General features: G+C 45.6%; 2 protein-coding genes across 2 annotated transcripts; both read right to left on the bottom strand.

The window, feature by feature from the left end:
• Positions 1-210: 210 nt before the first annotated feature.
• On the bottom strand, positions 211-18,236 carry LOC144179263 (L-asparaginase-like). The gene is made up of 10 exons (XM_077707552.1): positions 17,981-18,236; positions 15,156-15,273; positions 11,446-11,557; positions 10,022-10,147; positions 7,603-7,686; positions 6,557-6,683; positions 4,514-4,626; positions 3,902-4,087; positions 2,081-2,194; positions 211-477 (listed from the first exon to the last, which is right to left on the bottom strand). Exons 1-10 carry the CDS (start codon positions 18,135-18,137, stop codon positions 364-366), a joined length of 1,251 nt encoding a protein of 416 aa, XP_077563678.1. The 5' UTR covers positions 18,138-18,236; the 3' UTR covers positions 211-363.
• A 5,761-nt stretch (positions 18,237-23,997) lies between these two features.
• Positions 23,998-63,709, bottom strand: LOC144180488 (L-asparaginase 1-like). The gene is made up of 11 exons (XM_077708827.1): positions 63,583-63,709; positions 49,730-49,901; positions 46,181-46,298; positions 40,248-40,359; positions 36,247-36,372; positions 34,557-34,640; positions 32,900-33,026; positions 31,061-31,173; positions 26,647-26,832; positions 25,048-25,161; positions 23,998-24,290 (listed from the first exon to the last, which is right to left on the bottom strand). Exons 1-11 carry the CDS (start codon positions 63,619-63,621, stop codon positions 24,168-24,170), a joined length of 1,314 nt encoding a protein of 437 aa, XP_077564953.1. The 5' UTR covers positions 63,622-63,709; the 3' UTR covers positions 23,998-24,167.
• Between the last annotated feature and the right edge of the window lie 8,380 nt (positions 63,710-72,089).

Genomic DNA, 72,089 nt, shown 5'->3' with positions numbered 1-72,089 from the left:
ATCACTTTCAGGAAGACCTCTCCGGCATTACCCGTGGTCCAAGCAGTTTCTAGTATAAATATTTCAAAATTCAAACACGTAAACACAACTTCAGCCTTAAGGCTGCTTTTCTAAGGTGCCACTCACGACACGAAATTTGGTTTCATAATAATAGTGCCAAATTTAATTTAATTGGATATCAAAAAGTCAACTTCAAAAATATTTTCTGACGAAGGTGCAGTAAAGATGCTTTATTTTGTAAATGTGCAAAGATTCTATGCAATATAGTATTCACGGCCTAAGATACAAACGTATAAGTGGGGTACAGACTTCCAGGCTTCAGTGTCTTATTTCTCGCTACTTTAAGATGTGCACTGAACATTGTCAGCGAATGAACAGCGATTTCCATGGTCCATAGAGGTTGAATACGTTGTACTGGTCGCTCCATCCTTCGCCTGGTCCCACTGTCAGCTCTCCACGCAGGTCCTCTTGCAGTTTCTGTAAAATAGATGCATGGAGATGCATTCTTTACCTGCCACCGCTGATTGCGAACGTGATGAAGTGGTAAGTCGGAGTTTGGGGTTACTTATCTAAGTATCAGTACACGTATCCCATGGTTACGCAGGCACGTGTTACAGCATCAATATAAATAGGTTGTCATTGTACTAAATACACAACTGAACTTCGTCGGTGTTAAGAGAATTGCAAGCTCACACCTTTTAAAGCGAACGGGTAGTTGCACAACTAATATTTTCGACTGCACTGTTGTATTTGAAGTGGAAATATCTGTACTTTTATTTAACAAATGTATGTAGCTTTGAATAATATCTAATCTCGAGGAAAAAATAGCACAGGGCACCATTTCTGGAATGTATTTTTACTGGATCGCCCAACCAGCTGACGTGAACAAGTCGAGGCAATTTGTTACAGGAGCAGATATCCCAGTTCGGTTAACGGCTGCTGTCCTGTTGCCAAGCACACAACCTCGAAAGCTCCGGTGAGAGTGAAGATTTCACAAACGATATAAGCAAGCGATCCAAACTAGTTACGGACGCCTACATCTTGGTTCGGACTGAGCTAAGGCGCAGATATGCAAATGTGGATGTGTAGATATCAAAGATATGCGTGTCTTTGTTAAAGGGTGCACCCGATTGCTAACGGCGCCCAACTTTCCATTTGTAATTACGCGATGCGAAAGATTAGATTGATGGAGCTGCCTCTGACTCAAGTTAAGCATCTTGTCTGAGGAATGTTCTCTGAGTGTGTTACAGCTAAACTGTGTTGGGCTCGGTACTGACTCAAGTTGCGTGATTCTGCGGGTTGCGTCGACCCTAGAGACTACGAAGAATGCCCCGCGCTCGCACCAGAACTGTGTAACGTGTTCTGCAGCCGTGAACCCAACGTGGGCGTATTAGAAAAAAAAATTAACTGAAACGGGCCGGGAAGGTGACTATTGCGTTAGCAGAGTTATTATATGTCGTTGTAGATTAGCTCAGAGTAACCTTGTAAACAATACAAAATTCTGGTCTTCTGCCTATAGATGCCGTTCTACGGAGCGACTACGGTTACAGAAAACAGCTGAAACTCTTGTTTTATAAGCGCTACCTCGAAAACGATCATATGAGAAATAATTAAAAGTCCTAGTTATTCATGAATTTTTATTCGGTTAATTGTATGGGCAGTCAGCTATCCGCCAATACAGCTTCGCCGGTTATTCATTACAGGAGTGGATGGGTTATAATTTTTTTTATCCTCTGGCCGCCTCAACTGAAAATTGTGTAGATGCTGCTCCAAGAATGTCACAACTCCAACATTTTTGACGCACAGCGAATTTACAAATCTGCAGTGTCTCCGGTCTCCTTTTTTTATTAGTATACAAAGTCTTGAGGATATTCAAGATTTCGCAGTGGGGTAATTCCCGATAATTAGGTGCAGTTTTACTCTTACTTTCATACATGCTTGCAGGGGTAAAAGCTATTCAGAAGGAGGCCAAAAATAAAACTGTAAAGGGACAAAAAAAATATATAAACTGAACATTGCTAAAGAGGCAGGTAAAATGCGGAAAAGTTTAATGAAATACTAGGTAATTAAGAAACTGTACCTGTTTCTTTTCTTCAAGTGACCACTCGCTCTTGGTAAGAACGTAGCTTAGCTTGGTCAAAGCGGCTTCCGGGGTCATATCAGCACCAGGGATGACGCCGGCTTGAAGGAGTTCCTGTGTAGTTTTCAAAAAACAGATACATAAAAAGAAACCGCTTTGTAAAACAGGCTGCAGTCGCCAGAAATCCCGTCTATGTAGCCCGCAATCTGTAGCATGAAGGCGTATATTTTTGTTAGCAATACGAGTCTCCGGATGCGTGACACATTTTTAAACTCTTCACTGGCAGGAAAGCACCGCAAGCAAAATTATCGTTATTTCGTAGCTTTTAAAGTGGGCAAGAGCAAAAGTGTACAATGTGCAGACAATGCTCGGAGCATGGCGTTTTTTTGCCGATGTAAGAGCATGTGCGGCAATTCAGCCTTACCACCATATGAACAGTTAAGGGCGTGGCGAAATATTGTTATGTTAGCATGCTTAATTGTTTTCTTGTGCTTTACTCAACACTCACTTCTAACTTTAGCTTCGTGTCCACGTACAAGCCCTTCCAGAAGCTGTAATTACAATCTGTTCTCAGCGATTCCTTCGGCCTAATACTTAACGCGGGATTTTCTTAGGGCACACGGTGGTAGCATCAACTCTTAATACCGACGATTTGTTTGCGAATCTCTTCCTACCAGAAATTACGCACATAAAAGCCATTCAATTATGTACCAAAATTTTGTTTCCGAGGGGGTCGGAGCACAAAAAATACAGAGGAGAAAGGGAAAGGCAAAAGAAAAGCAAATAATAGGCAGCAGAAACTATTGTTAAACAAAAAGCAAACTTTTGAACATTCTGGCTTAATATTTCGATTGTATTGGGGTTTTTCTGTGGGGACACTAAAAAATGGCTGATGGTTGTGTCGAAAGCTAGCAGAGCTCCATTTCGCGTTAGTTTAATGCACACCTCTCCGGCAAAATTGCCACGTGTCATTATTGGATGTGCTCCTGTTATCGCCGCTTACCTTCCCTCCCGCAAATCCGGATATCGCGTGGGAATGGGAGAGGGGGGGGGGAAGCTTGTACCCTCTCCTTGCTTTGCCTACGCCACTGCTACCATTGACAGGCAGATTTTCAACGGATCTGCGCTTCGTTAATAATCGAAACGCATCTCCCACATGGGCTTACGTGTGCAGTAAGGGGATGCAATCAGTATTGCAGCCCTGAAAGTTAGGTCAGAATGCTTGGAAATGCGCTTTTATACTATTATCTGGAGTATGTTGTCACTCATCACCAAACCAATTGTTTTGTTTGTGCGTACTTGTAGCAGTCACCCACATGTCCTACGCGTGTGATGCCAATCTTTGAGGTGCTGTTTTTTTGGTCATCTGCGACACCATGAAAGAAAATTTCGTTTGAGCTTTCAGGTATTTTTTGGTTACCATTCTTCATTATCTCGCATTCTTGTTATATGACAAACATACATACTAAGGCAGAACTTATATTTCCAAGACAATTTTTTTTTCCTTTCGGTGTATCCGTACCATTTCCCTCCATACACCTATATGTCTGACGACGAGCGAAATTAGCCACCAACGTACTACCAGGAGTGTTACCTGAAAGCTCTAACTTACTCCTGAAGTACTCGCGACCAAGAAAATTAAGTTCGACTGAAGTTCTCAACGCATGAAATTCTCATACAGGAGTGCCAATACAGTGTCTGCACTATTTTCGGCACAGTTTTTGACAGCGCTGCCTTTATACATAAACCATAACCTTATAATAATCGCGTCTGCTTCGAAAACAGTTCATAGGGAACACTAAAAATCATTCAGTGACTTACGTTTCCAGTCTCGTAACTGGGGTCAACTCCTCCATGAAGACACTGGGAACAGTTAAGAATGAGAACTCCGCGGCCGGTGGCCTTGCGAATAGCGTTCATGATGTCCTTCCGCGCGGTGGGTCCATTTCCAGCGCCGTACGTCTGCAGCACGACGCCTTCAACAGGAGGATCCAGAAAGGCCTCCACCTGCATTTCACGATTTAATGAAGGCTAAGGATTAAATAAAACTTAACAGATAGTGGACAATCGCAACGCTTTATTCCACCAAATCCAGTTCACCCCATTTAATGAAAACAGGGACAGTGAGGAAAAAATATATCAAAATAACAAAACTAAGTTTTGCGTAAATCTTGCAATATGTGAACCCTCACAAAGTAAGGCTCCAGCAATACAGGCAGACAATTTTCTCGGCGGTTTGGATATGGATTGCATTAGGATAGCGAAGCAATGCTTTCACGTAACTATACACTTAAGTAGCCGATCTTCCCGCATGTTCCCTACGACTTGTTAGCGAGCCTTCAGCATTTGCAGTGACCAGTCGGAGAATTCTGCGCCGTGCCCACTCTGATATGATGAACGGATTAAACCAAAGGCTAAAAGCCAGCTGCTCACCACGGCAAGTGTAATGCTGGGGAAAAGGCGCAGGAGTCCCACATCCCTGTTCAGAGTTGTTCGAGCCTGCAGTTCCTTTCCTTTGGGATCAGGACGGATGAGCCGCCAGTTGACTGAAAAAAAAAACAAAAAAAAAACAGTATCTTGGGCGCATTTCAGTGAGAAGTAGTTCGAACAGGTTTACGGATTATTCTCGATTGATTGTGGGGGTTTAACGTGCCGACGCAACGCAGGCGATGAGGCGCGCCGTAGTGGAGGGCTCCGGATTAATTTTTGACCACCTGGAGATCGGATTATTCTTCTCATTCAGTTAGATTCTGTTAACGTGATTTGAACAATCCTAGCGCATGACTATTCTTCGACCGTTGATCAGCCACAGACGGGGCTGTATCGAAAGAATTCAGAGATGCCATCAGACCGCACTTAAATAGGCACTCATAAAACGGCCTGGTGCACTCCCGCCCAGTTGTGATCATAAGCGGCTACTACCGAAGCTTGCGGCTTTATCAATTTAAGCAATATATATGAATGTAGTTATAACAGTATATTGTAGACCTACAAACGATGCGTAAGATCGTCAACACTTGTTTTATTGCGAAGAAAGTGCATCACTAAAGCCTTTTTTAAGTTTCCCGTGGTCAATTTATTCATATTTCTGTAGAGTCCTATCCAGCCCACCCAGTCCTGTCTAGACCCGGGACTATTAAATGGGCAAAAAAAATGGTCTGCAACATCGCAGGGTGCGTACACACATTTTATTGTGGGGGTTTAACGCGCCGACGCAACGCAGGCGATGAGGCGCGCCGTAGTGGAGGGCTCCGGATTAATTTTGACCACCTGGGGATCTTTAACGTGCGCCGAAATCTCGTACACACGGGCTTTTTTGCTTTTCGCCTCCATCAGAAAAGCGGCCGCCGCGGTGCGTACACACATCTGCCGGATTAGCAGAGACCTTAGAAAGGCTCCACGCACCATATATGTACTCCGCTTCTTTCTTTGATTGCTCAAACAAGTACGTTAAATTTAATTTTATTCAATAAAGATTGCTGAGAAATTTGACCTCTGAAATTTTACTATAATATTTTGCAATTTGTGCACAGCTTGTTCACCCTTCATCAAAATATTTCATTTCGAAGTGAGAAAGCGGAACGTTGCTGCCAAAAAAGCAAGTTCCTCGTTCGTCGCAAAAATATTGGCTTCCCCGGGAAGCTTCTGTCAAAGTTAAACTCCAGGTCACAGAACCTATATTATAGGGTAATGATATTCTGAAATATGAATTTAACTAATTCCTACAATTTATGCAGAGTTATTTTTCATTCTCAGTGACGTCCTTTTCTCCTCTGAAATGCTCGTTTTGCGTCAATATATACATATGAAAAATTACCTTTAAGCTGATACTTATGTCTGATCAGTTTTTAGTACACGGGCGTATTTCGTGTGGTATTATCACCCTCATCTCAATTGCATTTACATCAAGAATTCACTCTCACGAATGCCGGAAATCGTGAAATTGTTTTATTACACCTCAGGAATCCAAAATAAATCGTGAGTCATTACAAACTTGCATGAACTAGCGAAGTTAGGGTGGAAGAAGTTTGAGCAAACTTTCTTCACGCAAATCAGGCTGGGACTATTCGATCTTGTTTAATTGCCGGGAATCAGGGAGTGGGATTTATAAGCATTTGTTCGTCGTGCACCTTTATGCGAAGAGTCCTTACGGGTGCCACACGTTTGAAAATTTTCGACGACCTCGGCCAGAAGTTCGGACGATACGCAGCCTTCGCATTGCGAGGAGTGTAGAGAGGTGCAATTTAAAATCAACGAGAATGGCAACTCGAGTTAAAACATACGCAGAGCGAAAGTAATGTAACTAAGTAGGCAAACGTAACCCACAACCGTACGCACACACGCCCACGCACCTGTTCATTGAATTCCTAGGCAGAGTAACTGACCACCTATGTTTTTTTAACGGACACGAGAAATCTACGAAACCAGCTGCGCCATGAAATTGTCTGAGCACGCTTCCAGCAAATCATAACTTACTCTCGACGTTGATGCCAAATGTCACGAGAGGAGCCATGTTGATCGACGCAAAGGCATCGAGATGAGCGGCGCTGAACTTCGTCACGCGATTTCCTCGAAACAGCTGGTGGTGAAACATAAGCGTCACCTGCGGAGAGAAAAGGCGCAGCAAGGGGCGTTGTCCGTTGAAATTCCCGGTATCTCACGAAGTGCTTCGCAAAAGAAGATTTGTGCGAAGGTCATGGGCAAAGGAAGCAGTTAGGCGGTGACGTTAAAATGAGTACCTCCTGAAGTATCGATGCGCACACATTTATTGAATAGTGTCCTTCCCTTGGCATCCATTTAACATCGCTCTCAAATCAGAACTTTGAAAGTGATACTGAAAGAGTGATGGTACTTTCACCTGAGTTAAGAACGACATACTTAAGCTTTACAAATGCCTTCTTCAAACAGATCAAAAGTACTTGCAGGTCAAGTGATTGGTGAAAAAACTATCATTCGCAATGCGCTGCTGTTATGTGGTACACCGAAAATATGTACTTTCGAGTACTCGACAGTTTAATATTGTACATTGTGGTTCAGAACACCCCGAACACAGTAGAGCTCAAATATCTAGGTGTTACGCACTTATGGACAGTATTTCTGGTTGTGAGCGAAAGCCCATTCAGAGAAAGAACACTTTCGGGTAATGACAAATAAAGCAGCTGCTGAAGCTAAAGTAAGCAAATAAAGTCGTTTTTCACGAGCCAATAGCTCGCAGTTCAAACTATTATACTGGCGGAACGTTCAAGTCGACTGTTGAATTTTTCAACTTTTAGGTACCATTCCCTTATCTGCGTACCGCAACCGCTTTTTAGAGGAAACGGCTGATAAACAGACCTTTTTCCGGTCTATGCAGTTCCCATTTATTTAGTATAGTGAATACACATGCCTGCATATATTTTTCATACCCGCGAAAATGTGCATTTAAGTTAACGTTCATTACAAACGCGTGTGTTATTTTTGGTCGAACTCGTTTTGTAACATTTTGCTTACGGCGAAGCCTGACGAAATTACACAGTACTCACCTCTGGTACGACGTAGTTTCCTGCTATAATGAGCGCATTTAGGAAGTTCTCACGCCCATCGCTTCTGGGCTCAAAAACTGGAATCTGCACAAAACAAAATAGTATAGTTAGTAAACAGTCTTCGCAGAGCGCTTGTTTGAGCTTCTGCAGGCAGGGGTCGACCCTGTGAGACTTTGAGGGCAACGAGAACTGTGAGAGGGAAATGCGAGACTAGTGTTGCCAACCTATGGCATCGATTTATCCGTAAAGGTAGGCAATGAGTTCCCCGATCCCTAGAAAAATCCCCAACTATAGTTATGCGGCTATGGCCGCCGCTGCAAACTATCGAAAACAGCGCCTACACATTGTTACGAGTTTCTGTGTTATGTACAACTTTCTTACAATTTCTCTGCCTGCTTCAAAAATGACTATTCACTTCTTTCATTAGGAGGTGCCTTGAACATGCACGCTAGAAGGTTCGGGTAAAGAATTCCTAATGTGTACTGGCTTTTTTACTATTCAGGTATGGTGTTTGAACACAAACCCGAGGAGAATTTCATGCGTCGAGCAGGGTTTTTTTTTTAGTCCTTACACATCGGCGTACATTCTCGTCTTCAAATGTCTGGGCCCGCGCCGCCAGCCGCAGCCGGGGGATCCCGGACAAAGGATCCAATCCACCGGGCGGGTGCCCTAACAGCAGCACCTGTTGATCTCATTAAATATTTTATTCGTGCATTCAGTGTGAAGCGCCATGAAATTTTTTTTTCCTCCATGTCTTCAAGCCACAACTTTCCAACGCATAAGTGGTTTCAAAATTTCTAGGGGGAGCAAAAGTCTTAACGCCTAAGCGAGAACAAAAATACCTAGATGGGGCAGTAAGTTCCTATGGTTGCCATTTTTGCTTGCGACCAACGAAAGAGGAAAATATGTAGTGCCAGTTTTTAAGACGATACCGTTGTCCCTTCTCTTCCTTTTCCGCCTCCTGCCCGCGCCGACCAGACGCTCTAGGCAGCAAGTGGCCGAAACTTTACACCTCTGAAAAGAAGTCTTAGGATAGGAAAGGTGACCGCTCGTTTCATTATCCGCTGTTTCGTACCAACTAATGCTTTATTATATTGGAGGCCTGGTGTCTTTCGAATATAGTGTTCTTCACCGTGGAGCATTACTGAAGTTCTAAAGGGACAGACCTCCGATTTATTTGCAGTTTATGTCCTCTAGATAATACATTGCCAGCGTTTTTTGTGCTGGGATAACCAAATCTCTAAACAAATTGAAGGGAATAATTTTAGTTTGGCACTAAACTTCCTGAAGTCTTAAGGGTGGTGTCATGTGTCTAAACGCGACACTACCGTGCGTATGCAATTAGCTCCGTCAGTTTCAATGAGTGGTTCAAAAACAGCATAAATGAAGTGGAACGACAGCATTTTCTTTGTTTTAGCTGGGCACAAGTTTTTAAGTATATGCTGTTATTTGATACACACTTAAAACTATGCTGCTGCGCGGCTCACTGTGATGGTTCGCCACATTCCTTTTCTGAGCATACGTAACGCTGGTAGATTGGAAATTCAGCTTTCAAACGCTCCAGAGCCCATGAAGGAAACCGTTTCGTTTCAAGGTGTTTTAAGTGATGCCCTTTTATTTGCGATAGAGAGCATATAGTCCGCAAGAAAAACGGTCGTCTGTCCCATTTTTATAAAGGTTTGTCGTCGGTCTTCGATATTCTTGAACACGTGTCTCGTCACTAACAAGGGTCAACGCAGACTTCCACTGCTCGTGCGACATAGTGGGAAACGGTTAAAGGTTTGTGAGCAGGAGGAGTCGTATGTCGTTAGCGGGCTGCCGCGATGTATGCGTATAGATGTCGAGAAGGGCTGAGGAAGGTGTGTGTGAGGGTGTTGTGATTGCAGAATCTTTCAGTTTGAAGGTGTCTCCAGGTGTCCCCATGACTGCATAAAGACGGTGACGAGGCGGGAAATATTTGGGAGTGTGCAAAGCAGAAGTTGAGTGTACGCGTGCCCTTATCACAGCAAACTAAGGCCCTTGGCGTAATATTTGTTTCCTTTTGAATAAGCCACTGCTGCACTGTATGTAGGCTCAATTGGGATTGCGGATGTGTGTAAAGAGGTGCAGATGGACATGGCCAGGAAGCATAGAGAAGCTATCGTGCTAGATAGCGTGGGCGACTTCGTTCCTTCCTTGTCGTGATTGACCAGATACCCAGAAAACTGAGAAGTGACGGTGGTAGGCCTCGCAACGTTGATATGGCCAGTAGGGGAGCTAGACCAGGTTGGTGTGGACGGGAATTTGTTTCTGCCTCCAACAAGAAAACTGTTAGCGAGGCCGGTATCGAACCCACAGCCTTCGAATCAGTAGCGGAACGCGTAGGCGTTTAACAACGGAGGGTCTTTAAGTAGGAATTTACTACCCAGTTTCTCCTTACCTGCGAGCCGGTGACAACAACGGATTTCCCCAAGTCCTCAAGGAGAAAGGAGAGCGCAGAGGAAGTGTAGGCCATGGTGTCAGTGCCGTGGAGGATGACGAATCCATGATACTTATCATAGCGCTCCTGCGGAGAGTAAAGTTAGATGCAATGTTAAAAATTCAGCAGGAGCGTTTGGGCCTTGTTTTTATGCTATGAATTGAAATTAGCGTCTGACACTGCGTATAGGAGCTGCAGAACGGTGGCAATAGGTGCTAGCGTAGCGTTGGCGTTGTAAATGAGCGTGGCAGCACGCTTTTGATTTGGGATGTTGCAATTACCTCAAGTCGGTGACATGCCGTTTCCGCAACTGGCATTGAAAGTGGTCAGGGATATACATGCGTCCTTTGGCCTTACAGAATGATTGATACCGTAAAGCAGTAGTTTAATTACCTCGACATACTCAACGAGCGTCCATAGTGACAGGCAAGAACTCCAGCAGATACAGTAAGTGATTCGTAGCTGCTACGAAGCTTTATCGAACTGTAGTTATAATTTGTTGAAAGCTCAAATGTTCGCAGTGTTCCATTTGAAGACATTTCCTGTCAAAAGGTGCAACCCACGGCATGTGGCAATGAGACTCGCTTCTCTGGCACCACGCGATATACAGCAAGTTTAAGTTCATTCTACTGGGAGCGCTACCTAAGGTTTGGGCTTGGATTTAGACAAGGTGGGGATATTTTTGTGAGTTGAGGTTCCAGCGAGTTCATATACATGACCGACAACTTTGCAAAAGCGACAAAAAAGGCTAGAAGGAAGTGTAGCCCTTGTCCCATCTTTTTCATGACCCACATACATTTTCCGCGTTATGCAGCCTACTCCGTGGGTTATTTAGAGTGCCCATAAATATCAAGAAAGTAGCGAAAAAGTTTTTTTTCAGTAATGCCTACAACAACACGTGCAGTGACGGTGGGCTTCGAAAGTACTTGCTCTATAGTTTATTACTGGAACAAAGACAATTTCGCGCGGTGCGTCAATTCGCGCAACATCTCGTACTAAGGACGTGACTAAAGCCGAATAGCTACCTGCTTATGATTTGGCCACATTTTCAAGCCAAATAGCTACCTGCTTCTGATTTGGCCACATTTTCTGCGTGTAAGGAGTTAAAGACTTGATTTTTCTGGTGCCTCGCCGATGTACGTAGCGGTAGCTTAGCAAGTGGTTGACTATCGGCAGCGGCTGAACTACGGTAATCACGAAACTGATACTGAGAGCTCGGCTACTCCAATGCAAGCTATTATAATAGCTATGCCAGTGAGTATCGTAAGCCGCCGCTGAGCGCATCCCTTGGCACCTCTATCTGTTACCGATTTGGCCATGTGCAAAGTGAAGGTAGAGCTTAGTTTAAATACATTTGAAATTTTAGAAAGTATTAAAGTTCTCACCTTAATATCGCGCGCGATTTGAATCCAGTCGTCCATGGTAGCATTGGATGAGTCGAGCAGGGGGTCGTATTCAGAGATTGAGTACACAACTCGGCGTGGATCGCCTGTCAGCCTGTAAGAACAACCGTATCTAAGCATATATGTTCGTCACGGGGCTGTTCCTACTGCAGCCATTATTATGAGTGCATCTGGAGGGATTATTTCTCAACTGCATCTGGATTACCACATAACATGAAGACGACCTTCACAAGTCTACGACCTCTATTCTTTTCTACGCCCGTACTACAAAGCAACCGGGTGTTGTAATCAGCAAGTGCAAGCTACATTGGTGCCAGTAGAAAGTTTTAGCTGGCCGCGTCGGGCGGTGCACTCCGCTCCGATAGACAGGAATGGCGCCAATGCGCATGCACGACGCGCTTGGCAGAGATATCACCAGAGAGAGGCTCCGGTGGTGGTCTGCTTCATTCGCTGCGCTTGGTTAAAGGACCATTCCATCAGCTAACGCTCCCGAGCGCATTTTCGAGTTGGCAGCCCCCAGCAAAGAGTCTGTTACTGCGAACTCATTTTCTTCAGTTGAAACATCAGTGACGAAACCGCGAAAACGCTTCCGAATAGGCGAAGATGTCACATACATCAAGGAGGTTGAAAATGGAAGCCAGAAACGCCGACCGAAGTGCGAGTCTACCTGCATGCGGCTCCCAGAAAGCCAGCCTTGTCTTGGCTATTCGAAAGTTACTATGACCATTACATTTTGGCAGTGACTTTTTTCGAAAAAGGGTGATATAAGCCATCGAGCACGGTTTTTGCTTTATAGAGTGGCGAAAATATTAATTCCTATTTTTACTTTTGGGTGAGGTTTTGGTTTACACAAGGCACACGGCTCGACCAGTGACGCGGATGACTCCACGTCGAGGAAGATACGATTATCGCTTAGCTAGAGTTGCTTCTAAATAGCTGGCCGTGGATCGGGCAGTCAAAAACGGTCGGCTAGAACTCTAGAATTCGTCCACGTGAAAAATAATTAGCATAAGCCTTGCGGGTGCTCGTACGTAAACGCAGATTAATATTCGGTAATATATAGTAGCCAAGGAACGTATACAAGAGTTCGGAACATGTTGAAAAAGATCCCCCTCCCCCAAAAAACGTTCCGACCGAGATACAAAATATTTACTCACCCCAGTAAACGTACGCCTTGTGTATCATTTTTCTGTCGTCATAAAGATAGTGTATTGTGATTGGTCCAACTTGCCACAGCCTTCAGCTTACATTGTGGCATCCGTACATGAACCCAGTGAAGGCGCAGAGGAGAGTGTAATAAAGTCGCCGGGTGAACGCAACTGGAAGCTGCAGATTCAAACGACCGACCGTTGTGCTATAGTTACCGGCTCTGGTGGCCCTACTACGAGAATTGTTTCCGAACCAGGCTCCAGTTGCAGCTTGTTTTTATGACACTAAAATTGGTGGACTCAAGCGCAAATATAGAAACCCTTGAACGTAGTTTTTGACAGTTGGAGGCCGCGCTATTCTGTTTGCAGTTGTGATGTCCTTTCATTTATATTTTCCCTAATTCGATTACACTGACGTACGGCGATTTTATTTTTATTGTTTACGAATTTGTCGAGGTGTTTTATATGGGTGGTGCAATATGAATGACGCTACGAACACCCGGCGTGAAAATTAGCCGGAGCACGTGGTGCTAGAAAAACGCATCGCCACGTCATCTGATGCTTTTCTGGTTTCGACATTCGCAGTAGGCATGTGCGTCCTTTCTTTGCAACCGTGCCTATACACTAACTTGAAGCCCGAAAGACTGACTCCATTTAGGGGTTGACGCTATTGCTGAATGTTTTTGCCCCCATGCAACAAGTGCATCCGAAACCTGACGAAGGTAAAGCTTGCACTCCGTGCTTTTCAAATATTGGACGGAGTACAATGCCACTACACTTCTGCGCTTTTAACTTTCAACGGGCTTATCTGTGCTGCACCTATCAGTGTTATGCTATGAATACCCCAACGGAACGGCTGCGATTTTCATACCGACTAAACGCGACAAAGTCGCTCACGATGACCGCGGTCAAGCCTGAGCACGTAGTCCCGGAAACTCAACAATGCGTTTCTGTTCTCGAAACAGAGCAGGTAAGGCAGATCAAAGGCCAACTAAAATAAAAAAATATTGCGAATAAGGGCTACCGAAAGAAAAATCGCATGACAAAGTGAATAAGGAGAGTGAACCATACCACCAAACACTGCATGTAATCAGCCTGCCCCCTGAAATCGAGCTAATGCGGCCTGTATAAAGCTGCCTGTCGCGTGAGCCTAAAATGGAAAAATTGCCACTTTTATGTAGCTCTTCTACACTTTTCCGCACCCCATCTTTAATTAACCCAGTTGAGTTGTGGAAAGAGGTGCTGGGCAGCTCGGACTTGCCGACTCCGAAGAGCCTCGCGGAACGAGCTGCCGCAGGCTGCCGGTGACCATGGTAGGTCGAACGGTATAGCCAAAAATAGCCAGACAGCCAATCAGCAATTTTTCCCTCCACAAACAAGATCGATCAACCGAATTTCGCAGTTTATAGCCGAACCTGGCCACTCTGTATAATGCGGCTACTGGTGACCGAACGTACTATAGTGATATATTGTAATACGAACAACGGAACGCGTGGCTTTTAGTACACGCCGCGCTTCCCGGCCACGGGTCGCGTATGCGCAGTGCGAACAAGTTACGAGAGTTCGTGACCAACCTTGATGTGGAAAGACGTCGTATTTCCATCGTCCGTTGGCTGCTGAGCACGAAATAAATCAAGGAATACAGATGCGTGCGCCGTATTCACCCATCGCAGCAACAAAGATAACGCATGCATGAGCGGGCGTGGAACGCGGTGGGAAGACAGACCAAAACGCTCACAGCCGAACGACGGTGTTTCCGTATCAACGTTGAACACAAACTCGTAACTTTTTCACACTGCGCATACGCGGCCCGTCGCCAGGATGGTGGCATTCACTTAAAACCACCCGCTTCATTGTACGTATTTCAATTTATCACGATAGTAGCTAACCAGACTTAAAATATTGCTCTCTCTCTCTCTAGCGTGTGCTCCCGTCTTGGGCTGTGCCACACTTGACAGTGCCACCGTGCGAAAACGAACAATTTACAGGGTCTGTTCAGCATAGGCGGCACTCCTACTTGTTGCTGCTGTATTAGCGTCCGCCGGTCCAGCTGTGTTTCAAGCTCGGGCGGTGGCGTAAGGCGGGACACTCATTTCTGCTTCGCTACACCACAGATGAGTGGGCGAATTAGGCATCCCTGCTTTTCCAGTAGGAAAGTGAGGGTCGTAAAGGGCAATATTACACAGGAACAATGGCACGCAACAGCGGAACCAATTCATTTGAAACCAATGACTGCGCCCAGGCCCGCGGCAACAAGTTTTCCTTCACGCCTATCTCATCTCTCACGCCTATCTCACATTCACGCCTATCAGTTATTTCGGAGCGCCCAGTCCCGCGGCAACAAGTTTTCCTTCACGCCTATCTCATCTCTCACGCCTATCTCACATTCACGCCTATCAGTTATTTCGGAGATATTTCCCGGCTGTATGATAGTATGATATTCGAAGGAACGACAGGTCACAATCATGTTAAAGAACTACGCGCGCATTTAAGCGTACTCGTGATTGAACATATCTGTGGCAAGATTGCGAACAAGCTACTCACGGGAGGACAAGAGGAGGGTTCTTGCAGTCAGGGAAATGCTCTTTCACGTATTCGGCGTCGTGAAGCTGCGGAAACTCGCGCAGACGTTTGTCCAAGATCCCTGGTGCGGGCTTCAGAACTACAGCAGGTGAACAAAAAACATTTCTGCGCACTGTAGAAATACTATTGCAGTCCAAAAGAGTGGAGGAAAGAAAATCATGCGTTTGAAGAGATCGTTATGTTGATCGGACGGAAAGCAATGCAGATGTTTTTTGTCCACCACATTTACGTTGCAAAGGCAGTAGAAGTTCCTGTGCGCTTTGTTTTTCCAACGGGCTTGATGAATATTGCTCTCCAATGGTTTAGTGGCTTGTCGAGTCTAGGTAAGTGATGTGTGATGCGTTCCCATATGTTCAGCAGCTACAAAAAAGGAATCACTTCTTACAAATTTTCTCGGCAGCTGTGAGGCCGTTGTCTTACTTGCCAGGGGGAACTGAAGAAACACGCGAGTTTAATTGCAGACGGGAACAAAAATAAGGAAGCTTGCGCTAACGTGTAAGACTTGAAGTTATCCAAACTTGTTTATTTTATTTATTATTTACAAAAACCTTACAAGTCCCCATTGGAGCAAAGCGTAAGGGGAGGCAAAAGACAGTAAAAGCAATACAAGAGCAAGTAAGCATAATATGTACCAGGTGAGGCTAACACTGCATTTCGAACAACCGGCACAAAAACACAAGGACACAATTTACTGCCAAGGCGTAACTATAGATTATAAGGCGCAGTGCATACACAATACAACTTAAAAAATACTCCACAAAAACACGTCAGACAACAAGAAGTGGGTGAGCAATTTAAGAAAGCAAATCTAAGAAATGACTTGTTACACGCGGACGGAAGGAGGCATGGTTTGATATGGAAACGATGTTATCGGTCAAATCGTTCCACAGACAGATTGCACGTGGGAGGGCAGAACTATTAAAAGTTAATGTATGACCGAAAATGCGCAAGTAACTGAGATTGTTATGCAAACGTTTTGACATGCTCAATGGTCTTTCAAGAGGAAGGGGCGACAACCTATTACCATTACTTCTATTACTCTATTACTCTTCATTACTATTTCTATTACTCTATTACTTCAGTACTTCTATTCCTCCTATTACTTCTGAAACAAGCACAGAAGTGCAATGGAAAGTCGTGTATCAAGAAAGGGAATGTCATTATGTTTAATCTGGGTGACGCTATGAGAATTATTGTAATCGGAAGAAATAAAGCGTGCTGCTCTATTCTGCACGGCTTCAAGCATATTGTTAAGGTATTTTTGGTCAGGTGACCATACAGGGATAGAAAATTCCAGTTGAGGATGGACAAAAGTAACGTAGGCCAACCTTCGTACGCTGTTAGGGGCATTTTTAAGTTTCTCCGCAAATACCCCGACAATCGCGAGGCCTTGGCGCAAATGGTGGTGAGACGAGAGAGCTGTTTAAAGAGCATATGAACTTAGAATTTGCATGCCTGCGGCTGAAAGAGATAACTTTACATTTAGATTCGTTAAGATGCATTTGCCAGGTCTTCCCAACAGTCTCTTCACAACCTTCCCGACCGTCATGACGGCTTAGGTCCACGATTACAGCAGATTTGTTTCTTCGCTGCAGCCGTAATTACCCTTACTCCAACATTGTTGCTACAAGTGTAAGCTCTTTTTTTTTAAGTGATAATCATTGGACATCACCTTGGAGGGGCATGTGCCATTGCCTGTCTTTCTCCTTCTGACCAAGTGTTGCCAAGGTAATGGCGAACGCTGCACTTTTTTTTTTTTACCAATCTTGATCAACCTCGCAACTGCATGTGTATGCTTGGCTTGCAAAAGTGCGCCGATGACGCTGGGCGGTCGTCACGAGGCGCGCGCGCACACACACACACACACACACACACACACACACACACACACACACACACACACACACGAGTTCTAGGCATTTGGTTGATTTTGTCAACTTCCGGGCGGTCGCCGTGGGGCCCGTGCTCACGTACAGCGCTCAGCGATTGAAACGCGATACTCGGAGCGCGTGGCTGCCGTTGCCTGTTGCGCCACAGGTGAGCGCTTGTGAAAGCGAGCTGGCGCATTGTGGTATACGATGAGGGTGAGAGCGTTCGTAACGCATGCTTAGTGCATCCGGGAGACAGCCCTCAGTGTGTGGTTCTTGGCGGCGCCATACGCGTGCTACATGCCATGGCTTCAAAACGCTGCGCCTGCGTGCCGTGCGCGCCACGATAACACATCGCGATAAATGGGCATTCAAATTCTTCATAACGCGCGCGGTGCCAGTTCACCCAGCTTCGCGCGGCACGGCACGCAGACGCAGCGTTTTGAAGCCATGGCATGTAGCACCCCTATGACGCCGCGAAGAACCACACACTGAAGGGCTGTCTGCCGGATGCAGTCAGCATGCGTCACGAACGCTCTCACCTTCACCGTATACCACAATGCGTCAGCTCGCTTTCACAAGCGCTCACCTGTGGCGCAACAAGCATCGGCAGCCACGCGCTCCGAGTATCGCGTTTCAATCGCCGAGCACTGTACGCGCCCGGCAATTTAGTGCTATTTTTAAACGCGAACACAAAAAATTACAATCTGCTAACGAGCTTCGCTCTTAAAAAAAGTACTCCAGCGGTCCATTTGTAGATTTGAAAGCGGGCGCCGAAATTATTAGGTTCAGTTTGATTTAAGTTTTTCTTTGTCAGTTTGACGATGGGGGCGTGTTTTGTTCCGCCTGGAGCCATTCATTACAAGTAAGCTTATCTGCATTTGCCAGAGTACCATGTACTTGCAGGTTGACGCTTACCTCCATCGTCGTCCTTCACCATGCCGATAGTTCCTCCCGTGTAAATGACCAGGACGCAGGCCTCGTCGCTGCTTGCGTACGGCCGCCATGTCTCAGCTTCCTCGGTCAGCGAGCGTAGCACCTTCAGCACGTACGAGTCGTCGATAGGACCAGCCATCTCTGCAGCCCAGTGCGTCCAAACTGCTCGACAACTCTGCCAGTAACTGACGGGGACACCTCAAACCGTGGCGCTAGGCACCGAAAAGCGGCACCACCCCCTAGCGGAAGCTGATATCGAGCCCTCAAGTTTGACCTTCCGCCCGGGCAAGTATTCTGAAGATAACCAAGATACCAAAAACGAACAAATGGGGAAGCGTCTGGTCCTGTTTCTACGACTCCTCTCTCGCATCCGGTGCACATTCCTGTTGTCAGGAAACAAACGAACACAAACAAAGAAGGCCCTTAGCGTCTAACGTATGTCTTATCGTGACGCGCCAAACGCGTGGTTTGACAGGGCTAACAGGAAAGACAGTTAAGACACCGCGCGATGCGCTATTTGCTTGCGCACAACGGCGTTGGGGCGATGGTGTTTTCTTAGTGTGGTGGCCTTTGGCTTTCTCAGAAACGCCATCCAAATTTTCATTGTTTGAACTGGCTTGCTACCGAGTTAAGTGATTACGCCCTTTTCAGAACCATTGGTTTAGATTCTTCAAACTAAAAATGAACCGTTTCGTTACACCTTTGTGCAAGTGCACTGCAGTGAAAAAGCGATATTTTTTGTTTTTGTGGTTAAGTTACCACTACGCTATGTGCGTTTAAGGGAACGGTTCAAACTGAGAAAATGGTCAATAGAAATTGTTTCAGATTTGGTACTCGGCGAACTAAGTGTACATGGCCTAAAATACTAGGTACTTTATTGTAGGTTTCTGTAAATTATCCACTCCTATATCCACTCTTTTTTTAACTATTGTATAACGCCATGCAATTGCTGCCCGTATTCATGGTTTGCGTTTTGTTGCAGTTGTTACGTTGCATTGTATCTTGTTGTACTGCTTTTTTTCTGTTTTTTTGTTGTTGTTGTAGTTTACTCACCATGCGGTATTGCCCCCCCCCCCCCCCCTATGTAATACCATCTTCTAGAGGGCCTTTAGGGGTAACCTGAATAAATAAATAAATAAATAAATAAATAAATAAATAAATAAATAAATAAATAAATATATGTGATGGCTGTACTACACAGTCATTACAAAATCATGATGGCTAGATTTCACAAATTACACCCTGGTGTAAGTTGACGACGGACAGAGCAGTAGTGCACAGGACGGGTTCCGACTCCCAGCTGCTATTTTATTCGGAGCTGTGCACTGCTTCTCTGGCAATCGTCACCTTGCTGTGTTTTACAACAAAACTAGCACTGATCAACTCGCCCAAGTTTCGGCTTTGTTCGGAATGGCATTGTGAAGCACATCATTACACTAGCGCGATTATGTAAGGTATTTTTCGTACGAACGCAATTTTAAATGATGCACAGTGCATTTTCCACTGTTCGAAATGGATAGGTGTTAAAAGTGCGCAAACCATTTTCCAACATTTTTTCGCACTTTAGACTTTTGTAGTACTGGTTGAAAGAAACATTACAAGAGTTCCTTTCGATAGTAGCTCAAGGAAGCGACACTTACATATGGCCGAGTTCATGAGGGCACCTGTCGATCTTCGGTTAACAAAACACAGACGCATATCATTACTATGAGCTTATTTTAGTGAACTTTAACTTACTTTGAGCCCTCTTCAACTCAACTGACTGAGCACTGATGGGAAAAATAATAAAGACACATGGGCTGATGAATGCGGAGCGGCCGAATATTTTGAGGGCACTTCAGCACTTCTTATGATGTAGCAAATTCCGTATAATGCATCTCTTTGCGCGTTTTAGCGTTATGAAGCATGTGTGGCACAGTGCAAACGGTTCTACGTTCTCGGTTGACAAATCATTTTCGAGGAGTTGATAAATGCAGATTCTAGGGGAAGAGAGCGAGTTTCAGCATAAGCCGGGAAACTCTAGCTAGTTTCCCGAAAGGCATCCCGAGACAATTGTTTTTATTATTTTGATCTCAGGCAGGTAGGCATTGTATATCAGTGTATGCCATTTTCCACTGGTTGAAATATTTCTCGCGCCATTTAGGTCTTTCTTGGGGCCAGCGTCCTAAGCCTACCTATACCGTTGTAGGCTAAGGTGCGAGCCAGGGTTCAACGAAGGTGGCCACGCCGCGGCATCTCCGAACTGCAGCCGAGGCGCCGAGGAAGACAACGAGACAATACAAGCGACGTCTAAACCCACCACCTTATACAGTAGCACTGAGAAAACTAGCGAATGTGCGGTGACCTCAACTACAGCGCGCGCTTCAGCTAAACACCACCGCGGCAACACCCAGTTTTCAAGCCGCGCCAATCACTACCACTTCAAGCATTTATTTGAAGTTAAAGTTGAAGTTTATTTTAGTCAAGCACAATGTCTCAGGAGGCGGAAAAACAAGCCGCAGTACTCGCGGCTCGACGGAGCTCCCACCCCCAACGACACAATCAGCAAGGACGAGCCCAGAAAAAAAATGCACAATGCAAAAAGTAAGCCAACAAAAACAAAGTGAAAGAAAAAAGGCAACCACAACAAAATCATTTTTTAAACCAATTATATGAAATCGGCACTTTCATGCCGTATTGCAAGAACATATTACGGACGGTACTGTAAGACGTAGAGCAAATAGCTAAACCGTCAAAATCATATTTGTTTAGAGCGAAAGGCAAGTTGTAGGATAGAGTGTGGAGACCGTAATTTGTGCGAGCCGGTTTTATGTGCACTTCTTCATGTTGTCGTGTTTCGTGGGAAATTAATTTCTCGTGTAAGGTAGCGCTATCAGTTAAGAAACCAACATCGTTTTGTATTTGAATTTTGTAGAGTTGAGAACATACGTAATTTACTTTCATAACGTGGTAGTGAAAAACTAGGGACCGGAAGGTGATAAAGGTGAAACACGAGCAATTGCCCGTAAGGGCTGTTTGTGCAATACTAAAAGTTTATGCATATTTATGGCTGTTGTAGTTCCCGAAAGAAAAATAGTAGTTAAGATGTAACTGAAATAGTGCGTGGTAAATCAAAAGTTTAATTTTCTTTGGCAGAATTCATTGCACTTAAAGCAGCAACCACAGAAATTTCTTCGGCCCCATAACGTGCTTGACTTAGGGAGACCCGGCGTTCCAGTCTTTCAATCGATCAATTCCAAGCGACGAATACTAGAGGCCAGCCTTCATCTCCTTATGTGCGGAGTCCAAAACACCGCTATCTTTCTGTCCAGAAGAGTAGCGACAACCGTAACCAAACCGTCCTAATAGGTATAAATGACGCTAGCCGCGCCGTGCAACTATACGGACTTGGTCCCAACGATGCCGTCAAAGCAGACACCCACGGTGATCTCACAGACTCTACCGAAGCCAAGAAAATCGAACACATCGACCAAGGCAAATGGGTAGTGTATTCATGCAGACGAATTGCAAAAGGATCTAGTGCGGCCAACCTCACATTGGGAGAACCTAGTGTGCTCTTGACGTAAGACTACAGCGTGATTGATTGGTTGTGGGGTTTAACGCGCCCACGCAACGTAGGCGATGAGGCGCGCCGTAGTGGAGGACACCGGGTTAATTTTGACCACCTGGGGATTTTTACCGAGCGCCGAAATTTCGTACACACAGGTGTTTTTGCTTTTCGCCTCCATCAGAAAAGCGGCCGCCGTGGCAGGGTATCAAACCCGCGTCCTCGTGCTCAGCAGCACGACGCCTTAGCCACTGGGCCACCGCAGCGGGATAAGACTACAGCGTCGATTACATCTCCACGTTATGACAGGCACACAGATACTTTATAGCCTGTGTCATTCCCGTCCACAATTGCCCTTATATAACAATGCATGAGCGTCTTTGAAACTTTTTGCTAACTAAACTGCTTGCTCGTTTGTGGTCAAGCCTTACACGAAGGCGGTATTTTGTGGTCTGCGGTTGTCAGACGCGAATAACCACACTGATTAAGGGGCCCCTAATAGAAATGTACTGATGACGCCACACGTACCACCAGATTTTAAAAAGTCTCTCTGCGCTTTGCCAGTAACGGTCCCGCCTAATCTTGACTATTTGCATTTCGTTACTGTCGTAGTTGGTAAGTCCAGGGTTGTGTCAGCCGCAGTTGCTTGTTCAGTTTGCGGGCTTCGACGCACACCAGAGCAGACTGGGCAGTAATAAAATTACAGTAAATAAATTACTTTCTGCTGTAATGAGTAATGTAATGAATTACTTTTGAGTGTCGGTAATTCAGTAATGTAATAAATTACTTGAGGCCAGTAATTTCATAGAAATTAGTCATTGCCTTCCCAATTATTTTTTACTGCGATATAGCTAGCTGTCCGCTTCTTTTACGGCATAAAAAGTTGACCAAGAAAAGCTGAACAAGTATAGTTCCAATGGTCATAGAGAGTCTCTGGGCATTGGAACTCTATGGACGCGGAGGCAACAACGCTTCGATGGGAGCTCTGCCTGCTTCCTCGTGCCTCTTCGTTCCGTTTTCATGCGTTTCAGAGTAATTTCAAAGTAATTTCATTACTTTTGAAAAGTAATAGTAATGTAATGTCATTACTTTCTGCCACCTGTAATTTCTAATATAATTTAATTACATTTTAGAAAATTCTAGGCAAATAATTAGTAATGTAATTTAATTACTTTTTGGAATTAATTTTGCTGTCTCTGCACCAGAGTAGTGCAGTAAAGCAGACGTAGAGAAATTTTAGGGACTGTACGGATAGTCTACTGTACATGATCATCAACATCATCTACAGCTCATTCACGTTCATTGCGGAACATAGGCATCACCCAGGGACCCCAAACAACTGCCGTCAGGGGATTTTTAGATCCGAAGCATCTCATGCTCCGGGCTGTGTCCCTCCATTCCTTGTTGTCCGCCATCCGCACTCTACTGCGCATGCGCGTCTCTTCAGCCCCGTGAGCGTTTGGGCTGACGTCAGCGCAGTCCAGTATAAAAAGAAACAGTTAGGCGGCGCCTGGTTTCGATCCCACGATCACGGCCGCTGGATGAGAGCGCACGCAGTGCGCCTTTCATACAGCGGCCGTGCCACGACTCTCTGGCCGCAACGGGAGGTACGCGGCGCTCTTCCCACTGCGCTACAAACCGAGACGGGAGCATGTGCTATGAACGCGCCTTATGTCCTTCACTCATTCAAACTACCTCAAGAAGCTACTGATGCAACGAAGGCACGCGAAGGCGAACGTCACCGGAAACGACTAAATTAAAACTTTAGAGGAGGATGTTGAATTCGGTAGAGCTGGGGCGGGAAGCGCCACGCGCCTTGCAGCTGAACCAGTGAAGAGGACGAAGAGGGCGGGCAGCGGGGTGGGAGCGTGAGCACGCAATAAACAAAGACGAGAACCAGGAGGTGTTCGATCAGGTAAAGTGGGTGTCGGTGTCTACACTGTCGCTACATTTCTCTGTCTCTATATGGCGGTTCACACTACGTTCCCATTCGTGCTCCGATAAATAAAACAACATAACTGCAACACAACGGAACCTACACGGAACCACCATGATGCTTCGCATCCTCCTCATGGTTCTCCACGGGAAGATGGTGTAATTTTTCTGTTCCATCCCATGCCTTCAAATTTTTGTGTTTAGTCTGTCCATCCTGTCTTTGGAGTCACCCCACTTCTTTCGCCATCCTTTGGTTGCCAGTATTTGGAATTACACGGCGTGCCAAACCTAAAATCTTAACGTCCAGTGCTAATCTGAACTGAAATATCCTATATGCGAGATTTTTCCAGCTCCATAACCCGGTTTTGTTATGCATAAATATTATCTTGGCATTCTACATCCCATGTTAAGACAGAAGGACGGAGGGGGGAGGGGGGGGGGGGTAACTGTTTACAGGCCATAATGGCAGTTTCACAAGGAACGTGCTTTGAATATCACAAGCACAGTGACACAAGGCTGCTGTGAACACCTTTATTCTATCAAGTCACCGATTTTTAATAATCTTTATTACGGAAAGGCGCGAAATTTGTCAAATAAACCACTCATAATATGCTTTTCGACTTAACCGGGCTATTATTTCATGCCATTGACAAATTTGGCAAGTTTGCAAGCGCAGCGGCAAGGAAGTTAATGTTCCCCCTTCATGGACAGGACTTTGCACGGTCCGAAAATGTCGTAAGCACTGCGCTTGCCGCTCTTTTCCTTGTGGTCTCCGATGGTCAGCTCACCACGCAGATCCGCTTGCAGCATCTGAAAAATATATGAATTAGGGTCATTAGACTAATCAGGACTGGCCGAAGGAAGGGCTTGTTGTAGATAATCGATGCGGGCTATAAAATCCAAGATTACCAACATGGTTAATAGAGCAGGAATACAATCCTGTTGCATACACTGATAAAACTTTATTGGTGTAAAGTGAAACAACGATCAGTGCAAACATCTTTGGAGGCGTACCAATTTGGGGGGAATGGCCGGATGTAGTTGCTGTTCGCAATAAATTATCCATGTACAAGAAACGTATATGATTTCCGAAGACACCCTGAACAGCGTGGTTAAAATGCAACCTTTCAAGATCACTCTCACGCTACCAATGCCAAACCTCTTTGTTAGATCAATCGACAAAATGACTGACCTAGAACAGTCGTGGTGCTGGGTTTTAATTTGTAGCGTCAAGCCACAGTGCAAGCGGCAGAAGCGTGACGCAGGCCCACGAGCACGCTCACCCGCCGGATGGCTCGCGCGCCCCTGGCATCATGATATAGAGACCCCACGGGTTCCGAATAAACCGGCCTTGCTACGTGGTCTGGCCGTGTCTCTTTCAAAGCCTCCGTGGCAAATTAATAGGCAGGACATTTCTCTCTTCAAAAGCGAATTGTTTGAGTATGCTGTGTTGCTTTCATTTGTACCATATACGGGTATGAATCAGGCAGACGTCAATTTTTTTGCTTCGCAGAAACAATTAGTTCTCCTCGCTCATTTCGCTTAAAACCGGATGTATAAGCGTTACCTTTTTCTTCTCCTCGAGCGTCCACTCTTTCTTAGAGAGGACGTAGCTCAGCTTCGTCAGAGCGGCTTCCGGGGTCATGTCAGCACCAGGAATGACGCCGGCCTGGAGCAGTTCCTAAACATTTTGAAAAAAGGAAACGGGCACGTAAACGGTAACAACCACGCAAGAAAGGGAGCAGCGCCCGCTCCCCCTCCACTACCAAAAAAAAAACCGTAGCAGCGTGATCACCAAAATGCGAGTTTTAAATTTCGTTACGTGATTTCCAATTATTTCCTTGTTCACTACTTTATTCTGAAGTTATACATCGATCAGTCATTTCCATTTACACTTTCGTAACGATTAATCGTGTTAACTTCTCCAGTTACACACTATAGTGCGAATACAATGTGCTATGCCGTCAGTTTTCTAAAGAGCAGCACTGGGTAAATGGGGTTTACACATGAAACCATCACCTCAGTTGTAATCATAATATCCCTCTCTCGCAGTTTACTGCTTTTTAAAAGAATGCTCAGCATTACGTGCATGCTTTTGTCAACTGAAGTGCCGAGTACGTGGCATTTCTCACATGTCGATACTCATCAATGAGACCTTAATCTTTTGGAATAAACCCTTTAGAAACGATTCTCCGTCTCTTCTTTCTTCTATATCATATTAGAAACCGCAAGACGTAAGCAAAGTTAGCCCCGAGACGTAAACAAAGTTCAGCCTTTGTCGTTAAGAGGGTCCTGTCAAGTAAACATCTAACTCATTCTGGTTCTGTGTATTAGAATCTTTGAATACGCGCACATATTAACCGTCCCTAAGGATTGAAAATCAGAACACACTTGCGCTTCAATGAAAAGTAGCTTATGCCTAATATGCTCTTCAAAAAGTTCAGACGTAAGACGTGCAGGCGAAAAGGAGGGCCTGGTATGGTTGATGCCATCTGTGGTAACGATAATTGCGCTCATCAGCATCTTTCTATTATTGCAAAACTCCATCTATTATCGCAAACCGGGGATATTGCCGCTGTAGATAGCATTTATCACTATTCCGTTAATGCCGCACGGAGTATCGGAAATTGAATGACACTGCTTTAGATTGTTTTCTAATGTTACGCCTTTCAGGTTGCACCCGCGAAAGCGTAGTGGGTTGAACTTAACCTTATTGATTGTTTATGAAATAATTTGAAATATGCTTGATTATTTACGAAGTTCTGAAATATCTGCGTGTGAAAATATTTCCTTTTAGGCAATGTAAACAATTAAACTAAGCTTGTTCCTTTCTCGCGTAACGCCCATTCATTCTGTAAAATCCCACCTACATTTATTATCTCTTGGCATAAAGGAAATTCGAGAAAAGAAGGTACACTAAAGTCAACCGCATGCATTGGGCTCAGACGTCGAATAACAACAGGAATTATGGCCGCAAACTTCCCAATGAAATAAACTCATACACAATTTATGAGCGTTTAAACAATATGAACGCTCTATTTCCCCTCACGTAACCTCTCTACCTCATTGTTCTCTGCTTTCCTGCACTTAGAACATAGCTTTGTAATAATACAATCATGCAAAACAGATCTTGCCACGAAGCATTCAAATGTGCGTAGCCACTCACGTTCCCCGTTGCGTAGCTTGGCATCACACCTCCTTGAATGCACTGGGAACAGTTAAGGATCAAAGCTCCACGGGCAGTTGCATTGCGGATAGCATTCATGATGTCCGTACGTGCCGTAGGTCCATTTCCAGCTCCGTAAGTCTGCAGTACGACTCCTTCTACTGGAGGATCAAGGAAGGCCTTCACCTGCAGATGATAATTTAAATTGAAGGAAGGCAAAGGTAAATTTCCAGATTAATATGGACTTTATAAAGTTGCTTTCACTGTTAAAAACAAGATGCGTGGAGAGGACAGTATTGTCTACCAAGATCATGGACGACGATACGAGCTTCAAGACAAGTCAGAAAGCATGTGAAATGGCTTCTGGACAAGCTACGCCAACTCTAAAGGAGATTCTGCGCTACGCTGAACGAAAGGCAGCTTATGACACGCATATGGTGAATTGTGAGTGGAATGCGAGAATACAGCCCGCAGGTGCACCTATTCATTGCCATCTCCCTGCACGAGCGCGCACCTTTGAAAGAAGTTACCGAAGATCAGCAACACCTCCACAACGATTCGTACGTGCCTTCTCCTACACGACCTCCAACAGGTCAAAGCCAGCCCTTGTTGATCATCCCTTCAGTCTATAAAAGCTTTCTGGGCCTATCTTTGGTGTGCACCAGCGCTCCACACCACTCTATGACGGCGTCAGCTACTAAGCCATAGCTTAGTAGCTGACGTCTACTACGTCTACTACAATTCTACAATTCAACATCGTAAAAAGTTCCCACCGAGAGGCAGAAAAAATTTCATTGGCCGCAAGACTTCTGTCAGATCCTAACTGCTGTCTTCAATTCACCGGGTCGAAGAAGAGCTGAAGAATGTTCGTTCGGATCCCGTGCACATGTTCACAGAGAGCTCCCTGGACGCTCTGTATGTTCCTTGTCGGCGGGAGAAATAGCCAGAGTTCTCACGAAGCCATGGTGGCGAGGTATGTGGCAAGCGATTGTGTGATTCATTCCCAACAAGAATTGGGGATATACAGAAAAACAGAACAGGTGAAAGCTTGTAAAAATAGCTCCACTTTTAAAACCTGGGAAAGCGACGACCAGTTATGCATCCTTCCAGCCTGTCTGCTTGCTTAGCCGCATCGGAAAGCTAATGGAGAAGATGATACATACCAGGATGACATGGGTTCTCGGGAGCAGGAAGGCGTATCCCCAGTAAATATATTGTTTCCGTCAGGACAGATAAGCGATAGACTACGTCACTGCTCTAGTGTCCTTACTCGAAGGACAACTTTGATTCGGTCCTCCACACAGCTATTCTTGCCCCTATTGACGGCAGGTTTTGGGGGTAGGAAATATATACATATATATATTCATATATATTCATATATATATATATATATACATACATATACATACATACATACACACACACACACACACACATATATATATATATATATATATATATATATATATATATATATATATATATATATATATATATATATATATATATATATATATATATATATATATATATATATATATATATATATATAGCGCACTACCTCAACCGACGACACCTTTGACGGCCCAACTTCTCAATACACCGTACAAAAGGGTGTACCACACGGTGCAGTACTAAAACCGCTGTTGTTCAATCTGACCGTCCTTAAACTCAAGAGAATCCTGGCGCGTGAAGTGAAAATCACCCTGTACGCAGATGATGTTTGTCTAGTGTGCCTCTCGTTCACGACGAAGTACACAGCAGCATTTACAGAAAGCCCTATACAACATCAACCATGATGGCATACACATGGGAATGTAGGGATAGCTATGCATTGATACTAGGCGGGCCCATATTTTCCTATGCACAAGTTCACAAATTTCCAGGATTTTTATTTGACCGCATAATGACCTGGTCACCCGAGGTCAAACGGATACGGAGCCGCATTTTTTATGCCAATTAGGCTTCTAAATGTTTTGCAGGTTGTGGGGGGCGCCTTGGCGCGATGCCTTCTGGACTGGAAGGTGTTGCTCGGAACGCTTCGGCGCCCCTCGCCGCGAGCCGTCTCCTCGTACCCTCTCCGCCGCCGAACGCCCACCGGCCGCGCGACCTGGGGGCGCCGGCGCCCGAGAGATGGCGCTGGCGGACTCAGAGTTCTAGATATAGTTTATAGTCCTGTAGATAAGTGACGGCTAGGGTGCCAAAGGTGTGCCCACCCGATACAAAGGGGATAGCCACATCATCATCATCATCATCATCAGCGGAAAGTGATGTGAAGGAGTGGGCGGTGGTGTGGAAGAACCGCGCGCGGGACTGCGACTCGGGACGCTGGGAGTTTGTGTGCTGGTGTCTGTGTGTGTATGCCCGGACGGGCGACAGCGAGGTGGAGGATGTAAGTAAAGAGTTCTTTCACGCAACCACAGTCTGCCTCATTCCTTGGCATGCCGTTGAGAGCACGCCCACAAGGTCCACCCTTTGGCAGTGATTGCCACTTAATGGTTATGTTGCACAAGAGCTATGTGGATGGAGTGCTACGTTACAGCCTCCCTATCTTACATAAAGTATGTGAGACAAGCAAGAAAAGGCTTAAGACGGCAAGATATAATAACCTTCGCACGTTTCTTGGGCTTCGGAAAGGATCTTCGAGTGTTTGAATTGTTGCAAACGTACGTTGTGTGCCTTTTGAAGTACTTAGACCGCAGCAGACTCTTCGAGTGCACTTCAGGCATCGACTACACGCAAGAAATCACTTCCTAAGTCGTATCGCCTCCAAGAGCAGTAGCTCTATATTCGCCCAAATGATTTATAGATACCGCTGTCTTTTCAACACAGCCCTCGCAAATAATGCCACCGCGTTTCGCTCTTTGCAACCTTGAGAGGGGGAGTGAGCTTTTCATTAGAGGAAAGGGGAGAAGTCTGGGGGCTTCTGCCCTAGCCTAGCCTTTAATGAGCTTCGCTCCTAGCCCAGCTCTATCCCAGCTTTATCTTTGGCATTTTCTTTCTGCATTTCTAATCCTCGCCAGAGGAATATGTAGACGAATGTAAATGCCGCTAACCTCTCTGCTTCTTCAGTAATGAGACGTATCTCTCTCTCTCTCTCTCTCTCTCTCTCTCTATCTCTCTCTCTCTCTCTCTCTCATTGCTGAACAGTTCTAAAATATCGAACCATCTGCGGGGTCTAGAGTAATGACAAGAATGTACTCATAGAGGTTATTCTACTAAACAGGCTCACAAAATATAATTGCTTGTTACTGCGCGAAACTGTGTTAATTAAGCACTGTGGACACAGAAATTGCGCACACCTAGTGAACCATGGCTTCGTGTAGCGCGAAAAGACCCGACAAAGGGCACAGGGAGGCGACGGGCACGAGCTCTAACTTGCAACTAAGGTTTACTGAAAAAAAGCGTGAATTAAAACACTAGGGCTGGACATTAGCGTGAAGAAACAAAGATAGAAAAGAACAGAATAGAATGAAGGCATGATAAAATTTGCACACAAGATTATTCGCACAACGCTTGTGCCCGTCGCATTCCTGTATCCTCCATCGGGTTTTTTTTGCGCAGTACGAAGTGATGGATTACCAACTAGCCCAAAGCCAAACTCTGCTAGTTAACCAGCCGTATTTGTAGCGGCAGAGGTGTCGTTCAGGCGTAACAATGTCAGCCACATTGTCAAGGCTACAACTGCTTGATTCAATAACTACAACGACCATGACGACAGCTGCAAGAACAGAGACAGCACCAAAAACAAGGACAAAATACAAACTGTGCCGAGCTAGGTGCTCTCCAATAGCTCCCTACAACCATTTTTTGTACCCATCTTTAATAAAATCTTGCGTAGATGGGAAGAGGAAGAAGAAACCGTTTATTTATTGCTTGAATGGGAGTACGCACGACAGTGTATCATCCACAGCAGATTTTTTTAGTTTTGCTGATCACTGCGCGGCTGGCGTTGCCACTTTTTTGGAAACCGGGTGTTCTCCTTCCACATAGAAAAACTTTGAACGTAATAGTAGTTTTCTTTGCCACCTCATATACCGGTTAATATCCCGTTGGAATCACATTTTTCGATGCGGTGCTGTAATTGCCATGATGTTCCAGTTTGGGTTCAGCTAACTACCCCGCTTTCGGAAAGATTTATTTTATTTTCCCTTCGCCACTTCTTTTACTTCGTCTCTTCGCGGTTGTTGCTATTGCAGTGCTAAGTAACCTACCTACTCTATAGCGTCTGGTTTCCGTGGAGGGTAACTAAACAAATAATGTACAGCGCACTTTCCATTCGATTTGTTAACGTAGAACAGAGAATTGTAATCACCAAGCCGGCAGATGTACGGTGTAGTACAATTTAAAATGACCGGCCTCTGGCAGGGGCCAGTGCTGTTGAAAGTGTCCTAGTTTGAAAGGTGAAACTTACCACCTCAAGGCTGATGCTGGGGAAAAGACGCAGAAGGCCCACTTGTTTGTTCAGAGTTGTATGAACGGTCAATTCTTTTTCAGCATGACCAGGCCGTACCAGCGGCCAGTTTACTGCAAAAGACAGGGTTATTTGCACATTCCCGATTGCTGTAGGTTGGCGCATGTTTGTCAAAACACTCTCACATTGATTGTGGTTCTGATGCTCGAGAAATTTCTGTGCCTGAAACGTTCTCTCCTACATCTTTTATTCCGGGAAACACTGCAACAGAGGCGACACCTCTTCAGCAAATATTGTGACCCACATTGTTCTGGCGCAAGTGGAGCTCTTAAAAAACTTTGCGCACTACTTTGAACGCTTGGACTCTGCGCAGCACGAAATTGTTGAGAACATTGCACAGATGTTTGCCGCCCTAAATCTGGGTTTAGATGTTTTTAAATCGTCAGAATTTGGAAACAGGCAAAAATTGTTTAACATACAACTTCATTTAAGCTTCTGCATGCTTTAGTGTCGCGACACAACATCCACGAGGCATTTTCCCCCGGCTGACTGTGCTCAGAACTATTTTTTTTCATGAGGGAGCCCCTTTGCCTCAAGGTGCCTCGTCTGCTTACCTCCCGAGGTAACGTCTAAGAAGTCAATGGCGCCATCTATACACAGGTTCAGAAACTGCAACAGACTGTGGGTATTGATGTTCTGCATTTAAGGACAAAGTTGGCTTTTAAGGACAAAATTTCATCCCCGAAATCAGCAGCAGCCACAAGAAACTCTCCAGAGCACCGTGCGGACTTGCTGTGGGACGACCACTGACTGTGCTTGGCGTTCGCAGTCCTACAAAGCTTAAACAATAGCATTACGGTGTACATGTAAGGTGAAAAAGTGAAATGAAGCGATAACTTTAGGAACAGCATTATAGCCTCATTACCAAAATTGTATTGATTATCATGTTCCCAACGTATTCTCTTGTGCCAAAATTTTCTGCCGTTACCCATCCATCGAGATATCTGTCTTTTCCTGCTGATCGCAACGTCCCACGCCAGCGATTATGTATCTCAAATGCCCTACCAGTTTCAAGTCTTGGGATAGTTGGACTGGCCAGCTCAAAAATTGCCCGAAATATGTTTTATTCATCCACATCTATATTTAACAACCTAGACCGAAGAAGAACTTCCATGCGCACGTGTTTTCAAAAATTCTCCGTTCTTCCGCATTTATCTTTACCTATACAATTATGTCCTGAGCGGAGTTCTGAAAACATTGTTCGGAATACTCTGTATAACCTGGCCACAAAACGTGAGGTTGTGACATTTGTTGCAGTGCTTTCTTTTTCCGGACAGTTGAATCCTGTCATGAATATGTAGCCAAAAACGTTCGGTGAAGCGTAGGGGTCAAAAGTGAGCCGTACACATCCCGGCTGAAGCGGCAAAGGCGAATCTGAAGGCAGCTGTCTAATATGTCTCCTTTGGATTACTGCTGGAAGTTAGCAATGACTAATCTGGACATCTGCGTCAGTTATAGGCGCGAAACATGCGTGAGGCAAAAAACTTCTGTATTTTTGCAGCAAAACATTTGCTTTTATGTATCGGCTCAAAACCTCCGTTTTATGTGCAATAATGTACTGTTACACAATGTATTTAGACTCCTACTTAGGTAGAAATACTAGAAAATTGGGTACCAATTTTCTACCTAACTGGTGTTTCTGATTCTAATTCTAATTAGAATTCTAATTCTAATTCCAAGAAAAATGATAACAGTTTTCTTAAGAGTTTACGAGGCAAGCCAATAGAGTAACAAATATCAAAAGATGTTGAGGCCCAATGGTAAGCAAATTGAACGTACTTTCAACGTTGATGCCTACAGTCACAAGAGAAGGAATGTTGACTGAGCCGAAGGCATCCAGGTGTGCGGCGCTGAACTTGCTGACCCGGTTTCCACGAAACAGCTCGTTGTGAAACATCAGCGTCACCTGGGGAGGAAATACGCCGCCACGCTTCAAGTAATCATCGTGCCATGCAGTGCTGTGGGGAAGAAACCTTCCCAAGACGGGTAATTCATTGCAAAACGCGTGTTGAAGGGAGCTTATCCCACCAACACGGAATTGGACAGCTCATTCGTGGTTAGAATTGACGGCTTCATTTATCTGTGTCCTAGGCATGCTATATCTTGATGGCAAAGCAAAACGTCGGAGTGAGGATTTGGAATTAAAGATGATATGTCAATGGGGTATATTAAGCTTATTGTGGATACGTCCGAAGCACTTACAGGTCTCCAGTTAAATTGTCCTTGCTAAGTCCGCTGCTTAAGTCAGCTGAACTTGCTCTTATTACTCCGTTTAAAGTACTGTGCAATGTTTATTTTAAACATACCCCGGATGAGCAGCTTATCCACCAAACGGTACGCAACACACCATTTGTAGTTTTGTCGTGCTTGTTTTTATGCATATATTACCGTGATAAACGATAAGTATACCAATTAATTTACAGATTGAAGGACCGCCTACCTCATGAGCTCGATATTATCCAGCCCAGAGCACTGTGAAAATATCTCAACTTTAAAGAAAATATTTCATTTGCGACGCCGACCTTCACCTGGGCGGTAGATTTTGATGTTAATGGAAGTGGGTAAAACCTGAGTCATCGAAAAATTCTTGTAATTTCGCAGGTGTTGGACTAGTGTTCACCGGAAAACGTTAACGTTGCCAGCGGTTATAGATACTGTATAACAGCCGTACTTTTTTCCTTAGAATTAGCCAAACAAACACGTTAAAGATTTCCCGAGATTATTTCAGAGCTGTTTCCACATAAAATATTATAATTGGGTGTCACTGAACTGACACACTTTAAATTTAGCCTGTTCATCTCTTCCTGAAGAGACGCATAACACAGCCACCAAGGTATCGTATTGGAAGAGCATTCGACATGGAATAAGAAGCCGTGGTTCGGTCACAACAATCGACGCATGTTTTCCGCCATTGGCGTTCAGAACACAACACACAAGAAACACGTAAATTCAGCGACGAAATTATAATTTAAGAAACAGCACACCATATACATATATATATATATATATATATATATATATATATATATATATATATATATATATATATATATATATATATATATATATATATATATATATATATATATATATATATATATATATATATATAAATACACATATAATATACATATAGATATATATATACATATATATATATATATATATATATATAGCCTCAGCCAACATACTGAATTTTGTGTTTGGTAACTGCCCTGTACACGTCATCGTCGACGTCACGAAACAGACGACGCAGCGAGAGAATAGAAATTTTGGCTTCGTTGTTTTATTCCTTAGTGAATAAATCATCGTTTGCTGCGTGACGAGCGCTAAGGGTACTATAAATCACTAAAAGTAAAACAGACCCGTATTTTGTCTTCATGGCCCTTTTAACAAAATGGTCACATCGACGCATGAACCTCCCACCGGTTCTCACCTCTGGTATAACGTAATTTCCAGCTATAATCAAGGAGTTCAGGAAATTTCCCAAGCCGTCGCTCCTGGGCTCAAAAATTGGAATCTGCGCAGAAAAACATACAGGTAGATAACACCTCCTTTACCGAGCGTATACTTTAATTTTTCTATAGGCAAAGTGTATCAGAGGTCTCCAAATGCAACGTCTATGTGAAGTGTGGCAAGTAGCTTTTGTCAAGATAATTATAAAAATATTCTCCTGGTAGAGCCGTCGGGATGTTAAAATCTTTTGAATGATGACTGTTAAGTAATGTTTAGTTAATACTTACCCCTCCGTTCCCCAGAAAATCGCCCTTAATGTAAGGTTTCCCTTATGACAAATGAAGGTAAAAAACACATGCTGAAATCGTCTCACTTTTGAAGTGGCATGTTTCCTTTCTAGGCTGAGCGGAAAGCTCGGTCCGTTTACGTGGAACACAAGCCAGTGCCTCCGCCGAACTAACAAGAGAGGCGTACAGCATTGCCTTTTATGCGCCTCAAATATTGGCACGAACTGTTATCGTCCTCTTATCTTATGCTGAGCCTCAGGGTTTTCTCTTTAATCTTGTTTGATAGGAAAAGGGTCTCACCCTGTCGTCACTACAATAGAGTGTTGTTCGCAGATCACGAAAGTTTCCTATTGAATTCGATGCTACTGGAAGGAAGAGCGTTGCGAGATAAAGCATGTTCCGGCCAACAGTGAATTTGTAGTATGCGCTGGATCCTCTGGGGGGTCACCATTCATTTTTTGTCATTTTGATTTCTGGACCCGTGTCCTTTATAACCAGGCACAAAAATCTGAATTTATCCATTTCGTCCCCAAAATGGCCGTCCGTAGTGTGGACGGCGGATTTCTGTATTAACGGAACAGAATTGTGTGGCGAGAGACCGATAGCCAGAAATTTCGTCCATAATACGGGGTGTTTATATAAATCGGGTTCACACTAATGTCACATGACCGTAAAAACAAGGGCTAGCATCTGTGAAACAAAAACATATTACATCGTGAAAATCTTAGCCTTAAATTCTAGATATACGATATTCTACTGGAAGTTTTCGTCTAATAGCAGCTCTATCTTCGGGAAACATTTTGTCAGAGTAACTCATCAATTCAAGACACTCAGCAGGGTGAGACTTCTCAAAAGACTGTACACAGTGGGAACAGGGATCTTTGTATTGACATGAACGTCTCAAAAGTAAATGGGAATGAGTTAGAAGGGTGCTGAAAAGAATTTTTCCCACTGCGATGAAGGTTCAAGAATGTTGTCTTTTTTCAGCGACGAATTTTGAAGAGATATGTCTTTATATCGCTATCCAGCTTAAAGAAGTCAGATGCCTTCCCTTAGGCTTGTAAATACATACTACCTGCCATTGCCGTTGGACGTTGTCCCCAAAAAACAAAATACAAAGTAGTAGAAGTGATTGAGACATTTTCTGGTGCACCAGGACAGGACGTGGCTGGTAGGCAAAATGGGCTGTCTAGTAGCCGCCAAGTTGTTGTCTGCCTTCCTTGAAGTCGGTTATACCTGCCACATATGTATTGTAATTCTCGAATTCACAATGTTTGTTGAAACGGTGATTTAACATCTGCATATAATTTTCTGTTAGCCAAACAAAACTGAGTGGGCATCTTAACGTATTCCCAGACTCCTTTTTGTCTTGTTTTCACATACCTGGGAACCGGTGACAACGACTGATTTTCCCAAGGACTCCAGAAGAAAGGACAGCGCCGAAGAAGTGTAGGCCATGGTGTCAGTTCCGTGAAGAATGATAAAACCGTCATAGTCATCGTAATGCTCCTGAAGGAAGGAGAAAAATATCGTACGTGGTGTCATCAGAATTTTTTTCACCTGTTTGGGATTGTGCTCTCGAAATAAATATATAAAATTGTGAAATCGAGATACTATAAGGTGAAAAAGATATCGGGCAAAATCCGTTGCCTGCACAGGAGGGACCAGTAGAAGCAGAAAACTCTCATCTCAGAAGAATTTGAAAATTGCAGCTGACGCATCTGTGGGTGAACGGATGTTTCGATGTGCCACAGGTGAGAGATAGGTCCATTTGAACAGACTATACTCTAGAAGGAGGACAAGTGGTGGGATGGGGATGCATTCACGCTTTTTAGTAATATTTGATGATTGGCGAGAGTATATTCAGCCAAGCACAATTTATTTATTTATTTGAATACATTATAAGTGAACTGTCTACCACTCCTACATCTAAAACTAGAAGTCATTCATTTATAGGCAGATTTATAAAGCTGATCCTGGGTTTTTGCTGACCGTTGTGATACCTAATCATAGTACTTCAATCTTTTCAGTTGAACATAGAACCTGTGCCCCTGAATATAACCAACATTTAACTGTCACTAAAGACACTGTTACTTTTCCACGAATGCTGAAGAGGTAATTATTCGAATGTAATATTATACTTTGAGGTAATAAATTGGGGCATTTTCAGTTAAAAATGGAATGTTAATAGTCTGTTAATAGTCTGAAGGATTCTTGAAAAAGACAAAGTGATGTAGAAAATGAAGTATATACGAAATAGAAATCATCCAGCCCTCCGTCTAACGACGGCGATGGTTGTACGTGAAGGTATTAGGGGCGAAGCCCCTGAGGGGCTCGGGCTGTCGGCGTCTCATGTCGCCGTTGTAACCGTCATCTTATGCAGTCACGGTACTAAAACACCAGGAAACTCGTTCACACCTCGTGCTAGAACGTAACGCGTACAAAAAAAACACCGGGACACTCGTTTACGTATCGCGCCTTAACGCTCCGTACTGCGTACTAAAAAAAACGCCAGAACACTCGTTTACGCCTCGCGCTAGATCGCTTCGTGCTTCAAAGACACGAGACTTTCATAGTAAAGCTGTATACCTGTACCCCCAAACGGTTTCATCTCCGTTTGCAAAGACGCCAAAGCGCCAAGAATACACTTTACACTACATGCTTCGCCCCTCGCCAGGTTTCGCGTTAGTGGAGATCGCTGGGGGTTTTTTGTAAGGGATTTCTTGGTTGTCGTCCGAGTTTGGAATTTTACTCACGGATGGTTTGTACCTTCACTCCTTGACGTTTGACTTTGACACGCTCGCAGTTTGTACTTTTGATAACAGAAGTTTGACTTTGACCCTTAGCCATTTGATTTCCCATTAAGAAAGCATCGCACCATGGCTAGACGGAAGGTTGCATGATTCTTCTGTCTATTATGGACGTCCATGTATACCTCTCCAAATTCGAACTGCTTCGACCGTGTTAGGATGGCGCAGTCGGATAGACGTCGGCTTTATGAAGCAAGGAACCGAGGCTTGATTCTAATCACGGGAAGTGGTATTTCTTAATGTTCGCCCACGATCATCATCATTGACAGAGAAAGTTGGATTTTCTGCAGTGTGTTTTCGACGCGACATACTCCATGAGTGAGACGTAGAAAGCTTCGCTTTATTAATATATATAAACAGCTACCAAAATGTACTTCAGTGGCTTACGTTTAGCGCTCTATTGTCCCAAATACGGGGTGATAAACATTGCATATTAGTTTTGTTTTAATAAGGCCCCCAACAAAACATTTGGACAACGCTTAGGCTTTGCCTTTAAGCGTGAAATTCAATGGCATTATTAAGCACATTTAACATCAAACTACCGTTCACTTGCCACAATCCTGATTCACACACCCCCCTGCAAGCGATTCAAACTTTCCACTCTCATTTGTACGTCATCTGTAGGAGCAACGTCTAACGATTCGGGGGTTTCATTGTCAGCTGCAGGCCGATGCTAATATATATTTTGGCTCATGCAGATTGTTCGCTTACGGTCAACATCCCTGAATACGTGAACTTAATCTCCGACTCACGGTCATCAACACTACGCGTTGAAATTCATATCTGCTTACGGCCTTCACAAGGCATCGTCTAAGCTGTTATCACCATGACTTAGTACTGTCTAAAAAAAGAATCTCAAAATGTGCGCGTGGTGACAGATGACTTACCATAGTCATCTCTTAGCAGCGATATCGTGACAATTAGCTGCTACTAATAGTAAATAACATTGTTCATCTCTAAAAACGTTAACAGGATGAGGGAAGCGACCCTGATTCCAATGTGGGGTGGATTAGAGGCATGCGACGCGTTCTTCTTACTTGACGACAAAGGTCACAGTGTCCTCATGTCTAAAAGAGCACTGTCATTCTTCCGGGTGAGGGCCTGGACCGAAATTTATTTTCTTGGGACAAACAGATTGTGTCCCCTTCTCCCCAGGTTAGTTAAGGCTAGGTTAGCTCAAAGGGCGCGTGTTTTAGAGTATGTGCACGAATGACCCGTAATTATCACCTAGGCCTTTTGTACCTTACTCACACAGTTCCGACAAAACGTAGGCCCTGATTACAGAATTTACCTTCTGAGAAAGTTGCTGCGGAAACCCTTCCGCGAGCTAACGTGCATTCAGGTTGCTATCGACTCGCAAAAAGCTTTCGACACGGTATCTCACGATGTGGTCCCCGATGCCTTTGCAGAGCTCCACCAGCATTCTGTTCTCCTTCTAGTTACCTCTACAGCTTGACAGTTTAATTTTTATGTAATTCCTTTACAACATAGAACATCGGGAGGCCGAGTGGTTCACAGATATGAATTGGATTGATGCGCTTACATTCAAATACCCTTTGCGGATTCGCTTCTATTTCATTTCCTCAGAAAACACATGTCTAGTCATTTTGAGTCTCCTTCCGCACAAAGCTTTTGCTTCTCAGGCAACCTTCTCTAACATTAAAAAGCGAGGAACTGCCTATCACTGAAAATAGATTTCTCTGCCTCGTACATCTTCAGGGGGGTTTTAAATTCGAATTTTCCCCCAGTGATTTGTTTCTCTCTCAATTATTTCTTTGGCAATTATGGCTGACCATGCTTCTCCAACGACCTATACATATTTTATCGGCTAGTCGATCTTATCAACTGAGTGTAAACGCGTTTCATCTAGAGGTACATAAACTTTTGACCTGTCCACTTCCATGAATTTATAATTGAATACTGTACGCTGAGATACCCGGACTTCAAATTACGCCCATTCCGTATCCATCTTCACGCTTCCCTTGTTGCTTTACTAAAGCGAAAGCTTCCTCAGTGGGTCCCATGGCGTTCTGTCAGAAAACAAATGCTCTTCCCCATAGACCGGTTGGTTGACCGAAAAGATAAGATGTCTATACACGCGCTTCCATTGAGTCAAAACGGTTACTTGGAAATCGCGAAAAAGAAATGGTTCTAGGTAAGACAATGCACGCAGCGATCATGAAGGAGGAGTAGAATAGGATGCATTTATTTCATAAACCACGTATCGGTACACATTTAGATCGTTCGTTGATGCAAGTGTTTAGCGCACGAGAAATCCTAGCATGGGTTCGTTATTCTTTTGCGATTTGGGTCTCTGAAAGTTTGACTATCGATTGTACGCACTTCAAGGGAAAATTTGACGCACCTTTAGCGAAGGTTTCGACGCACGTTTGACGCAGTTTTGATGTCAAAAATCGTTTGCGCTTCTCTCAACTTCCTTTAGGAAAGGATGGTAAACGTTTATGTGTACCTGAAGCTCCGGTGTACCTGACGCTCCGGTGTACTTCTGGGAGTGATTTGACGCCTGATTTTAGGCAGGGTGGTGCATTCGCAAAAAACAAATCTAGTTCCCACCTTGATGTCCCGAGCAATTTGTATCCAGTCGTCCATGGTGGCATTCGACGAGTCAAGCAGAGGATCGTATTCAGAGATTGTGTACACAATCCGTCGGTGATCGCCGGTGTCTCTGTATGAGTAGCCGCATCCAAGGATAAAGGCAGAATATTAGGTTGCATCTAATTAAGTTACAATGTTCTTGTGTTAACAAAAAGTAACAATGTTATCATCAAGTTCACACGCCCGCGACGGTTTTTCGCTGGAATTGCCAAGTTCTGGAGCGTATTTCCTAAATATAGTTTTTACGCGGCAGTGCGCTTGATGATGCGAACTACAGTCAAACTCGATTATAACGAACTGCAATATGCGCCGCGATTAGTTCGATATATCCAATAGTTGATATAGCCAAACCACGGGAATCCCCCACTCTCCCCACCTCCGCCATCCCCGCATGCAGAAACGAACACAGTAATGTAACCATTACCTACCCAAAACAATTCATTTATTGCAAGTAATCAAGCTGCTTGCCGCCTTAACTGCCTACTTCGCAAAAAAGCGGTGATTGTTGTTTTCGCTTTCATTTTGGCGACGTCAACTAACTAGCACAGATTTCTCTACACGAAACATTGTTTGCACTAGTTCGAGTCTGCGTCCTTCAATATCGAAGAAATATTGGCGGAGCACATTCGCTGCCGAAAGCGCTTCATTAAGCGTCGGACGGCGCTTTTACTTGGGACGTACTACGCCTCTTGGGTGCTTTTCAGCACCACCATGCTGACATGGCATCGGCGACGGTGTCCGCGTCCGAGGGGCTGACAGTGACGGAAACGTTGTCGTCGGCACTCAGGAAATCGTCCAAGGACATTTCTTTCGGCACAGCATCGGGAACGTTGGCGTGCTCTTCCCGGAGTTCACCGATGCTGCCGTCTTGGTCCGGAATCGCTGACTGGCCGGGTTCCGTCGTGAGTCCGGCGCGTAAGAAACAGTTGCGGAAAGTGTCGGGCGTCACGTCGCTCCGTGCGAGGCGCAACGTCTCAGTCGCGGCTCCTTCTCCGTGGTCGCGGCTAATCCACATCTCCATCGCCGCTCAGAGACCATGCATTTCGGCGGCCATTCTAAGCACGCCGAGTTCGATATATCAGATGTTAACTTCATTATAAGAAGTATGTTTCGCATGTATTTCCCGAACTAATTTGTTTTTGTTTAATATGTAGTATAATTCTCTCTATCCGCGTTCGTTATAGTCAGGTTTGACTGTAACAACATTTTTTTCTAATATGGTCTGCGCTAGATGTAACTTAGTACAACAAACGACATTCGTGCAGGGATCGAGGAAACGCTGAAAATAGAAGGAAATTAGAAAGTAACTAATAGGAAGCTCGTAATCGGTAAAGACAGAAGGTACGCACTCAGGGACATGCAGGGTAACGTTACGCACAACATTAACGATATAATAAAGGTATCAGAACGATTTTACACCAGACTGAATTCCAGCGGGAGAAACTACTGAGAATACAAGCAAAACTCGCGATGTCCCACAAGTAACTAAGGACGTGACAAGAAAAAAAACTTGCCGGCGACGATGGCATAACCGTTAATGAGTTTAAGGAGGGAAGAGATATACCACTGGAAAAGCTTGCTTGCTAATTGTCGGAATGCTTAAGGACTCAAAAATGTCCATAGCCTGGAAAAACGCCAACATTACTCTGAATCATAAAAAGGAAGATGCCGAGGACCTTAAGAACTACAGACCCATCAGCTTACTGTCACTTGTTTGCAAGCCGTTTACCAAAGTTATAGTTAGCCGCACTGGAGACAGCCTGGATTCCCGATAACCCAGAGAAGAGGCTGGAATTAGGAATACGTACTCAACCATGAAGTGATAGAATAATCCCCAAAATTCACTAAACCCCTCTAAATGGCATTTATGGACTATGAGAAAGCGTTTGGCTCAGTCCAAACCGCAGCCATAAAAGCATCAAACGACCAGGGAATAGAAGAGGCCAAATAAACACTTCTAGAAGACATATATATGGAGTGTACGAGCAGGATAACACATCACAAGCAAAGTGAGAAATTCTTTGATGGAAAGGGAGTGAGACTGTTAACAGCATTCAGAAAGTTTGACTGGGAAAACACAGGATTAAGGAGAAACAGGCTAAACAGGCTATACTACAGTTATTTGAGGTTTGCAGACTGCAGAAACCCTCCAAAAAGTAGTTGGGGAACTATAATTTAGAAGCATGACCGTGGGGCAAAAAGAAGTATGAGTAACTCTGTAGTAATGAGGAATAAGCATGCCGTAAGCGCTTTTTTCCGCTCAGGAGACGAAACTCTACAAGCACAATAATATAACTACCTCGGAGAGATGGTCAGTGCTGCCCCCAAACGCGAGAGAGAAATACGGCGCACAATAGGTATGGGCTGGGGGGCACTCGGCAAGCACTGTCAAAAAATTAAAGGTAAGCTACCCATCAATGAAAAGACAAATATACAACAAATTCATACTGTCGGTGATGACACATGGAGCTGAAACTTGGCGCCTTACTAAACAACTGGAAAGCAAATTTAGTTCGGCTCATCAGATAATTGAACGAATAATGATAGCAGTAACACTTGGGGACAAAACGCGAGCTCCCTGGATCCAGGAACAAACTCGAGTAGATGATTCAGTTCACGAAAAAGAAAAACCAATGGATTTGGGCTGGCCTTGTAGTGAGACAAACAGACAACTGGTGAACAATTAGTGTAACAGGGCGGATACAAAAAGATGGGTCTAGAAGAAGGGGAAGGCCGATAACACGATGGAGGGATGACATACGGAAGTTCGGTGGCCAGCAGTGGACTCTAGTGGCGCAGGACAGGAGCTGTTGGAAGTCAGTGCGTGAGGTCTTGCCCTGCAGTGGGCCTGAGTACGCTTTTGATGGTGAGCATTATTTTAAATGCTCTGTATTATAAATGTTAATAATATTACCTTCAAACCAGAAGAACACATTCTTGTCTGCTGAGTATTGAGCTTGCACAGTAGAATACGATGTGCGGTCACTTGGAATAGAATTAGGAAGGGTGGCCTGCTGGGGTCATTTGTTCATTTATTCTGCTCGTACAAAACCCTGCGTTGTCACATAATGCCTGTGTCGCAGGGCAATGCGCCCTGACCCATACGCTAATGTTGCCACGTGGTATGACTTCTTGCATGCCTCGGTTCTCGCCAGTCTTATTCCACCAGCTCTCTGGCCGGCGCTCTGGTGAACGCTCCCGAGATTTCGTTTAAGACTTAATATCTGTATTGTCAGCAGTTGTCAAAACCATCACCAGCACAAGCATCTTAAACAAGAAGGGTTTTCGTCAGGGGACACCATCCCTTTGAATATACCTACAGCCTATATACGAGTTAAGGCTTATTTCGGTGCTTGAACTAAAAAAAAGTCAGATATTGAAGTGAATTGAGAATGATTCAACGCCTAACAATTGCAGACGCAACTGTAGTGGATTTGGGAAGCATTATCTATTAGTCAAGGGATACTGTCGTCGCCAGTGAAAGTAATATGAAAAAATGCGTTCTTTGATTGCTGAAAATCTTAAACAAGAAGGGTTTCCGTCAGGGGACACCATTCCTTTGAATATATCTACAACCTATATACCAGTTCGGGCCTATTTCGGTGCTTGATATAAGAAAAAGCCAGATATTGAAGTGAAATGGGAATGTTTCATCACTTGACAATTGCAGACCCAACTGTTGTGGCTTCGGGAAGCATTATCTAGTAATCAAGGGATAGCGTCCTCGCACAATGAAAGTAATATAAAAACAACGCGTTCTTTGAGTGCTGAAAAAGTGGCAGACATTTTCTGTATTTCCAACTCCTTCAAACAACACTTACTATAACTCAAAGATCTTTGGAAAGTAAAATGATAGGCGGTGCCTTTAGGGCCGAAAACGGCATCATAAATGAGGGGCAAACTCATGCCCAAGTGAGCCAAAATTGACAGATAATGGGAAGTACAGCGGCCTTGTTATGCGGGGGACGGAAAACAGGTCAACCATCAAAGCAATACAAGGGTTACGAAGAAGGAATGACAGGGAGAACAGCTAGAAAACAGTATGGAGGGATTAGATAGGAAAATTTCGGGCAGGAAATTTACTGCAGTAAATGAAAGTTTTTTTAAAGCCAATTGTCGAGGTGTTCCTCGTGCAGTGGACCTGAGCACGCTACAATATTCGAAATGACCTAAGAGGATGCGGAATTATTTACTGCCGAGCTGTTTATTGGTTAGCGACGGTACTACAATCTTGCCCGCACAAGTGCAAAAAACTATGCCCCTACCATGCTTGCGCTTCCTCAAAAGTGGTTTAACAGCGGACAATCGCGACTCCATTTGCAAGATGAGCTGAACAGTTTGTAATTCTTACTTTACACAGAGTAGGAAAAAAAGAGGATGAAAAACAACAGCATTAGATATTGGGTGCTTCCGTGCCTATCGAGATGTGCGCAGGACACACGTTGTACGCACGGCTGAAGAGCAACCCGCATGCGGTGAACGTCGGGCAGAACCGAGGCGTGAGCGTTAGCGATGACACGAAGCTCGTTGTACAAAACAAGACGCGTGGAACTAGCACTCGTGAACCTGAGCGCTTCCGTCAGGTTCAGAAGAACAAAGCCAATAAAGACATGAACACACATTTATTAGAGCCTCAGCTGAAACGTCAAGCGCCGAAAAAACGAGGCATGCCGGGAAGTAGAGAATACAGCAAAGCGACGAATATACCGAACAGTCAATACTTTCAAAACTACGAAAGCAGAATTTAAGAAAAGTTTTGATATGATATAAAACTTGCATGTAGTTGCGTGGTTTGTAATCGACTATGGTTCATATACGATCTAAATGGTACCTGTGGTGTTGGTGGTCAATAAAAGCAGAAAATTGTAACCCATGCATTGTTAGAGGCATTTTGTAGAGAGCGTGAACATCTTTAAAGAGTGTAAAATGCAGGATCCCTATACCCGACTTAGAATTGACTATACAACTAAAGACGAGAAGACACATCATGGGCCTTCCGATCCCAGCATACCTGGTCACTCTGCACGTTGATAAAGATCGTTTACGCACACCACGGGTTCTTTCATATGAAAGTGGTCGTTTCAGTTCGGCATAAAAGGGCAAGTTCAATAGGGCAGTTGAGTTTAAAAAGCTGCACAAAGCCTACCACCAATCATCGACGGCGACATCCCGATCAAAATTTACGTACGCTGCTGGTACCACCGGAAAGAACGAAATCAAAGCACTGCACAATGTTCGCCTGCAGAGTCCACTAAATCATTACAACATTCCGTTCAACCTACATAAAATGAAAGATTTTCCCCACGAAATGCAAATAGCTGAAAATGTGGTCCGCCTACTTCGTTCAGCTTTCTTCTCCAGCTACCTTCACACAAGGAATTCGCACATACAAACTTGGAACTCAATAAATATTTAACGCTGGTTGAGATCTCTTCTCAGTAATGCAGTTACGAACGCTTTCTGCGGCAGAAAAGCTGATGTATTCGCAACTGCAAACAATAAAATATGTTTTAAAACCTTTATTTTGACGGTAAGCATTCTCATGCACCGTGAGCATACCTATATCACGATCGCTTATAGATTAACCACACCAAGATCGATAGTCGCCAGTCGCCCAGTGGTTCAGCAACTGGTTAGCGACACTAAGCAAGTTTGAATGCATCTTTGGCTACAAAACCATAATAATCCAAGCTAAAGCAATGCGGCCGTTGACTACGTCCAGTGTATGGTGATAAATTTTCAGATTTTTCTGTTGCTCCAAAAACAGCTATTTAGAGACCCAACCGATGTAAAAGAAACGGCAGACTAGAATGTTTTCAGCAACTCCGCAGTCGTGCACACTTCAGCGTCCTTGGTGGAAATCATAGCAAGGTAGCAAACACATTACTTACGGCAGGACCAGGGGAGGATTCTCAGAGTCGGGGAAGTGATGTTTCGCGTACGTGGCATCGTGGAGTTGCGGAAAATCGCGCAACCGCTTGTCCAAAACTCCTGGCTCGGGCTTCAGCACTGAAACAGAAAGTTGCTTGCAAATAATCAAAACATCTCGACAGTTAGAAGCGCCAGGTGAATCAAGAATGTTTCATTATTTTTCTAGCCGCAGAAACAATATTTCGTACTTTCTATGAACGTAGGAGTGAATTCAGTGCACAGTCCCCGTACATTGCTCAAACCGCCCATTGCAGTAGGTTCGGGTTTAATCGACCAGATTTAGGGGAATTCCCCGAGGTGGAGCAAGTTTTGGTGAAGGAAAGTTCGACATACACCTAAATGCAGCCATACGGCTACAAAGGAAAACTATACAGCTTTCTCAGGAACTTCGCAGTGAAAGAAAAATTCGTCCTGATCCATGATTCGAACCTGGGACCCCCGCTTAACCGGAGCAGTCGCTCTACCAACTGAGCTTACCAGGAGGCTAGTAGTTTGTGTAGCGAGAGCGAATTGATCAACAACTGTTCTATAGCTTTCCTTTGTAGCCCTATGACTGCATTTAGGTGGATGTCAAAGTTTCCTTCACAGAAACTTACTCTACCTTGGGAAATTCCCCTAAATCTGGTCGATTAACGCCTGTCCTTCACTTCGAGTTGTTGATCAATTGGCTCTCCCGCTGCAAACTACTAGCCCCCTGATAAATAAGCTGATTGAAAGCAACTGCTTCGCCTGTCACCCGCCCGAAGAGACAGCGCATCGCCTTGATAATGGCATGCATGGAAGGAGCAGCAACAGCAAGATTCGCGGGGCGCGTGAGCAGATAAGGCACAAACTCATTCGCGATTTCTTATTTCTTTCTTTTGTTTATTACATTCTCGCTAACTCAGAGGCAGCCTGTTTGAAGGCGTTGCTTTACGATGCGCGAGGAGGCGCCGTCACGTGGTATTTTTCATATTTCGCGGGTTTTCTTTATCACTCATAATAAATGTGCACCAGTTAGTTCGTCGCTGAAAATACCGCAGTTAGATGCCCCTTGTGGGTACCTACAAGTGCCTCATTGATACTTTAGTCATTATGACAGTACTTTTCGAGTTAGATAATTAATTATATTTATTTATTTTAGTCACAGTCACGAGAAAATGGTGCCCGCTTCTCCACAGTACTGCAAACATGATGCACTAGGTTTTCTTCGAGTTACGCCATTACTCTTATTTAAAGCTTGGTGCATGATAGCTAGGATACCCTGTCTGCGTGTATAGTGTATATATATATATATATATATATATATATATATATATATATATATATATATATATATATATATATATAAGACAGAAAATAAGGGTTGGCAGGACTGCCAAGGGCTGCCAACCCTTATTTTCTGTCTTATTTTCACGGAGCCCCTCATTTCCCATTTTCTGAGTCGCTATATATATATATATATATATATATATATATATATATATATATATATATATATATATATATATATAGACTGAAAACATAAAAACTCACACAGAGCACGAAAACAATAAGGTTAGTAGAGACAGACAAACGAGAAAGACGTAGAAAATAAAAATAAGTTTACTGACGTTTCAGGGAGAGGACTCCCTTTCTTCAGAGTGCGGGAGTCCTCTCCCTGAAACGTCAGTAAACTTATTTTTATTTTCTACGTCTTTCTCGTTTGTCTCTGTCTCTACTAACCTTATATATATATATATATATATATATATATATATATACACAAAGTAGAAGTACGCTCTTCGGAGACTTTATTTCCAACGTTTCGACCTGAGACAGGTCTTCCTCAGGATTCCTGAGGAAGACCTGTCTCAGGTCGAAACGTTGGAAATAAAGTCCTGAGGAAGACCTGTCTCAGAGTCTCCGAAGAGCGTACTTCTACTTTGTGCGTATTCCTGCAGCAACTAAGGACTCCACTTCACGACTACATACATACACATATATATATATATATATATATATATATATATATATATATATATATATATATATATATATATATATATATATATATATATATATATATATATATATATATTTATATATATATATATATATATATATATACCTGAAGCCGCAGAAGCCACAAGGCCTATCTTGTTTGATGATTTGATGTGGCAGCGACTGCTGCAGCCAACCACCGTTTTCAAATTTCGCTGCGCGCTACGGGCCGGTGCATGGAGGAAAGAAAAAGTATTCTTTCCTCCATGGACGTGTGCTTGTTATTCCCGGGTAGCGTGGCTTTTTTTTCTCCCTCACGTCACACAAAGATGGCCAGCAATGATCGTCTGCGGCGCGATATTTGTCCCGTGTAGACATCGGGCGGCCGAGAACGCGGTGTGAATGTGTAATCGTCTGCTATGTCAGCTGTCGCCGTGCTGGCTACAAAAAGGTGCATGGAAAGACCGAACAAATGTATTTTGTAATAAAATCATGCCCATTAACTCAGAAAACACCAAATAGGCGTTCACAATAGAACAGCAATGTGACAACAAAACTATACACAATAGCAAAACGTTAACAGCCTGTAATACCTCTTTCCGTGACAATTAAATAAAATCGCGTTTTCAAGGAGAAGCTGCCCAGACTTCGCCTCTTTCCTTCAATACCTTCAAAAGAGGCGGTTACGAATCTTAAGTGTTTGGGTTTGTACAGTGATTTTGCATTCGGATTGAGCAATTGGGATGTTTTGCGCATACAAGCGTGCATGATATGAACATTCGGCTGTATTCTACAGCGCGATCGTTTACAGCTGCAGCCCTTAATAAACGAGCTAACGGCTAGGCAGCGGGTTATTGCGATCGTGTGGCCGGACTGCTCGTTGCATCTGAATCTACAACGATTAGCGGGAAGCCATTTCGCAACTGTCTAATTCACGGCCAAACGAAAAGCACGACTCGTGTTGCGACAATGTGAGACAACGGGGGTGCTTTTGGTGTCAGCCCAGTGGATTTTTAAGGCCAACGCTTCTTAACAGACAATCTATGTTTATGACTTCGTTTACGCGGCCGGCGAGAGAGACCCAACTGCGTGAGTTGGCCTTCAAAAATGGCGGGTCGTTGTAAAGTATTTGTGAAAGGGCCTAAATAGCCGCCTGATGGTTACGTTTCTTCAGTTTATTCGATCATCGTTCGAAATAAACTTTTGCGCAACGCCGGCGGCGGCAACAAGCAGTTTTCCGTCGTATTCCCCGCTTTTCCCTAGAAATCCCTCCCGTGCGCGTCTAGGTACCCGCTGTCCCTATAGACTTCAATAAGACCGCTCCGTAGCCTAGCCTGTGGGCTATCGAGAAAGCGCGATAGTGGGAATCTTATTCGCAGACTTATTGAAGCCCGTGAATAAGAAAGACTAGACTGTGAATAAGACTGCCAATAAGCACCCTTTTTCGAGCAAGCGGGCTCAGGAGGTACCCTGCACCACCCACTGAGTACAGCCTTCATATTTTGTCTCCCGCATAAGAGTACTAGCATTTCCAGTTCACATCTTACCTCCATGTTCATCTTTAGTCATGCCGATAGTGCCTCCTGTGTAGATGACCATAACGCGGGCTTCCTTTTCAGTGTTGGACAGTCCCATCGGGACTAGTCGGAGTGCTGCAACTTCCTCGGTGAGCGAGCGCAGATTCTTCGGAACATACGAGTCATCAATCGGTCCCGCCATCTGTAAATTCGAGACGACCACACAGAACATGCTAAACCAGTACTACCAATGGCGTCCCGCACCATCTAACGGGACCTCCTTTCCACTAATTTAACCACAAGATTGGTACAGCGCCTGGAACTGAAACGACCCATCTTGTTGAATTAAGCAGAGGCGTGGAGTTAACCCCTGTGAACACCACACATTTTTGTAAGAACAGGGGCATTGCAACCAGTTCATTAGGCGGCCTCTCATTCTACTGCAATGATCGATCCCAAGCAACCACCGGACGTCCGTCGGCCGGCCACCGTATACGTTCATTCCGGCTCTAGCGGACGTCCGTATGACGTCCATTTTAGTGCTGATGGACGTACCATGTACGTCCGTGGGACGTCCGGATTTAACACTTCCGTACGTCCAGTCGGACGTCCGAAATCAGATGTATTTTAAAAGTTCAGTAAAAATTTCCATAATCGCATAACGAGAAGTTCTTACAATGAATACTGCAGTGCGCGAGGCAAACACACTACCGGGCAGATAGGCATAAATAACCACAGTGAACTTGCTTCATATGATTCGTTAGCGGTTCTCTATTCTTATATATCTTTCTCCAAACAAATAACAGTTGGAAATGGTGAGCTGCTTCAAAAAAGTGAAAAAATAGTCTTACTTTTAGAAATATTCAGATGAAGCTTGCAATATACAAGTCAGGGTGTTGACGTACAAAATTTTTTTAATTGATAAGCAAAGTAGCTTTTTCGTTTTTGTTTTTTATTCAATTTGGTTGGTATTTGATGATTCGTATTAACTTTTTCCGTCCATTGGCGGGTGACATTCGGACTTGTACATGCGTGTCTGGATGTCCGCAGTACGTCCGAAACTGTGCATCCAAACATGGACGCACAGTGGCCGTCCAAGCTGGGCATTGGATGTTCGGCCGTATTTCGGACGTCCGGCGGACGCCCGTGGTTGGTTGGGGAGGCTCCGTTTGATTGCTATGCGTGTCGCTTCGTAGTACGAAAAAATGATTACGAACCAACCGAATCTCACTTGATATGATATTCACGGCTTACCTTCAAATAGGTTGCTTGAATATGCTTCGAAGTTGTAACGGCAATGTACCGTATTTACTCGATTATAACGGGAGCTGTTTTCCTACTTTGTGGTACTTGACGTCGACCCTTACGTTACAATCGAATGCCGATGTTGAAGTTGGCTAAAAATTGCAATTATGCATACAATTATCATCGACGGCGCCTACAGTTTTGGCCATTTCCCAATCTATGTTGGTAACATGCGCCCGAGTGATTCGTTCTCTTCACAACACTCTAACCCCAAATCTATTCGTTTTAAGTGCGAATGCACTTTATAAGCGACCCTGAATTCCGTTGACCGCCGTCCGTCCACATAGCAACAGCTGCGGGTGCGCGCGCTCCTCGTCTTCCTTGGCAACGGGGGGAGATGGCACATACCCACGTGGGGGATTGGCCAGGAATCTCCTCGTCTTCCTTGGCAACGGGGGGAGATGGGCGCGCGCTGCCTGGCCGCTGACATGGCACATACCCACGTGGGGAATTGGCCAGGAATCGGGCGTGAGAAGGGCTAATGCACCCGCTTAAAGGAGTACTTACACGAAATTTCAAAGCTGAGATCCGCTCTAGCAATCAAGTACAACGACAACAGAAATAGGTGTCTGTGCATGGCACATACCCACGTGGGGAATTGGCAAGGAATAGGGCGTGAGAAGGGCTAATCCACCCGCTTAAAGGAGTACTGACACGAAATTTCAAAGCTGAGATCCGCTCTAGCAATCAAGTACAACGACAACACAAATAGGTGTCTGTGAATAAATGCATCTTTCTTTCTTTGTAGTTGTGTGTGTGTGTGTGATCTCTCTTTCGCGAACATTACCGCACCGCGCAAATTCAACTCGTGCATTCGCACTTTCACATTCTTCCCCTCGGGGAAATGCGGGGAAATTTTTTTTTCTTCTACGCTGGTAGTGACGGCGTTGAAGGCGTGCCCAGGACTCGGTGGTTTTCGTTTGCCTTGATAGTTTCGACTCACCTTCGACTCCCCTGCGATGTCAAGCGTGTCCCGCTCAGTGCGACGACGCCCGTCTCGAGGGACACGCTATTTGGATGGCTGAAGAAATCGGCAATTCAGCTGCTGCCCGAAGAGTTGACGTGAACGAATCGACCACCTGCAGCGGCTCCAGTGGGTGCGCCTATTAAGCAAACCCGACCAAAAAGGATTCTGTAGGCCTCAAAACAGCCACAACGTCGAACTAGGGAAGCGTGTTGCTGATTTCTTCACAGAACAGGGCAACCTCCTCACGGTGGTCAGGGTTCAACTGATATAGCTCAAAGGAAGCGATGTGGCAGGGCGGGCCAATTCTCTAAGGAAACGGCGCGCGTCACTTGCCCGTCGTTTTGAATGGGGGCGCACGTGATTGCCCGTGTGCAAAATGTTGTCACGTGTTGCGTCATCCGGAAAAATACCGCGGAGCAGTCGCTCCTGGCCCGTGACCTACTTGTTATGCAGTTTTATATGATCTGAAAGACGAAAGGCCCTAAGGCCTCCAAGTGTAAGTCAACCGCCCGCTTTGGCAAAAGGCGGCCAGAAGCGATGGGGGGCAGGGGGGGGAGGGGGGGGGAAGTGCTTCAAATTCAAATGGCGCTCGCTTCACGGCGAAAGATTCAAGTGCTTCAAATTCAAATGGCGCTCGCTTCACGGCTCCTGCGCGGTGCACAGGCAGTTCCGTTCACGCCTTTTCGTCTGCTAATTGTTTTTACCACTGTTTTTTTGTAACAATTGAAGCTCGTTTGCGCCAAATAGTTCGGCGATGTACCTTAACGTGATTTCAACAAACATTTTCGCGCTGTCGCCGATGGATGTACCCGTGTGTCAACTCCAACTCCCCAATAACTAAGCGGGCGCAAGGAACAAATATATGCCACGCATTTTTCCGCCAGGGGCACTTGGGCTGCACCAGTGCGCAAGCACGCGGCTGCACCAGCATGGGCAGTACGAGGTAAATCGAACGCTGCCGCAAACCGCGCCTAAATCAGTGTATCTCGACTAGGCGGTGCATCTGCCTCTTCGTAGGCGGCGCAGCAATCTCCGCAAGCTCCGAGACGACAAATGCGATGGCCAAGGCGACAACACACATCGCGCGAAGCGTTCATCCTGAGCGATGGGGAGTTTGTGCGCAAATTTTGGCTTTCCAAGAGCTCGGTGCGCCCTCTGTGGCGAGTTGCGGCCGTCCTGAACCTCAACAGGCAACGTTCCCTAGAAGCTTTTATAAGGACAACGCCAGTTCCTTTCCTTCGTTTCCACCGACACCTTGGAAGGCCGGGGTCTTGCTCGAATTTGACGAAAAAATGACGTCACACGCGAAACGACGGCGCCGATTTGGAGATTTGCGCGAACCAAGTTCACAGCGTCACAGGTGGGCGTATAGTCAAAGCGTTGCAACAATAAATATTCTTTTCAAAGCTACCCTTGCCTTCGTGCGAGTACTTCGGTGCTTCTTTCTTTCTTTCTTTCTTTGCTCGACACGACAAAGTCACCCCTCAAGTTTATTCCGCGATTTTATTTTTTCTTTCTTGATACAATGAAAAGTCACTACTCACGTTACAATCGCGTTCGCGTTGCAATCGAGTAAATACAGTGTATCCTCCTACTAGCAGTATAGCCACGCGGTAAATGCGCCAGTAGGGTGCAAAAAAAAAATAAACCAAGTTCTACTCCGTGTGAAAAAGCGGAAACGTGGTTTTTCGGCTCGAACGTCAACGGGCCCTCGCCAGGGGGGTAAAGCGAGCTCCGAGACCGTACGAATCGTGGGCGCTGACATGATACAATTCCCATGGTTGCCAGATCAATTGTATTCAGCCTTCTAAAAAGTTCTGCCGTAATTATTTAACTAAAACAAAGAACTGAAGTAAAATAGCTACAAATTATTGCTTCAGTAATTAAAAGTAGCTTCATAAAAAACTTTTAGTGTAATTAAGCTCCAATTAGCGGAGAAAAAGTAAGTGCGTAGTTCAGTTTTGGTTTCGATTTTTTTAAGTGTGCTAGAAAGGGGCGAGGCCCTTGCGCCTGACTTTGTGTGCAGTCTCCGGCTCAGGTCTGCGTGCGTGCAAAACGTATACAAGTTATACAACTCGGATGCACGCGCTGAGCAAGTGCCTCCCCGGTCGCTTGCGAGGCTGTCATTCTTTCTTCACGTTAAGCACCCTATCTATTGCCCCTGAACTGACGCCGGAACAGCGATTCCGATCTGACCTTGACTACCGCAAGTTTACTACAGGCTACGGAGTGGCAGCCAGCGATCGTACCCGTTGGAAGAGAAATAAAAGGAGCTCTTATAATCGTTCGGTTCCAGTTGTTTTATTCATGGAACTTCTTACAGCTCTTCGTGCTTCGAACTTTCGCGCAAACGTTCGTGAAGGTAGAACGAAACAATAGGTAACGAAATGCGGTTTCTTTTTTAATCAGTCACAACAAATCAATAAGTTAATGTTCTCTCCTCGCGCGCTCTGTGCGGTAAATTACTGCCCATTCAATACTGCGCATTCAGTCCCGCAAGCTTTCCCTTTGAAGTGGTGGAAAGCAGCTAGAACTTGACGAATACAGACAGAAAGGAAAACGGGACACGCCGCGGACTGTATTTCGCATACTCCCTTGGCATCCACTCCGTTGGCCTGCGATCGACCGCGCTCTTTCGTTCCTGTGCTTCAAAGCGCCGCGACTCACCGGCAATATCAGCGTTGGCCCATGCGATGTTTTTTTTGTCTGTGTCAATAAAGTTTTACATTGAGCTAAAGCCACAGTTCACTTCACTTCGTTTGAAAAGCATTGAGCGACTCGCAATATGTCACAGAATGGCAAATAAAGCGGCACAGCGCAAAAATGCAAGGAGATCATACGGAGATTCATTTTTCTGTGCGCCCAGTACGGATCAGCTGACTCCTCGGCGTCCTCGCGCATGCGATCAGTCGCATTCGAGCTTGCGCGCAAGTGTTGTGTGAGCGTTGCCACATCTTGCTCAAATAGTCTCAGTTCATATAAGTCACACGTACGCTAAACCTAAAACACGTCGGTTACCTACCCACAGGAGATAAACTACGCAATGCTGTCGACGCCGCCTACACAAAATCCGCCTGGCCAGCGGTCCGCCATGTTACAATTAATCCCGGCATGCTTTGCTAGCCGGACGCGGAAACGCCATAGTAGCACGTTGCCCGATTACAACCCATCGCCTTCGCCGTTTTTAGTAAGCAAAAGCTCAGCTGGCAACCTTCAAATCGTTGTATCATGTCTGCCACTGTGTGTCGTACGGTTCCAATGCATTGACTCAGCGGCGCGCTTTCCCTCTAGAGTCAGTATATTATCTCTATGGCCCTCGCCCAAGAACGGCAGCGCCATCGCCGCGCAAATTGTACGGTTCGCTCTAAGGAATATGCAGCTAAAAGACCTCTAAAGCGGTATGAAGCGGAACCCGCCTCTATGAGAAGACTGCGCCCTCAATCGGTAGGTCCTGGAACCAGCGGGGAAGCAGTCCCCAAGGCCACCAGTAGAGGCCGCCGGCGGGTCTGAGAACTTCGTACATGCTTGCTGTATATGCTTCTTGTATATGCTTCTTCGTATATATGCTTCGTATATATGCTTCTTCGTATACGTGCTTCCTATATGTACTTCGTTCGTACATGCTTCTTGTATAAGCTTCCTGTATGTGCTTGGCAGAGTTGCGCGTCTGATTTCCACTAGCTGCCGCGCCGCCGGTTCTACCGTAACAGGAACACCCGCACTAAATGGAGGTTCGTTGTGCTTCTTGGATATTTCGATGCCTCGCCGATGTTGTAGCGGGAGACAGAAGCCTTCTTGATGATCTGTGTTAGGGCCTGAAGGTGCGGCACTGTTGTTGACATGACGACGATGTTTTTAGAGGGTTTTTAAAACTGAATATTTACAGAGAAGATATACACAGAATATTCACAGACTGAAGGTAGGTTTAGCGAAGTAACAAATCAAGTGAGAGCCCGAGCCAGCTATAAATTTGTGCTCATGGCATTCCCGCCAGCGACGGACCCTGACCTAAAGAAGTACTGGCGCGAAGGTTTCGTGTTACATTTTTTTCGCAGCCATGGGTACCTGCACTTTTTTTCGCAGCCATGGGTATCAGCCCACTAATTATAGAATGGCACATTACAAGGTCCATCGCAGCGTAAACAATCATTTACGGCGCTGTTTATTCTGTCATCTTCGGTTTCGACCAAACGAACGCTGAGCGACCGCCATGTCAGGAGGTAGCCACCGGACGTCACCTTTCTTGTCGCAACGCTGCAGGTCTGGACGCGGGTGCGACCGAGAGGACGCGCTCGCCCTGACCGGCCGAGGTCTTCGTCATTCCCGCGCGCCCAGGCAGCATGACGTCAGTCCCAAAACCATGACGTCTACACACAGTGTACCAGCGCGCGCAACCGCAGCCAGCGCGTCGGCTACGTCACGGGAGCCCCGACGTTGGCAGTTTGGGGCAAGTAGCAGACGATGTCATGCTGGCTCACTCGTGGCTTTCTCGTTCGGGCAGAGATTCAAATGGATTTACAATATGATATACGGAACGGCTACTGTTGGAACTTGCTGGGATATGTCTGCTGGCAAAAAGGCAGCATTTTACATAGTTATCTCAGCTTTGAAATCTCGTGTCCCTACTCCTTTAAACGACCAAATATTACTCGAGAGTTTATTGGATCCAGCCATTTCATAAAATGAGCTGAAGGGGTTAATGTATTAAGAACGGCTGAGGGGAAATTATAAATGGAGAACACAAAAAAAGCAAGGCTCGTTGGATTTTTTGAAGCATTGGACCTCTTGACGCGTTGGACCTCTTGAATCGGCTGTCACGTGACTATTGGACCTCTTGTCTCGTTGAACCTCTTAACTCATCGAACCTCTTGAACAGAAGCGAATGGAAAAGAGGGAGGGGAGCGCAATATAGGCGCGCGGCTTTTTTTTTTTCTTTTTGCTAAAAGAAATGTTACGCCCGCAAAGGCCCGCTTCTTGGCAGGTCTTCGCCACAGGGGTAGACGTGCTAGAGCTTATTGAGTAAAACAGCACAAATAAGAAGAAATAAAGACATGGATTGCTCCGATAGAGGGACGTCAAAGGTTGAAAAGTCCAGTGTGTAGCCACCGAATGCGAACATACCCTTTTTTTATCAAAGCGTGAAGCCAACAAAGCAGCTGCAGTTACGGAGCACACGGCAGGGAGATGCGTCTCGAAAGCGTGATTTCCGCCGCTTGTAACTCCGGTACAAAAAAACATCATGCATCGTGATTTTCAGCAGTGTTGTTGGCCCGCTTGGGAGTCCAGTTTCCATAAGTTCGAAAAAAAAAATTCAGCCCGGGTTTTTTTTAGTTTTATTTTCAAATTTACACATTTTTTTCAAAAAACAGGGTGGTCAATCTGTTTTTGTGTATATTTAATTTTTTATAGACAATTCATATTTCACATATAGCTTTACAAATATCTGGTCGGCGTTAAGTCTGACTCACAAGTAACTCCCTATGTAGATACGTAGATAGCGGGCGCCCAAGTTAGTGGCAGTGTAGAATCTCGCCTGATTTCGCAACTTCTTTCTTAATTTTTTTTTTGTTCGCGGCGGAAGGCAAACTTTCTCGTAACCTGTGGGTCATTTCGGTGCAGGTTTTATTTTCAAACAAGTTTTAGTCAGAACGAACAAATTTTGCCGTGCACAAAAACCCAATTTTGGAAAAAAAAAAAAAAACTGCATCCGCCAGAAGTCTTGCGTCACCCGCGCCAACTTTGCTGTTTTTTTTTCTCGCGAAGTGCGAACGCTAGAGGAAAATAGATTGTAGATTTCGGGTTTTCTATGGCTAGCGCATAACTCGTAAAATTTGGAAACAAAGGAACGAAAAAATGTGCGTGTTCACGCATGTTCGTCCTCTCGTGGAACCGGCCTCGTCTTCCTGCGTCAAAATATTGTTACAGTGTGTCAGCAGCCAAATAACGGGAATGTAGTACATAGCCATAAGCAGTGCGGACATGTGCTAGAGCTCAGCTGTGTAGAAGAGGTTTGTGCTAGGTCCAACACGGTGCTGGCTTCCCTGTACATACGTGTGTGAAATACACCTTCATTTTCACGTATTCATCTCCGTAACATCGTGGTGGAGGTTGCCTGACACCCCTTCCCTCTCGTCTTGGCTCCCCAATCCTCGAGGCTTCGTGACCCTTCATCAAGTTACGCCGCATTGGGCGTCATATTCATCCTGCCACCAAAGGAGCGCTCCGCCCTGGGAGTCGGCGACTCCTCTGGTCGCCGTTACTCAGCCCCGCGAGCCTGGTTTCTTCACCGGCACTGACAACGTCGACGTCGAAGATTGCATCAAGCACTACGAGCGAATCAGGGCCTTCAACAGCTGGGACCTCACTATCATGCTTGCCAACCTCCTTCACTGCTTCAGAGGTACGGCCCTCACGTCGTACGAAACGAATGAAGCCACACTCACCACCTGGGACGTTTGTAAAGCCAGGCTTTTGGAAGAGTTCGGCAAAATTGTCGCACGTCAGCTGCGTGCAAAAAGTGAACGTGCCTCCCGTGCCCCAACGTCCACCGAGTCGTACATCTCCTACGTCCACGACGCTCTGGCTCTCTGTTGTAAGGTCAATGCCAATGCATGACAGAGCAGGAAAAGGTTGGGCATATGCTGAAAGGAATAGCTGACGACGCCTTTCACTTGCTCATATGCAAGGACTGTATGACAGTCGAAGGAACCTTGAAGGAATGATGGGGCTTCGAGCAAGCGAACGGCCGCCTCATCACGCAGCAGTTCCAACGACTGCCCAACACTGTTGCTACTTCTTCTTGCCAAGCACCAGCCCCTCAGTCGTCTTCCCCCGCGCCTTCGTACAGCGATGCCCTTGAAAACACCGTCCAAAAGATCATGCGACGAGAACTTGAAGCGACTGCTCCTGCCGACACCATGCCCCATGGCGTCGACAGCCCTGTTCCAGCCATTTCGCTGATTCAAGCTCTCGTTCGTGCCGAAATTACCAACATGGGCCTCCAGCCAGTATTCTCCCTAACTCCTCCTGCTCTCCGCCGCAGTTATGCCCCACCCGGACCACGCAGTGCGTACGGCCCTACGCGCAACCGAAGCCCCGCTGAATGGAGAACGCCTGATAACACGCCGATTTGTTTCACGTGCAGGCGTGTTGGACATGTCGCTCCCTACTGTTGGAACCGCTGGTCCTCCAGAAGTAAATTTTGGGACGACTCCCGCCGCAACGATGGACGCCCCCCAACCCACTATCGCTCGCAGCCCCAATTTCAGAACCCATTCCCTGCAGGTGCCTTACCGAAGAGTACAACCCCGCAACGACGTCGCCCGTCTCTCTCTCCGGAACCTCGTCGACTTTCCCCGCCCCACTCTCGCCGTTCATCTCCGGGAAACTAACTGATGAAGCTCCCGGAGGTAACGCTGCATCAACGAGCGACCCCGCAAACCCTCTCTTGACGTTGCCGACTAAATACAATTTCCCAGCAGTTGAAATTGATGGCGTACCTGTTAAGGTCCTAATCGATACTGGTGCCCAGATGTCCATCAAGAGTGCGCAGCTGCGCTCTCGTCTCCGCAAGGTTCTCACCCCTGCCCTTTCCCCTGGTTGCGTTGCTGACGGAGGAACTTCGGCTGTCGCCGGCATGTGCACCGCCCGAGTGAACATCGCTGACCACCCCGTCACAGTTATGTTCTTTGTTCTGGACAAATGTCCTCATGACGTCATTCTCGACCGTGATTTCTTCTCAGACCATTGCGCATTAATCGACTGTTCGACGGGTCTTCTTCGCTTTGAGCTTCCACTTTCCCTCGACGACCACGCCCCTCCTTCGCTCCGCTTACGCTGTGATGAGGCCATTCACCTGCCGCCTCAAGCCGCTACTTATGTTCCTCTCTCTTCAAGCATGCCCGTCCCAGACGGAGACTACGTCGTTGCGCCCGTCCTTGACGTTCTACTCACCCGTAACGTCAGCGTCCCCATGCTATTGTCTCCATACGGCAGGACCTGAACTTCGCCTTACACACCCATGTTATTCCTCAAGAAATGACTGTCGCTACTCTTTGTCCGTTCTCCGATTCCCATATTTCTGCATTTACCGTAGACCCCATATCTCATTCGCCTGCTTCGCTCGCTACGCCTCCGCCCACAACTAAATTCGACACTATGATCAGCCCTGACCTTTCCCCAGATCAGGTCCACCTTCTTCTGGAGCTCTTGGCTTCGTACGGTGACATCTTCGACCTGGAAGATCCAGTGTTGGGTTGAACTAGCCTCGTGACTCACCGAAGTGACACAGGGGACGACATCCCCATCCACAGGCGCCCGTGTCGCATGTCTCGCGCTTAACTGGACGTCATCCAAGCCGAAATTGACAAGATGCTCTCCAAGGATATTATCGAGCCTTCGTGCAGCCCGTGGGCCTCACCAGTCGTGCTCGTAAAAGAGAAAGACGGCACCTGGTGATTCTGCGTTGATTACCGGCTTCGTAATCATTATACAAAAAAGACGTCTACCCTCCTACCCAGGATTGACGAAGCCCTCGAATCTTTACACGGTGCTAAATACGTCTCTCCTATTGACCTCCGATCTGGCTGCTCGCAGATAGCTGTTGATGAGATGTACTGACAGAAGACCGCTTTCGTGACACCGGACAGCGTTTTCCAGTTCAAGCTAATGCTATTCCGACTATGTAATGCTCCCGCAACGTTCGAACGAATGATAGACTCTCTTGTGCGCGGTTTCAAATCGTCAACATGCTTATGCTACCTAGACGACGTAATAACATTTTCACCCTCCTTTAAAACGCATCTTCAGCACCTTTCAGACATTCTCATAATATGTCAACGCGCGGGACTTCAGTTGAACTCCAAAAAATGTCGCTTTGGCCGCCGACAGATAACCATCCTTGGCAATCTTGTTGGCAACAAGGGGGTTCAACCCGACCCTGACAAAGTTCGCGCAGTCAAGCACTTCCCTGAGCCTCGCTCATCCAACGACGGCCGAAGTTTTCTGGGCCTGTGCTCTTTACTTCCGGCGTTTGATACGGGGGTTTGCTGACATCACGCGCCCTCTGACAGACCTACTTAAAAATGATGCGGCGTTCGATTGGGGCGCATCTGAAGCAGACGCGTTTGCTAAATTGATATTGTATAAAGCCTACGACATGCCCAGCGGGCCTGCTGCAACCATTGGACATACTCCCGAACCATGACATGCTATCAATGTATGTCTCCGAGGGCCACCGGGACTGGGACGTGGCGTTACCGTACGTCACATCTGCGTACAATTCGTCCCGTCACGACACCGCTAAATATTCTCCATTTTACCTGCTCTGCGGTCGCGAGCCCTCTTTTTCACTCGAAACTCTCGTGCTGCCTTCAGTTACAACTTACGGACGTTCCCGAGCCGCAGTTGACAGTGCCGACCATGCTCGACAAGTTGCCCGCTCTTGCCTCTGCTCATCGCAGTTCTCCCAAAAGGCGCTTTATGATTCCCGGCACCGAGACCTCCAGTTCTCACCTGGGACTCTTGTTCTTTTGTGGTCGCCGTGCCACCGACTGCGCCTCTCTGAAAAACTGCTGTTCCCTTACTCGGAACCATGCCGTGTGATCCGTCAAATGACCCCAGTCGCATACAAAATATCTCCAGCCGCCCCTTCGCCAACTTACCACCCTGTCGCCGGCAAAACAGACATTGTCCACTTAGAAAAACAGCGCCAAAAAACGATACGACAAGGGAGTAAAGAGAAACACTGCGCTGAACTGCCAACTGAGGTTTATTTAGAAGAACAATGAACATATACTAGAATCAAAAACAAGGAGGAGAGAAGGAAATCCGTAACACAAACAGACAAAAAATGGAAGTTGATTGTGGAAATTAAAGCAGCCACGTGTAATGCGTTGATCACGATCCTAGGTATCTTATCTCCCTGTCGTACAACTCGATAGAGGGTGTGCTCACGCACGTATCTCCCATTGTATGGATGACGAAAGCCTCGTGAATCTCCCTCATGCGCTGCTCGCGATACCGCTTCAGGATGACGGTGCGGTCAAATGCTCGTGGGGATATTTTGCATTGCTGGCACTTTGCACAGTGTGCAGCTAGATTGCTGCGAGTTCCTGTCCGTACCGTGTTTGCGTGCTCCCTGAGCCGGTCATTAATGCAGCGGCCAGTTTGCCCCACATAGCTTTTGCCACAAGAGAGCTCAATCTTGTACACCACACCTTCTATACACTCCCTGAAGCGATTGGCGTGTTTCTTGCTGCATTTTTTGCTGTTTACGGACCCCGCATTCACCCGGCCGCAAATACCGCTAAGTTTTCTAAGCGCCGAAAAAACAACACGCACGCTCGCGCGACCACCCGCCTTCTTAATCCGATGGGACACGCTATGGACATACGGTATCCCCGCAATTCTTGGGGCCCCTTCTTCCCTTGTGCATGGTGTGCGTTGCTTGTGGGTCTGCCAAATCAAAGTCTCCGCAGTCAAATGGCAAGAGCAAACCACTGTCCTCTGCAAGCAAATTAGCAGACACATTTTGCTGCCGGCAGCCTCCTGTGATGTGGCCTGGTTGGTGGCATTTATAACAGGTCAAAGGTCATTTTTCTTCAAACTTGGAACCCTTTGGTTCACTCGGGTTGACCGTGTGCCCTAGGGCGGGAGTGTTGTCGGGTTCCCCTTGGTTGCTTTCTCTCGCTGCTTTCTGAAATTTCTTAAAAGCTCCCGACGGTTTCTTCCGCAGTTATTCCTAACTTTCCATCCTACGGGAACAGTATCGACAGCCAAACTAGCTGCCATTTGCCACGTTTCGACCTTTGGCTTCTCAATCCACAGGCAAATTTGCTCCGGAATCGATGCATAAAATTGCTCTAGCGCGATCAGTTCGATCACACATTGCTTGTCGTCGTATTCGTTGGCGCTTTTAAGCCATTCTTCTAACAAGCTCATGGATTTGTAGCCGAACTCGGAGTACGACTCCCCTTGACTACGCCTTGTGTTACGATACTTCATCCTCAGGGCTTCTGTAGACAAGGTGTACGTTTTCCCGAGCTGAAGCTTCACTTTTTCGTAGTCACGTGCATCTTCATCTGTCATTCTCGCGATTATGTCGGCCGCTTCGTTGGAAAGCAATGTCAACAGGCGTTTCGACCAGGTCTCTTTTCCAAGTGCTGCGCTACTACACGTTCTCTCGAAGTTGACGAGATACAAAGTGATATCACTGCCAGCCTTGAACGGTTGCATGTATCCGCGCATGTCGAAGCTATCATTGCGTTCAAGGTTTTGCAGTTGCATCTCTTTTAACTTCAGTTGTACCTCACGCTCTTTCAATTGCAGGGCGACTGCCTTCCAACATTCCTCTACTTCGTCATCTTTCGCTCCGCATTTCGATATTGCCTCGATAATTTCAGGCTTACGCATTGACTTCTGCACTGTGATGCCTAACTCTTCAGCGAGCAACACAAGATTATGTTTCGTTAGCGACGTGAGAATCATGACTGCAGATAACAATATTGTCACTCTTACACGTAATACTTAAATCTAGCAAAGTCAAAAATCCTCGACTACCAAGAAAATGTCGTTAATGCTCCCAACGAAGTCAAACAAGCCGTGCTCTCACCAAATGGGACGCCAGGGCCTCCGCCGACGCACGCTCCATACCGCCACCACCGCTGCCACCAGCTGTTACGTATTCAGCGGCTGGACGACCGACGGGTGCCGAGGAACAGACGACTCACGCAGTGCCAGGGAGACAATCCCGTTTATTCACTCAGCGACGCGCTTTTTGTGCGCTGTCGAACCAATCAGAGGGAGGCAAAAACAAAAAAGTGGAGCCGATATCGCGGCAAGCAGGCAAGCTTAATGGAAAGCCAAACGAAAGATCGTGGCAAGCTCGGCGAATGTAACAGTGCGTGAGTACACCCTCTATCGAGTTGTACGACAGGGAGATACAGGGAGATACGACAGGGATCATGATCAACGTATTATACGTAGCTGCTTTGATTTCCACACTCAACTTCCATTTTTTGTTCGTTTCTCTCCTCCTTGTTTTTGATTCTAGTATATATTCATTTTTCTTCTAAATAAGCCTCAGTTGGCAGTTCAGCGCAGTGTTTGTCTTTACACCCTGTCGTATCGTTTTTTGGCGCTGTTTTTTCTAAGTGGCATCATGCACCATTGCAACCAGCCCGTCTCAGTTCACTTTACATTGTCCACGTTTCCCGCCTCAAGCCGTACCATCGCCCTCGCATAACATCGCCGTACGAAGCACCGGGACGGCGCTTTTTGCCACTGGGGTTATGTTACAGTGTATCAGCAGCCAAAGAACGGGAATGTGGTACATAGCCCCAAGTAGTGCGGAAATGTACTAGGGCTCAGCTGAGTAGACGAGGTTCGTGCTAGGTCCAACAGGGGCTCGCTTCCCTGTAAATACCTGTGTGAAATACACCTTCATTTTCACTTATTCCTTTCCGTAACAATGTTACGCGATGAATACAACACGAACGCCGCTGAAGTGAGTGTCGTCGGCGGCGACATAAAGACCGCACAGGTTGAAATAATAGTTGATACAGTACAATTGGAAGGTGAGACGTCAGACATGATGAACACCAGAGAGCGGAAACCCCGGAGGCGCCAGCAGTATTATGAGGCTCACTGCACTAGGCTTAAACAAAAATCTGACGTCCCCAAGATTCACAGGAAAATGCCGACGGCGAATGCAACCCAGGCTCTTCTCACTCCCATTCCCATTAACCGCCCGCAAATTAGGCCTAGAAGATGCAGATCCCGACCTACACTCGCATGTACCATAACGAGTCATGGAGTACGCACGATTGGTTACCTACCTTGCCTTCACGTCGCTGCTGGGCCCAAGCGGTCGCAGTGGATCACCTTGCAAGTTTCCCGCGTGTTGCTGATTTTTATGGCAACTGGGCTTCTTTATTGTACGGAAACCGCTTGAACGTGGGCTTTTCACTGCTACGAATTTCTCCGAAGCGCCTTAAAAGCCGTCCCAAGAGTTCTCGCTACATAGAAATGATATGCAAATATACGGCCCAAAGTATGCCTTCCAAGAAACATATGCGTGGCGCTGCCGTGGCAGCAATGGAGCTCGTAAACACTTCCCGAGCACTGATTTATCGTTCGTTTGTCATTTTCCCTTGCAAAGTTACCCAGAAAAACTACTTACCAGGGTAGAGATACTGTGGAAAACGTCCAGGGAGGCAAGGGAGGAGGCCGTCGTCTGGGAAAAGGCAATATATTCACACTATTTACAGAGAACCGTTCAATGCACAGCCATCTTGTCGCCTCGCCTAGTCATCTTCGTTGTCTTCGTCTATGCGTCTGCTGAGCTCGGTGCGAGCTTCATCTTCGTCTTCATCGAAAGTTTCTACATCTTCCCGCCCCACAAGAGTTCGTACGAGCGGTGATGGTGTCCAATCAGTTTGCCATTCGTGTCCATCAGGTGTCCGAGTTCTATCCTTCTCTTTCTTATCTTTGGCCTTCTCTTTCTTCTGGACTTCGCCATTCTTCGAACTACCGGCTTATGTCTTTTCATGATGATCACGCCAGGCGATGAACCGCAGGCGTATTTTCCTGCATAGTTTCTTGGGCCCGCTAACTTCGCAGATAATTTCATCGACGTCTTGTGTTTGCGCCTGACACGATGACCTCCGGGTTTTTTCGATTTCCGAGTCCTTTTAGTGGCCTGGTTAATCGTTGACGTCATCATGATCGTCTCAGCGTCCTTTGATCTCTTTCCTGGAGATGTGCAGCTTTCCGCCGAAGCCCTTAGATCGATGCGAAGGTGCTTGATCGCCGTTGGGTGGTCCGAGTTTTTACGAAGAGTACGCTTACGCAGTTTGTATCTCGTGGCACTGCCATCGTGGTGGCCTGTCTGCTGTTTCACTTCTGCTGTCTTGGTCGTCGTTCTTATTTTGTACGCACTCCTGTCGCAGCTACGCACCTCCAGAACATCGGTCCGCTCTTCCTGCAGTGAAGACTCTATACATTCCTGTACAGAGTTCCTCACTCTACTGCGGGGTTGTTCATCACCTTGAGTTACGTATTCTCTCTTGTGGTAGCAGTTCTGCACACAATGATCTGGACATGTCATGGCTGCATACGAAGAGGAGGGTTCAGGCACTTTAGTCGCATAGACTCCGACGGTGTCACCTTCTGAAGCTAGCTCCTCGTCCAGGGCGCATTCTTCTGTTTCTGATGTGGCCAAAGTAGATTGTGAGAATGCTTTATAGCCTGCGTTCTGTTCTTGGTGTGGCGTTTCCAGCATCAAGGCGTTTTCCGTTCTGAGCGGTAGATGCCCAGTTACCAAGCGTACCTCCAGGGCCGTCTCAGCCGAGTGGTCACATATAGAGGCACACGGCGTCGTTGGATCTGGCGGAACAATCACGGTTGAAGATCGTTGAGGTCGCTGACCGATTGCCGAAACGCCTATCAATGTCGTTGAAGTAGTTTGTTCGCGGTAGCCCTCTGTTTCCTCTCCATGTCGTTTACTCTGGCTTGAACTGGTCGACCTTCCTTCTGGTTGGGGTTGCTGTTTGTCTTCTCTCGTCACTACTGGCTTCGGTGGTGCGTTGTCATTTCGTTCGTGAAGCCTTCGTTCAAGTAAGAGGGCGATTCGGTACGCTTTTTTAACCGACTCTAAAGCGTCGTAATGCTGGCCGTCAAACGCGGTTCCGCAAACAAGGGCTTCCAGCTTCTCGCTGATTCCAGCAAGTCGGTCTGCACTATGCCGGAGCCTGGCCAAAGAAACAGCGGCGTCGACGTCCCTCGTTTCGTTTAGAGTGGGCGTTATTTCGGAGATGAGCTGCTCGTTAAATTCAAGAAGGCTTTTCTGTGCATTCTTTAGGCGGTTCGTCTGCCTCGACACCTCCTCCTCGCTTCGGGGTGAGCAATGCGGTCGAAGAGTTGATTTCCGCTCCATGGCTCACCTCGTCGTGTCCCTTGACGTCCGGGGTTTCGGCACCATGTGGAAAACGTCCAGGGAGGCAAGGGAGGAGGCCGTCGTCTGGGAAAAGGCAATATATTCACACTATTTACAGAGAACCGTTCAATGCACAGCCATCTTGTCGCCTCGCCTAGTCATCTTCGTTGTCTTCGTCTATGCGTCTGCTGAGCTCGGTGCGAGCTTCATCTTCGTCTTCATCGAAAGTTTCTACAGATACTACAAGTGAAGACGGTACCAACAATGGCTTTCACCAACTTTGCACTTCGTTTCATTTGTCATTCAAATTATTTATTAAAAGCAAACCTTGAAGGGTAGTCTTATACAAAAAGATCGAATTTATTGGCCTGCTATTTGAAAAGAAATCGGTGGGAAGAAAATCGCTGGGAAGTGGCCGGAATTCTTTTTTGACTGAAAATCTACACTTCTCGCTGCATAGTTTTGGGGAGCAATGATTTTTTCCGGCTTTTAGCCCATTTTTATTACTCTCTCGCTTTCATTGGGGGAGCAGGAAACACGTATTAAACCTGCCGGCACTGAAAACGCAGCAACAAGCCTAGACTTTCTAAATAAAAACGAACACATATGCGCCCATAGGAACTCGCCCCGTGCCCTTATTTACCATTCGCATATGACAGACCTTGCGTTGATGCCAGTCGCCGACAACAAAGGCTGTTTCACCGATGTGTTTGACAATACCGCTCATTCGCAACTCAGAAATACAAATGCACTGAGAAGAAAGGGGCCAAACTATCTTCAGCACAATGCAGACCTCATAATGTGTACTTCACTTCTTTAACCGCTAGTGTCCTCTTTCATTTCCACGTTGAGTGGCGAGCACAAAACGCAGGTATCGATCGACCCCTTTGTCCTGGAGCGCGCAATCCGTACTCAAACAAATATAACAAAGCACGTGGTAAATTTCAAATGCGGCACTTTATGACTGCTGCCTGCGTTGATGTCCGATGCGCATCTTTGCGTTCTTCCGCTGTATAAGACGCCACAGTCAATATCTTTATAGTATGGTTGCCTGTACAAATTGAATTCGCAACATTGGACTAAGCTGGCCGCGTTCGTCATGCATTCGTAATAATGGAGAAGCCTATTCCACACTAAAAACGATTGTGTGTGCAATCAAATTTCTCCCGATCTTGTTCGTCCCATTTATTTTCGTGGCACCTCCCCAGAGCGTGTCCGGTTAAGTCTGAAGCACTTGTGAGATAAATTTGGGTACAGCCCGATTATGCAAAAAATACCCCTGAAATAATCAAAGAAATACTGGATGTCACCTACCGCATCTTTTAATACGTTGATTGCTGCTTCTAGTGTTGTCTCAGCATTTCTTGATAACTTTCTTATTTCTTTATAACATCCCTAAGGATGAGTAAATCAGAGCCACTTTATTTAGAGAACGATGATTAAAATGCGAAGCTTCATCCCATGCAACCGGAGTCAAAGTTAAAGAACAAACTGCTTAGACCGCATCGGTATGACGTGATTGGACAGACGTCGTCTTAATAACGGCAAGGACCCAGGTTTGACTCCTACATTGGGAAGCAATATTTCTGGAGGCGCCTGCTGTGCCTTCGCTTATCATAAAAATCGTTTTGTGAAACACATTCATTGTGTGAAGTTGGTTTTCCTGTGTGCGCTTGGCGCGACATCAAACGACATCAGTGTCCAATGAAAATCTTATCTTTAAAACACCTTAAAATGAATGCATTTGTCGTTCGCCATATTTTCCGGTATTTCATGCATAGAACTATGGCACAGCCAACAAAGAAGAGAGCAAAGCCCTGGCACGCTCAAGGAAAAGCGTTGAAGTTAGCTTTAAACTTCCCGTGGGCATCGCTTTCGTTTTAAGGGAACTTTAAAGGGGCACTGAAGGGAGTAGTAAATCTCTTCTGAGTAGCGTCAATGCGCACACCGCATTCAAGTAATTCTTCAGCTTTCCAGAAAGTGTAGGCAGGTGAAGGGGGTTCCCAAATTGGTTTCCTTTGCGCCCCCCTTTAAGCGGATTTGGAGACGTCGGCAATGATTACAAACATGAAATTCTGAAGGGCTGAACTTAGTAGATTCCTAGGGTGTTTAACACGTCCAACGTGCGTGCGAAAAAAAAAAACGAGAATTCCAGGTTCTTTGCGGAATTGGTAAAAACAGATATTTCGAAGTTCGAGATAGCACGAAAACACCTCGATAAATAATGTTACGTTACCACGGTACTTGGTACGTCGGCCGTAAACACCACAAGGTGTTCCGTCTTCTGCCACAATTTACAAATAGACGAAGCCTGCAGAATATGGCTGAGTAGACAGCAAGTCAGATAGTGGATTGCTAGATTAGAACTGCACAATGCACCCACACATGGTATTTTGAAGAATTCAGAGGCTCTTTAACCAGACTCGGAAGAAAATAACATAACGCGGATCGTCCCCTTCTGCTGCGAAGAAAAATAGCAGAATCTGCATGTGCCACAATACGGTTGCAGTATTCTAGAACGACCTAATCGCATGCCAAATCATTACATTTTGTGTTACAAAGCATATATAAAACGGCGTGCTTTGATATGAAAAGGAAGGACATTTTATTCAGTTGCTAAAACACATGGAAAGCGGAATCGAACTCTCGCTCCTTTCCATAACTACTAATATTTGAGCCCTTCCTTCCCTCAGGTTTGAGTGCTTGTTGTGTTGCTTGTTTTATGCTACTGCAAAGAGCGAATGCAACAAGGCTCACGCATGAACGTTGAGAGACTTGAGGCCCTGGGCGTTTGAGCGCAGGTATGCTCGCAACGTCAATATGGTGTTGTGTCCCGTGTGTATCCTTGTACAGCGTAGAAGCACCATTTTACAGTCTATGTGGTTCGAATCTGTGTTGCCCCTATAACTAATCCTACTTTTGCGGATGTTACAGTACGCAGACGCCGATAAGAAAGAAAGTATGCCATGGAACAGATACTTGTGCTAGTACACTTTTATTTACCGGGCGCCATAATTCCTTGATTGATTTGATTGATTGTAGGGTTTAACGCGCCGACGCAACGCAGGCGATGAGGCGCGCCGTAGTGGAGGGCTCCGGATTTATTTTGACCTCATGGGGATCTTTAACGTGCGCCGAAATCTCGTACACACGGGCGTTTTTGCTTTTCGCCTCCATCAGAAAAGCGGCCGCCGCGGCCGGGAATCGAACCCGCGACCTCGTGCTCAGCAGCGCAACTCCTTAGCCACTGAGTCACCGCGGCGGGGCGCCATAATTCCTAGTGCCTATACTCGGTGACAACTTAAGAACGGCACCAGAAGTGGCCGCTGTGCCTTATCACAGTAGCCGGATGTTTCTCCGCGCGGCGCAAGCAGGGCGTTACAGAGAATATTTTGAACATGGCGTGAGCCTTTCTTGTGATTTTTTCGACTTAATATGCTTATAAACGACTCCAGTGACGACAAACAAACTGCGTGAGACAAGGCAGACGATATCACGCATTCATAGCAAACCCCTTTCAAAACACGCGCGCACTGACGTAACGGTTACGGGACTTTGGCGGAGTGATACACTACATGAGGTGGTGCCATTCTTGAGTTTTAACCGAGTATAGTACAATCTGTTACTCATCCTCTCCTCATTGCTCTCAAAGGGGAAACCAAGCAGCCAGCGATGCAATTCCGGTGAATCACCATGTCGGGCATACGCTTTGAGCCAAAAGTTATTTCTGTGCTCGATAGCATCACGCAATGCAAGCATGAGGTTCCGCATTGTGCATGCCCGCCGCGCAGATGCGCCTCTTGAATCAATTTCTAGGCATTTTGTTATCACTAGACGAATTAGCTCAGCGGGCGGAATGATTGGTAACTGAACTGCATTGCCCAGCGGCTGAACAACGGTATTGCTTTCCAATTTTGGTGTACGCTTGTCGTCTGGCCGCGAAGGCTAGTGAATAAAACACAACGCCAATGCATATCAGCAGGACGTTAGAGCCGTGCTAGAAGAGAGGACTCACGGCGTAGAAGATGCGCATAAACAGGTACTACACACCAGTAGACGTGTGCCGCAGCTACATCCAAACAAGCCGCCTCTTAAGGTGCTTCTGACCCGCGTCTCCTAACCAATAATAGAATAATTGTACAGAGCCAATCTTGATCAACGTGTTAAGGAACTGCGTATTTAATTTCGCTTCCATAAGTTATATTGCTTTGCTTATGTACGCGAGAGAAAGAAACCCGGTGTGCTTTTATAGCAAGCTGTGAGATATACCTGTGGAGCTGCTGCAGTAAATATCTATCGACAATAGCCTGAGCTCATTTTGTTGCAAACGCGTTTTAGCCTCATTGGAAACTGATATTTTGTTTTTATTTTTCGTACCACGCAGAAAATACAGGAGGTGTAGCGTATAAAAATCAGATTTTCCTGAACCCTCATATTAAATACATGATGGCGCGCTAAAGAAAAAAAAACATTTCTTCACAAAGAACATTATCAACTATTTAGGAATGAATTTCTATTTTTTAACCTTAAAGTACTCTGTCCTTCATTAAACCTATAATTCCTACGAAGTAGCTAAATTTGATCCCAAAATTCTCCAGCGATTACCTCCGTGAAAACGTTATCCCGATTATCACCGTCTTTTAAAAACTGCTTCAATAAAATGGTTGGTAGAAAACAGTAAAGCGATACCTTTTCCGTGGCCGATTGCAGGGAAGAACCTGAGCGTTTATGGGTGGCTGAGAGCTGCTTATCGATGCATATCGGGGTGACTGAGATCAATACTGAACAAGGGGTTACTGGGATTCTGATACGCCAGGTTGCTCTGCTATTGGCGATACCCCCCTATTCTTCTAAGAGGTTTGAAATATTTCTCTTCTGCCCGCCTCAAACAAGGGTCAGATTTATCGTACCCTTCCTCTGAAAACATAATTTGTGGGTCGCGGAAAATCGGCAGATTCGCCCAACGTGAATCGCCTTATTCGCTCAAGGCGCCCTATTAACTGACAACGAAAAGCGGAAAACGCATGCTTCCGCAATGCTTCTTATTAAAGCCAAGCTTCCGTGATCTCCCCGATGCCGTTGAACGCCAATACGCCCTGCAGGAAAGCCAACTTTCTCTGACGAAGATGATGAATGATCGCTGGTGAAGTGAAAGAAAAAATGGTTCTTGTGGCCGGAATAGA

The sequence above is a fragment of the Haemaphysalis longicornis genome, unplaced genomic scaffold, assembly GCF_048455015.1.
Source record: "Haemaphysalis longicornis isolate Haplotype H1 unplaced genomic scaffold, Haemaphysalis longicornis Haplotype H1 scaffold_4, whole genome shotgun sequence".
Lineage (NCBI taxonomy): Eukaryota > Metazoa > Arthropoda > Arachnida > Ixodida > Ixodidae > Haemaphysalis > Haemaphysalis longicornis.
Note: the sequence above shows the minus strand (reverse complement) of the source record. Positions and strands in the feature narration are given on the sequence as shown.

Excerpts from the sequence above, each read along its gene's own strand:
- LOC144179263 (XM_077707552.1), bottom strand. The coding sequence starts at position 18,137 with ATGGCTGGTCCTATCGACGACTCGTACGTGCTGAAGGTGCTACGCTCG. Across the intron at positions 2,195-3,901 it reads CCAGTTACGAGACTGGAAAC|GAACTCCTTCAAGCCGGCGT; the intron begins GTAAGTCACTGA and ends AAAACTACACAG. Across the intron at positions 478-2,080 it reads CACTTGAAGAAAAGAAACAG|AAACTGCAAGAGGACCTGCG; the intron begins GTACAGTTTCTT and ends TCTATTTTACAG.
- LOC144180488 (XM_077708827.1), bottom strand. The coding sequence starts at position 63,621 with ATGGAGCGTGCGTCGGCGGAGGCCCTGGCGTCCCATTTG. Across the intron at positions 40,360-46,180 it reads AATCCTCCCCTGGTCCTGCC|AGACACCGGCGATCACCGAC; the intron begins GTAAGTAATGTG and ends CTACTCATACAG. Across the intron at positions 34,641-36,246 it reads TCGTTGTCACCGGTTCCCAG|ATTCCAATTTTTGAGCCCAG; the intron begins GTATGTGAAAAC and ends TTTTCTGCGCAG.